Source organism: Daucus carota, chromosome 7 (assembly GCF_001625215.2).
Source record: "Daucus carota subsp. sativus chromosome 7, DH1 v3.0, whole genome shotgun sequence".
In the NCBI taxonomy this organism is placed as follows: Eukaryota; Viridiplantae; Streptophyta; class Magnoliopsida; order Apiales; family Apiaceae; genus Daucus; species Daucus carota.
This window is the reverse complement of record NC_030387.2, coordinates 2,867,092-2,927,590: the sequence shown is the minus strand read 5'-3', so window position 1 is coordinate 2,927,590 and position 60,499 is coordinate 2,867,092. Positions and strand designations below refer to the sequence as shown.

Below are 60,499 nucleotides of genomic sequence, written 5' to 3'. Positions count from 1 at the left end.
ACAATTATACAAGTAATTAGTAATGTATTTCAAGCTATAGCTTAATAATGTTATTATGTATTCTTTTGTGTTTAATGATATTCCTGAAAGAAAATAGAAGCAAAGTAGTTGGTTTAATTGACAAAATGGAAAATTATGAGTTTGTGTTTATTGCACATTTGATGAAAATAGTGTTGGAGCTAACTAATTCTTTGTCACGATTTTTGCAACAAAAAGATCAGAATATTACAGAAGCTATGAGTTTCGTTTCAAATGTAAAACAAAAATTGCAAATTTTGAGAGATAAAGGATGGGATGAGCTTCTAGAAGATGTCTCTGATTTTTGTTCTGAATATAATATTATCACTCCTAATATAAAAGATACTCCCTCCGTCCCAAAAAGAGTGAGCTGGTTTGACTTTCACGGAGATTAAGAAAAATGTAGTAAGTTTAGTTGAAAAGTGGGTAAAGTGGTGGGACCTACCAATATTTAATAATAGATTTGAGATAGTGGAGGAAGATAGTGGGTGTAATAGTGTTTATATTATTATAGAAAAGAGATAGTGGAAGAAAGTAGTGGGTGTAATAGTGAAAAGTAGTGTTCAAAAATAGTAAGTATTGTAGGTTCATTCTTTTTGGGACGTCCCAAAAAGGAATAAGGGTCACATAAAATGGGACGGAGGGAGTATTACTTCTGGCCGCATTCGGAATAGGCGTGCTGTAAAATATAATTTACCATCACAATTTTCGAGTTGAAATATTTTTTCAAGTTATTAATCATCTTGGTCAAGAGATGACGAACTAATTCTCATAGGCAAGTACAGAATTACTCTTGTGTATATCATATTTGGATCCCGAAAATAGTTTCTCAAATTTCAGAGTTTTGAGGCTACTTAGATTAGCATAATTCCATCCACATAATTTCTTATATATGACCGAATGGACTTAACATAAGAACTAACGATGTGAGTTTCTGGAATGCGAGAAAATAAAACATTTTCAAAGCTACAAATTTTTTGAAAAACTTGCTAAAAAGATGGTTGAGGTCAAATTGCACACTATTTTTCCTTGGTATATCTTCTTATTGAGCTGGCCTTAGTTTTGCCTGTTGCAATGGCTATTGTGGAACAAGTATATTCTGCAATGAATGTTATCAAGTCAGATTTGCGTAATAAAATGGGAGATGATTTAATGACAGATTGTTTGGTGTGCTATGACGCGAAAGATGTGTTTATAAGTATTGAAAATGAAGTGATTATCTAACATTTTCAGAATATGACAACTCGAAAACTTGATTTACCGCATTTTCATGTAAAAGGATGGCAAAAGAAAAATTACGGGTAATATCTTGTAAATTTATGTTTATATGATTTTGTTATGTTTTGTTATATCCATCTTAACATCCTCAATTCCTCAATTCTGCTACCTCCAATCTTTGTTCTTGGACCTTTTTTAATGCCCAACATTTCGATCCATAAAGCAAAATTGGCCGAACTGCTGAACGACAAAATTTTTCTTTTTAATATCAATGAAATCCTCATATCACATAATACTCTCATAGCCACCCTCCACTTTAACTAGTCATAATTAATATGATCAGTGACCTCATCATCTGTTTTCCCTTTTTTTTTTTTTTTGACGAAAATCGTACTTGCATTCCTTATAAATAATCCTTCTTTTTAAATAATGGGACCTAGTTAGATACTTGAAATTATCCTTTGGGCATAGAACTTGTTTCCCGGTACAAATATTTATCCCCTCATTAGGTTTAATGTTGAAATTACACCATAAATAATCCATCTTCAACCAATTTACACGTAAACCTCACGTCTCTGACGTAACTCTCCATTATTCGGAAAAATACTAAGTTTCACCGACATGAGTTATGACACAGTTTCTTACATAGTCATATGCAGATACATACTCTGTAATCTGTTTCACTCAAGCATACACCCTCGGCACTCCCTTTAAACTTTCTCGGTTAATATTGTGTGGTAACTAACAAATGATTTTTTTAAGTATATAAATATCATGTGCAGATCTGCTCTACTCCTAATATTTTTCCATTAAACGTTTTAGTACAATGGCGTTCATTGTCGACTTCCCTTCTTTTTGAATAATGTATATGTTTCTCTTTTATATATGCATAATATTATATATATAAACATATATTATATTATATTAAAATTATATAAATAACTAAGTAATAATTAATATGCATATCTAACTCTGAAACAAGTCCATGAGCATATTTATTACATAATCTGGATGGTTGATAAAAGATTGATTTTGTAAAATTTTGTCCCAAACTGTTTTTCTCTCAATGTTCATCGATTTTTTGCAATTTACCATTAAACAATTTACTTATATTATTTTCTAATCTCTTCATTTCTTTTCAATCATGAGAATACTATAACTGACACTTATCTTTGTAAATTCTTAAATCTTAATATAATATAATATATGTATATATGTATAATATAAAAACAATATTTATATAATTTGCGATTGATGTTTGCCGGTTTATTTTTATGATTTTAAGTTTTAAATAATATATGCATATCTAAATTACATATGCCCTCAACAACGTCCAAAACATATATATCAAATAATTTTGATGGTTAATGAAGAAAATGATTTTGTAAACTTTTTCCCGAGATTTTTTTTCCTGATGTTTATCAATTTTTTGCAATGACCACTAAATAATTTACTTAAAATATTTTTGGATATTAATGCTCTAAGGTTTTTAATTTTTTTAGACTATACCTAAGATATGAATAAGAATGAAAAGGTTTTATTCAAAAAAAATAAAATAATGCAAAGGTTATTTTTTTTTTTTGCTAATTGATTACACACGCACACAATGCAAAGGTTATTGGTTGAGGGGAAGGGAGATCTTTTGACTTTTTTTGTTATGGTGTAATTTCCAAATTTTATATTTTGTAATATGTATTATTTTATGAATGTTTCTAATTTCTAATGTCTTGTATCGCTTTTTCAACAATGTTTCTAAATTATTTTTTAGTTATATTTATTTAAATAATATATCTTTAAAATTATACTCCCTTGGTCTCTCCCATTTCTTATCAAATGGGATGGGCACGAAGGATAATGTAGTGAGTAAAAAATTCACTTAAATAGACAAGTGGCTACACTAAACAAAATGGTTACAGTAATTAGTATAGTAGGTGGGTGGGAAACTGAAACGAAACACCCGCCTATATTTACATTTGAATGCGAATTTGCCTCCACTTAACCACACTTGTTGCACTTTGTACCCCTCAACTTTGGTTCATTAGTAAATGAGTAACCACACCCGCCTATATTTACATTTGAATGCGAATTTGCCTCCACTTAACCACACTTATTGCACTTTGTAGTAGCTTTGGTTTTTAACGGAATGGTGAGTCAGGGTTACAGAGTTACAAACTGAAAGTTATTACAAACTTTATGGTACGAACTATCACGTTTCAAAATATGATACTCATTTGCTAATGATTCAAAATCCAGAAATACAAAGTGCAATAATCTTTATTTTCAACTCTCTTTGTAAATTTTCAATTCTACAGGACTCACGGTACGAATACTATGAATTGCATTTATCTTCGTAAATTCACAAATAAACTTTAAAATTAGCTTCTCTTTTTTTTTTTCCAATTATTTTAAAAAATTGACCCGCAAAAATCATAATTACAAATTTTATAGTCTCAACTCCAACAATATTCTTTATACTTGTTCTTAAATTTATATTTTATTCATGTTTGAACTTGTATATGACAAAAATTCAAATACAATTGGAGCAAATGAATATTTTATTGTAAAAAATAAGTTAAGAGCTATGCAGTGACTCATAACTCTGAGGAGAGAGGAAAGAAAAATAAGAGGCTCAGTGATTTAAACTTTGAAGAGCTACTAAGAGTCATTTGAAGTAAAAAAATTCTTTCTTTCTCCTCAAATTTTAATTTAATAACTCATTTGAAAGTCTCTTATAAATGCTCTTGAATCTCTTTTATACAAGTCAGTGAGAAGCACAAGCGTAAAAGTACTTAAAGCAATGCAAAATACTGTTGAATGCCTCGGTCCAACATGACTTCTCTTAACGTGTTAATCCCTTGAACAAGCCACCTCATATAAAAATCGGAAAATGCTTGGTGCACATAATTGTGTGCAAAAACATGTACATAATGACATGTGGTGGATTTTAATTGGATGGCCCCCTTGCATTTACACCAACCACCCCAATAAAAATCCATCACCTCACTTGCCACATCATTATGTACAAATTTTCTGTACACAATTATGTGCACCTAGCACTACTCATAAAAATCAAACATTATCTTATATTGCAGACTTGATAGTCGTAGAATCTAAAGTTACAACGCACTTTCCCTTATTATAGCTTTTGCATATCGCAAAGTAGAGACCACACAAGCATGAAAAGGAAAAGAACACAAAGAAGAGATGATTTGGATGAGGATGAGAGAAATGACATGGCTTTTTCATGTCCTTCAAGGCCCAATAAACTCGGTGGCCCACTCGCAAGGAGGAGCAGAAACACTGTTTGGGCATCAAGTGCTTTCGGTGCCCAATTGCACATCACAATATAGTATGATTGCCCACTCAAACGTACTATATTTTACCATCATTTACATCTTGTAGTAGTTGAAACTTGAACATCGAGGGCAAGGATTGCAACTACATTTTGTTTGAAAATATTACACAAGTAAATGGATGCTACATCCTCACCTAAGTTAACACTATTGGTTGCTTAGACTTTGCTATGGTTATTTCTCGTTTCATTTGTCGTACGGAATCAAAATTTGAATAGTGGAATAATTGTTCGTTTAAAACCGGTCGCAACAGTCCAAAAATGTTCGATAGATTTCACATCAATAAAAATTCCTAATTATTTTCCTTATCGAGTAGTATTATATGCACAAAATTAGATATAAAATTTTGTACAAAATTACTTGAGGTGATCGTGTTTTAATTGATTTTATTTTTGTGAATGTAGAAACTTATTTTAACCAAAACTTAAAATATATGATTTTATGAAAAGTTTTATATACAATTTCATACCTAAAGCATCTTATTATCTAAATCATGATACATTTATCATCACATCGTAATAGAGTATTCCGCATGTCAAACTGGTTCTAACATCTTTCTCCGACATTGTTTTATTGAAAACTCGCACAGGCTATGTGGTACAAGAAGCACATCATTGAGGGTTCACCTACCAGCTATGATAACAATTCCTCAGACAATTTATCTGTCATCCAAGCAAGTTGTTTACGTTCACTGTTTGAACGTGTTTTAAATTTTTTATAAAATATATTTTCGTAACGTTTTTATTTTATTTTTTAAATAAAATTTTAACATCAAATTTTTATTTAAGGGAATTTTTTTTAAAAAAAAATTATGATATTATATTTTATAAAAACTTAAAAATATGTGTCAAAAAATAACATTAACAACCCGTGAGATAGAGACAGTTTTTTTCCATTATAAAATGGACCGAGTAACTAAAAAGCACATGGTAGGCATTTTGTTTATCGGAACAAAAAAATTCAAATCCAAAATGATAGAGTTATCCGGCAGACCCACCTACTTTGGTTGTGGGAATGTTTTTTTAACTTGATTCGACCTTCCCGATCAATTCTATACAGTTTTCTTTTTGGGACGTCCCATCATTTCTATACATTCCAAATATAGTAACTTTTAATAATATAAAACACTATTACACCCACTTCTTTCTTCCACTATCTCCATTTTATAATAATATAAACACTATTACACCCACTATTTTCTTCCACTATCTCAAATCTATCATTAAATATAAATGGGTCCCACCACTTTACTCACTTTTCATCTCACTTTACTCACTTTTTACACTTTTTCTTGGTCTCCGTGTCCAAACCAAATGTATACAATCTACCGGGACGGAGGGAGTATAATGGACGGGCCCCAAAGGATATTTGTGGTGGAATCTTGATTTGAATCTTCTCTGAAGAATGGAGAAGGTAGTTACGAGATCTTTTAAGTCCCACTTTTGCCACTCTTGCCCACTTGGAGTATGGTAATCACCATAGAATTTCTAATAATCTAGAAAATTAATTTAGTCGGGGTGGTTGAAATTAAAGACGAACAAGACTTGCGATCAAGATAATCTATACGTAAAGAATTTAAAATTCTTAAGAAATTTTAATGTGAGTGTATAAAATACAAGAAATATCTACATGAGTTAAGAGTGTAAGATAAAAATTGATTCTGACCGGGGATCCACAAATCTAAGAATCTCATGAACATAGGTATCTATTTTTAAGTCTTAACTACAAAAGTTAGGGGTGAGCAGGAAAAACCGAAACCGCAAAAAAACCTAAAAAAACCGAAAAACCACACCGAAAAAAACCAAACCGCAAATAAAACCGAAAATAACTGAGATAAAAAACCGAAATTAGTGGTGCGGTTTTATTTTCGGTTTTATGCTAAAACCGCACTGAAATTAACCGAACCGAAATATATATACATATATATATATATATATATATATATATATATATATATATATTAATAATAGTAATAAAGCACCTTAGTCATTTTAAAACTTCACATCTAATTTTATATGGAGGTTCTTCTTCCACAGACCCGTACTTGCATAATTGCTAAGTCACTTAAATAACCGGGCATCCAAATATTTGGAGGAGCGCTTGATCGAAAACTAGGCTATTGTGATTTGCCACAAAGCAGAAATATTTCTGCTTTTAATCTGCTGATCAAATTTTATTATGAAACATATTCTACTTTTTTTATTTATGTACTTTTTATTTGAATTTCATGATTAGTTGATTTTGGGTAATTTTATTGATTTGACATCATCTAATTTCTTGTCAAAATATGTATGTGTTTTAGTTTTTATTGTGTATTAAGGTTTTTTAGATGAAAGTATGTAATGTTTCCTATATCCTCATATAAAAACAGTAGTAAATAGTAACCGAACATATTGTACATGTTGAAGAAAATTTTATATTTTTTTAAAAAAATCATTATGCACAAGAGTAGCAAATAATAGTGAAAAAACCGAAAAAAAACCGCAACCGACTAATGGTTAACCGCAACCGAAAAACCGTTTTAATTAGTGCGGTTACGGTTAATGATCATTAACCGAACCGAACCGCATTCATCGGTTTGGTAACGGTTAATGTCCGGAACCGCACCAAACCGCACCATGCACACCCCTAACAAAAGTGATCAGAGCTTAAGACTGTTTTCTTGGTTTTGTATTTTCATGAAGATGTGTGGATATGTCACTGCCATGGGAAAAGAGGCTGGTTAATAGGAGTTATAGGTGTTCATCAGGTACATAGTATGAATAGCATATAACCTGCATCTAAATAGGTTGTGTGGTGAAAAACATCTTTTCTTTAATACTATAAAACATTTCTTTTTATTTTAACTTACCTCTTTTTAGGGTGAATCCAGTATAATGTATTTTGAAGATTTGATCCGGTGTTAGACAAAATATAAAGTTTACCCTAGCCGGTTAAAAAGCAAATTAAATACAATATTAAGATTCAATAACAAAGATTTATCCTACGTAATTCTTTTTTTTTTAAATTTATCCTACGTAATTCTAGAATATCTGAATTTTAAGATGTTCATGTATTATTTATTAAATAAATAAAATTCGAATTCGAGCTCAAAATTCAGCTGAATCGAAAAATTTGTTTGAGCTTGATCAGACTCCTCTAACAAAGCTATTGAAGAATAATGAGAGATTAGATCTCAAGGAGTTCCTTCTCGTTCTCAACCCATGGTTAATATGAGCTTGAAACTTTTGTCGTAACTCCACAAACTTCTTCGCAGTGATAACCTTCTATGCTTGATTTCATAATTAAGGAACCACAAAGTAGCTCTTTTTCATTATATTTCATTCATATCCCAATTACATTCAATTACTATCTTTTTGGTGTCATTAATATAACAGTACTCACCTGAAAATGATAAAATGTTCTTGTGTATAAAAATAAAAAATATAACAAATAAATTTTAATATGTTACAAATAATTATATTATATATTTTGTTAATAAGAAAATTTAAATATTGTAAATATTTGATATAATATATAATATATTTTTAATTATTGTATTTCACCTAATAATGACATCAATTATATTTTAATAAATAATCAAATTATGAAAATATATAAAAGCTTAATTATTATTTCTTGATGAATTAGAATTTTTTAATCATTATTGTATTTGTTCATAAACTACTAACAAATTAACAAAATGAGCATGTTCACTGTTCTAACTTGTTGATGAGTGAGTTCGCAAAATTCCCACGATTATATTAGTGAACTATACTATGATCATATTGAGCTCATTAATAAATTGATTTATAATATTGTATTCAAATTTGACTCATTAATAAATTGAATCGATCCCAAACTGAGCTCTTTTCGAATAAAACAAGTCATTCACGTGTGTATCAATTCATTTACGCCCCAACCTTTTCTGAAATTTGCAGATATATAAAATTAATTTTTGCAACTTAGCACTGTGGTCATTTTTTTAATACTAATGATTCAAAATATGGCATAATTAATTAAATGAAAGGGGGAATTCGAAAATCTGGAAATCATCGTATACATAATCTCAGCTTTTCTTTTATAACTAAAATCAAAATTTTATGTGCTCAAGCCATCGCAGTCTCGTAGATGATTAACAAAGTTAAAAATGTCATATTTAATAATAGTTACTTTTAGGTCCTTTTTGCGGTAGTAACATTTCATATTCAGCAACAGACATAACTAAACCCTTTCACTAAACTACTTTTACTTTCAAATCACTGATTCAACCCAAAATTATTAGTATCACTAATCTAGAAAGGCTAAGATAAATTCTTAAAGTAAAAAAATAAAAGTTGATGTAGAGTATTATTGCCCAACTAAAGATTCAATAATGTGCAAAAGATGAAAAGGCACACAATGAAAAGTGTTGCTTATGTCTTTAAAGATACCATTTTTTTTAGAACCATCCCTTTTGCACATAATACTTGTGGATGGTCCCAAAGTAAAATTTAACCTCTTCCAGATAGAGCATTACAGATGACCATGTGCTCTTGGCATGGTAACAAGCAAAGGAGACGATGGAAATTAAAATGGCAACTTCAGTGTGTGGTCCAATAATTTTATATAAACCCATGAAATATTTCTAAATATATCTCGGCAGTGATTCGATCGAGAACAATATTTATCACAAGAATATTGAAAATAGTTGTTATGAATTAAAACTACGTAATTTTTTGGAAAAAGGTTGTATATTGTTTTACTTCTTTTAGCAGTGCAAAATCTCTTATGGCAGCTTGTCCAGATCAACGTCCGACTAATACTAACATATATCAGGCAAAAAAAAGTGATAAAATATTAAAAATTTTAAAATAAGACAAATTTTTTGCTGAATGATACTCTAGCAACCCTTTTCATATATTAAAAACTTAAAAATATTTTTTCAGATGAGCATACACTGCTAATCTAGTGAGATGCGTATATCAGGGACGCGGACCCATCTATTATATATGGGATGTGTAATATAACTAAGTTTTTGCTGTTTAAGATATGTTCCACCACAAGGACGACCCTATCTATGTACACATAGAAAGTTAGATAGACAAGAATAATCGACTTCCATTTTTGCAATCCTTTGCACATTACATGGATGTAAGCTAAACAGGTGGTTACTTGCAGAGAAGAATATGCTCATATTCCTTAACGTATGTGGGGAATGAAGGATTTTGCTTTGATCTCTGGTGATTCTTTACCAGAAAATTATATGGCTACATTGCCTTGCCTTGTATTGTCAAAACTTCAGGTTGCTTTCTCCGTAACTTTACTTAGGGTTTTGTTTGGCAGATGAACGTAATCTTTTCTTATGGAGTAGTTTTTGCCAAACAAAATTTAATGTTTTCGTAGCTCCTGCAAGATACTGTTTGGTTGCATGACAGATATAATGGAAAAAGTATACCAACTTTATAGGTCCCAAACTTTTAACTACATGGCTTATAATTTTTCACTTTAAATCAAAATACATACATTTATTTTTATAATGTCAAAAAGTACTTTAAAAGTAAAAAAAGTCAGAATTTAGTAGGATGTATTTTTAAACGACTTATATTATTTTTATGATTTAATAATAAAATAAAAATCGATTGCATCACCCAAATAAATAATATATCAAAAAATGATTATTATTATTATTATTATTATTCATAAATTATCTATAATATAAATTATATGAACAAATAATTTAACTCCACACTTATCACATTAAATCACGGTAGAGTTAAATTCTATGGAGTCCATACTTTCATTGTAGTCTTGTAGTCCATATATAATTAAATTATTACAAAATATTTTATTTTCGAATAATGTTCTATAAACATCATTACTTTATTAAAAATATTATGAATCTCATACATTCTATGGGTATACATTTTACAAGTAGATTATTTCAAGACATACTTATTCTATAAAACACATACTTAGTTACTTAATTTACGGAACATATATGTTCATGTTGCAGCACTGACATATTGTACTTATAAAATATTTGAGATTTGTAAGATTTTATTGAAATAATGATATTTGTGAATCATGTTTTGCAAAATAACAGGTTTTATAATATATTTTATTTATAGAACATAAATGAATTCCAAAAATTTCAATAAAATGCTGGACTCCACAAAATCGGGGAAGGAAAAAACTTGACGCGAAGTAAAAAAAGGTAAAGTGCTAACGTGCAGCTCCCATCCCGAATAAAAAGAAACTATGTTGTTGTGTTTGGTTTGGGAATTCTGCCATGAATGGAATGAAAAATAAACTATTTTATATACAATTTTTAAGAAATTTCATTTTTTCCTCCATTCTATTCTTTACATCATATGCTAGATCACCCCTTCACTTTGAGATGGAATGCTCAATTATCTTCTATCCTCAATTTCTTCTCAAATCTCATCATAGCAATTTTCCACTCCATAAATTTTTCAAAACTTTCTTCCTATCTCTATTAATTTCAAGTATTTTTAACTCATTTCATTCCATTTTATTCCATTCTTCCCAACCAAACACAACATAAGAAAAGATCATGCTACCGGTCCTAAGGCTGTTTACGAACAGAGCCGAGCCGAGTTTTGACCGAGCCGAGCTGAGTTTTAAATTTTTTTCTATCGAGCAGAGCCGAGCCTTCTTATCGAACAAAAATTTGTGTCCGAACTCGAGCTCGTTGACTAACGAGCCGAACACGAGCTTGTTCATGAACACATACGAGCCGAGCTGAGCCGATCCAGAAAAAATAAGGTCAACACGCTACTTGACTCATCAAATAGCAAGCCAAATAAAATTTTTAGTGTGTTTTGATAATACCATATTATAGTTAATATTCTCCTGATCGATTTGATATATTATATGTTGAATTCGGCATTCAATAACATGTATATATAACGAAATTATCCTGAAAATATTGCATTTTTTCGAGTTTTAGCGAGCCGAGCTCGAGTCGAACTCGAGCCGAACACATTAAAAGCTCGGCTCGAACTCGTTTTCTTAACGAACACATTTATGTGTTCGAACTCGAACTCAAGTTCTTAACGAACAGCTCGCGGGTTCGTCAACAGCTCTGCCGGTCCTTACTCATATATAAATTACAAGTTATTTCAAGTTCATCAAATGGTTTCATAATCCTGCCGGTATCTTCAAATCTTACCTTTCTCACCATTTCCAATAAGTAGAGTTTAAAGGGCGCGCAACTTTTACAAAATGCAGCAACAAATATATTAATACTTAGGATTATCATCAAGTCTAATATGGATGATCTAGAATGTTACAATTTTACAAAAAGAATTGGGGTCGTTTGGGTGAGATTAAAATAAGTGTTCTTGCTTAAAATAAGTAAGTGAAGTAGAAGTTAGAAGCAAGATAAGACTTATAAGTGATTAAAGTGTTTGGGAAATAAGTAGAAGCCTGAAACAAAAGTTAGCATTCCTAGCTTTTTATAAGTGTTTCTTGACTTATTACACAAACGGTACGAATAAATGCTCCTAACTTATAATCTGGAAGCTGGATTTATAATTCTTAAACAAACACCCACATTTTTTTTTAAGCAGTGTCACAATCTTCTCTTCCAACACTGAAGGTCGATAATTTTAATATGAGTGAAGAAAGAGTGGTTTTTCTAAAAAGAGTGAGCCTTTATGTTCTCTTTGTGACTTGAGTGTCGTCCGTCCGGTCTTGGCGGTTTTAATCGAATCATTAATGATAAATATATTCATCGATATTCAGGTCATACACGGAATTAATATCCGAAAAGCCATTGTTGTAAAGTCCTCCTCAATTTAAAGTCAGTGATTATTCTGATTAATCATAGTCGCTATATTCTTGTTGTTATATCAACTTGTGGACAGAAGTGCACTCAAACGAGTGCCGACCATGATTATTCATCGAACGAAATCATTTATGCAGGCCAGTTGCATAATTCATTTCGTGGAGATCAGTTCAAGGTCAAATCCGTCTAGTTTAATTGCCGTCCACTATTTCAACTTTTTATTCCTGTATACTGCAAGCTATAATTTCTTTAATTACAAATTTTAAATATATAGTCGTAAAAATTGAGAATCGTAATTAATCGAAGATTTTTTTTTAATAAATCAGAGATTTTTAATCAACTCGGAGTGTCACCGATAGATTGTTAAAATATGTTTTAGAATCCTGATTAAGAATTTTCAATAAATCATGGATTTTTAGAACATTAACCAGACTTAATCATTTCGATTATTAGGAAATTATTGTAAATACATAGGTATTTTTTTTGTTTTGCAATTAGTTGGCTTAGAAAGGAATTTACAAAACAAAAATGGTGAACTAAAAAGTTAGGAGGACAAGCTGATTTTCTGATTATTATTGAAAAATTTTATGAAGCTTTAGAATTTTATTTTGCCTCTTGTCAAGTTGCGCAATCAGCCTTCACAGAGCAAAGTCAGCTCTGTTGTTTATTAGGCTGTCAAATAAGGACATCTATTTATGTTTCCCTGCAAAATGTTTGCTAGGTGGTGGGCTTTGTCAGTCCATATCCCATTATTGATTATAACAAGGACAAATTGGGTCAATCTACCTGGCTTTACCTAAATCCAAGTTTGGGGCACCGTTGTCTCTGTGCCCAATCAAAATATGGATCTAGCATGATTTGGCTCTATCAAATTATGTATAAACTCTTTCTTTGAAAGGGGTAATATATAAAGTTTAGTTTCTTAAACTATTTGTTTCAATTCAAAATAGTTTAGAAAATAAACATCACGTTATATATCTTCTGCAGTTACTCTCCGCCTCATTTAATTTTACACACATTTTTTACTGTTCAACACGCATTTTAATAATCCTATAAAATATAGTCTGTAACTTAATTTTTTTAATCTTTTTTGAATAAATATTTAAATATGAAATTTTTCTTCAGGAAAAAATTGAAAATAATTTATATAACTATATTTTATAAGAGTATTAGAATGTGAACAACGGATGTATACTACTCACGGACGAAGGGAGTAGCTCTCAGTTAGTAAGCAGTGGTTCCTGGTCTTCAAACGTTATGTCAAAGGAAAAAGAACAAGAATTCGACGAATAATATACCTTTAAAAAAAGTGATTTATTATTTATAATTAAGAATGAGATTATAAATAATAAGTAGTTATATTATGATTTATAATTTATTGAAGTCTTTGAATAACTAGACTTATAAATTATTTAAGTATTTAGATCATTTTATTTAAAATGTTTGATAACTTAAAGAAATGGATTTATATTTTTAGTAAAAGTGATTCATTATTTACAATAACGAACCGCATTATAAGTGATAAGTAGGTTATATTATGATTTGTAATTTATCGAAGTGTTTGGATAATTTGAGTGATAAGTTATTTAAGTATTTAGAACATTTTAGTTACAATGTTAGGTAATTTAAAGAAGTGGATATTTAATGCAAAAATACGAGGAGAAAGTAGAAATTTGTACAAGTTATATAAAAAAGAGGAATTATATTTTAATCTTCTACTTGTCTTTCTAAAATTTCTTAAAATTATTTAGAAAGTAGAAGTTTGTTCTTTTTGTCAGGGAAGGAAGTAAAAGTTATATAAAAAAAGAATTATAATTTTATCTTCTACGGGTCTTTCTAAGATTTCTTAAAAGTATCTCTATGTTTTTATAGGTAAAAAAGCAAAAATCTGCTTAGCAAAAAAGAAAAAACAAAGCAACAATAATCTGATCATTTATAAAAGAGTTAATTACAATTTGTAACCCTCATTTTTTACCCAAACACATATAGTGTGTGTGTGTGTCTATATATATATATATATTTGTGTGTAACAGTTTGCAATTTAAACTTCATAATCTCTTGCATTTTGTACAAAAATTTGGGGTACGTAGTATTATCCAAAATTTACAGAACTTTATGCTCTGATGAGATTGAATATATTGATTATTTTTACTTGAGAGTTATACAAATATAATTTTTATTTTTTATCTAAGTACTTTGTTAAGAGAAAATAAAAATAACATTAAAAATTATTTATTTTAGACTAATAAAAAACAATTTATAAAAGTTTTTTTGGTAATAAATCGAAATCAAACCATACCAATCCGTTGAGATTAGTTTTTTGAATTTGTTTTTATTGGGTTTTGGGTTGCTCAAGTTCAACCCTGCCAACACCTTTGTAACTATTTTTTTTAAACAAAGATGTTAATCTAATAATAAAAAACCAGCATCTACACCAATGATCGAGTCGAACAAACAGTAAATTGCAATCCCCTGTTCTCATAAATAGACAGTTATACGATATTTTGAAGAAAATGTATATACAAATACAAGTACCTGCATTCTTGTTGAATTACTGATACCAATTTCATCATACCCTGATAGAGCTATGGACCAAAACTTTGATCCCATACAAACTTTCATCACCAAATCAAGACCCAGCTTACAATTAAGAAGCAAAAACCAAAACTCTCACCAGGGAGAGAAAACAACATGAAAATATAAATCACAAACTGAAAATAAAAAAAATAAAAATATTTAGATCTAACAGTCGAAACCACAAGAAAAACGATTCCACTCTCGTATCCGATAAGCTCCGCTTGAATCGAATAAAAAAGTAAACCGAAGGCTCCAGTGATGTAGATCTATAAACAAACCAAATGAGATAAATCCTTACTCAACGAGGAAGATTATTAAAAGAAACAGATAAGATAAAACAAACAAAAGATTTGGGGCTCTCCACCGGTGAAAACGGATGGAAGTCCCTCCAATGATGGAGACAGCTACTTGAGGAGAGAATATTAGGATTCTTGGGGTCGCATCGTTGCTCATAATACCTTTTTAACTATTATATAGCGTTGAATATATTCTTATATATATATATTCCTTATATACATTTTTAGTTGTCATTTGATTTAAAAATATACTTTCACATTTTATTTTTAAAATATTTTCTTGTGAAAAAAAACATAAACTCTAAACTTTTAGAACATTGGGTCTGGGTTGCTCAACCCCAGCTACCTAAACCTTTTGCTAGCCATTATATAGCGTCGAAGATGCTCTTATATTGTATATTTAGATACAAGTCTGTAAGGGAAATGGTTAAAAGTTTTTTTTATGACAAATATCATAACTAAACTTAATTTAATTTTTCACAAGATACAATTTCATTTTATTTTATCGGTACAAGATCTGAAGTAAAATACTTTCTCCGTTTCAAATTAGATGTCCACTTTCTAAAAATCACTAAGAAAAGTGGATTTTTAAGGAAAAAGAGGTGTATTAAGTCATTAATTGAAAATAATATGTGGCATATGGTTGATCTTGAAAAAATAAATTAAAAATATGTGAAGGAGAGTTGATTTTGGAAATATAAATTGGGTTTATCTAGTGTGTGCTCATAAGCACATGCTAAGTACTAAAATATATGAATTTAGATGGTTTGATTGTATATGAATTTAGATGGTTTGATTGGTATGGTTGTTTAATATGTGCCCATGGACACACCTTTGAAAAACCGATATAAATTTATGCATAAAGTTGAAGTAGACAAATATTTTGAAACAATTTTTCTTTTTTCTAAAATGGACATGTATTTCAAAACGGAGGGGGTACTAGATAAATATAAAGGAATATGCTAGGGAGGATAAGTGAAGAAATGTCCACTGACCAGAAAAGCAACATGGGAATTTCCATTCACGAGATGCAACAAAATACAACTGACCGGTTTCAGGCTCTCAGCTGAAGATATGTAAGCGTATAAGATGTCTTTATCCATCTTGTGATTAGTATCTTACTGCTGTGTGCAAATGCTCAGATTATATAATACATTTTCATTTGTCGAATGAACATCACAACAATAGAACATGCATGGTCAATGCTCTGCAAACTTTTCGAAACAAACACAAGTACATAACCAAGTGAATTTCGAAAAAACAAAAACAAAAATATATTTTTTTCTTACATTTCTAATTCTTCATAGGAAGAAACTCAAAGAAATGAGGAGGATCAAACTTGGTACTGATGTTTGTAGTTCCTGTTTCGCGATGATCATCAGTCTCTGGTGCATTATTTATCCGATATCGATCATTACGATCACAGATCCAATCGGGGAAGAGCTCCAGTGTTGGATATTTTCTTTCATCCTTACTGTTGTTAGTCATTTCTTTGTAGGGCACCAGCAGTTTGTTATGATTTCGAGCCTCGTTGGTGCTCATTGTCAGCCTTAATCTCGTATCTTCGAACTCAATTCTCTCATCAGTTTCGCCTTTTGCGACCTCTGCTGTTGCTAGAGAAACTACTGACTCCTATATATAATGCATATTCAAAATTTAAATAGGCAGAAGATTTCAAATTTTCAGCAGTGTAACGCGAATGCATAGAGCTATTTCTGTTCATGGTACATAATTATATGATGCAATTACATCGTCCATTCGTCCCGTGACCTAAATATAGTGTTTGTACGTCTTGAAATTGAATTACAAAGATCAATGAAATTGGAAAACGTTTACTCCCTCCGTCCCAGTCAATAGTATGCATTGGCGGACGTGCACGCGGCACGGATTTAATACTTCAATAGAGTATAGTTCTGCAACTTATATTTAAGATTTTTTTTATATAAAAATATAAAAATTGTATACAAAATAGGAAAATTTTAAAAATAAGTTATGGAACTACACGTGTCAAGCAGTGAAAAAGAAACATATAAAATTGAATAGGACGGACCGAGTAATAAACAGACAGATACCTCTGAAATGGTACTGCAGTCTGAAGGGCTCACCCAGTTCTTAGCCTGTCCAACTTCGAGACCTGTCCTTCTTAACCCTGTTGAGTAAAAACAGTTAACTAAACAGTAGCTCCAACATAAAATTTGCACTAAAAGATAAAATTATATACTACAATTTAAACTCTTGATACCTAAACTTGGTACATTTCCATGGAAATGTGGCTGATTTAGGAAGGGATCGTTACGTAGTTGTTGTCGACGACGTTTCTGCCTTTCTCTAGCTTTGTGATTCTGGAACCAGTAGAAAACATTCTTGCCTTCAATCTTACCGAACCGACGAAGCCTTGCAGCAATTTGTTGGATTTGAGTAGCCGAGGGAGTTCTTGTACCGGTTTGATAGATTTCCTCTAGAGCATATAATTGTTCGGGAGTTGGTGTCCACCTTGCAGCTCCCATCATCACTTCTTCCGTATTAATCATAACTCCTCTTTTGTTTCTTTCGTTCCCACTGCCTGCAGCATAAACACACCATCATCTTTAATAATAATTATCAAATTTATCCTCCGTTATATAACGTTTTTTGGCTTTATACCGGTTATAAGGGTTAATCAGAACATATCGGATACTTGGACAGTTGAATCTGAATCGGCTGAGTTAAAATATTGAGGCCGCATCGGCACACACCCCAAACATTGAGGGTTGAAAAGGGTATTAAGCCAATATTATAACAAGATCATTACGAGAAAAAAAATACTTACTTGGATGGTGGTTTGCAACACAAAAATTATGATCATGTTTGAGAAGGTAACCACAATAAGCAGTTGCTGGTACCGGAGAAGGGAACATAGTGTTGAGATTTGATGGTTTCTTCGACATTCGGGATTAAAATTTTTGTATGGTTTTTGAGGTTTTTGAGTCGGCTTTGATCTTAAACAAATTTATGTCATGGGCAGGGAAGTTAAGATACTTTATAAAAATGGATGATATTTGTACACATAGATGTATTGTGTTTGTGTAGCCTAGCAAAATGATGCATGCATGGTAAATTAACAAAAAGTAACTATTATATTTATAGGATAGATAGTTTCAGAGACTCTGCAGAGATAGAGACTGAACGATTAGCAATGCAGATCAAAAGAAAACTTTGCTGAGAAGAAGGCAAAGGAGGAGGAAAGTATATATATAAATCTAGATCCTACAGGTCAACTATGCTACCTACATAAATAGCTTGGAATATAGCTCAGCTCTATATACATTCTTAGAATTAAATTGAAAGTGACAGAGAGAGAGATGGGAGAGAAAAGATAGAGAGAGAGAGAGAAGGAGAGAGAGAGAAGGAGAGAGAGAGAGGGAGAGGGAGAGGGAGAGAGAGAGAGATGGAGAGAGAGTGGGAGAGGGAGGGGGAGAGAGAGAGAGAGAGAGAGAGATTTCTTTAAAGACGACAAGAAGGAGCTAGTAGAGGAGGGGTTGAATAAATTCTAGGGAGATATTGGAAGGCGGGTAAAAACAGCGACTTGTCAATGATGAGTTACTTCATGACTGTTACGAGTTGCATTTACACATTTTACGGACCTTTACTGTGTGTAGTTCGAGTATCACCTTTTAACACAAAAGTTGCACTCTTTTCCATTCAATGTTTTGTTCAGCCTCCCCCGTCTCGTGCTTTTCACATTTTCTTCTCAATCCAAACTGCCCTCCTCTTCAATAGACAAACATAAAGCAGGACCAGAGTTAATCAACTTGGTCCAACCAAAAAGTGTGCATCTTTGCAGTGTCCTGTACATTTACACAATTCCTATTAAATTCGAATTCAACAAAACTTCTAGATCCCCGAAAACAACCCGGGTTGTGAATACGCCTTTACCACTAGGTTATCACCGTGTGTGTACGATATTTAGGGGCCGTTTGACTGAGTTTAAAATAAGTGCTTCTTGCTTAAAGTAAAGAAGTGAAATAGAAGTTAGAAGCAAGTTAAGACTTATAAGTGATTAAAGTGTTTGGGAAACAAGCAGAAGTCATGAAACAAAAGTTAGCATTCTCAACTTTTTATAAGTGCTTCTTGACCTATTACACAAACAGTACGAAATAAGTGCTTCTAACTTATAAGTCCAGAAGTCAGCTTAAAAGCCATGGCCAAACACCACCTTATACTGTTAACTTTTACGCAACTGAATTTTAATTCGATAAAAGTCATTTCTTGCCCAGCTGATTTCTTGATTATTTGTGATGCTCTGTATGTTGTGCAGCTAAACAGCTGTTGAATCCTGTTGAAGATTTTTGGTGTGCATAGAATCCAAACATCAGCAATAATAATAGGTCCCCTGGACCAAAGACACTTGAATACAGATGCAGACCGAAACAACCTCGAGTGTCGCGTCCGCATAAGACATTGTGACTTCAAGTTAACTTGAAACAAGTCGAGAATCATTTAGCAAAAAGATAAAAACAGGTCATGAGCTTCTTCTTCATCTCCCTTTTTTTCTTTGGTGGGGTTTGGTGTGGAATTGGGGAGGGGGAGACAGGAGACTATTGCTATCATGCATGTTCAAGTCCAATTCCTGGCGCTAAGGTTTTCGGAGAACCGGTAGCTAATACAATGATGAAAAATTTTAATTTATGTAGTAATACTCGATGATGACATGGTTGTCAACTTGTCATTAGTTGAGACGCTCGGTTTTAAAGTTTGATTTGAAAAATGTCCGAGTTTGTTTCGATTCATAAATGAGACAAAGTTCAACATGGTATTGACCGTCACGACTTTGTTTCGATTCATAAATCAAGTAAATTTCAACATGATACGTAGTACATTTAATAAACCAACCAAACTTGATCATCAAAGAGTTTAGTTCGATAGTTCATGAAACAGAATACAGTCCATCAAGTTCAATAACTGGTTCATGCCCTTAATATTCATGAGCAAGCCCCTGATATTTTCAATCGGTGAATAGAAAAATGTTATTTCCACAGCAGTATTTTTAGTTCCAGAACAAATTCAATACTCTCTCCTCATTGTATCTGCACAAATCACACACTTTCAATGCAAATTCCTACAAATTTCTCTGGAAATTAAAAAATTGATCTGGATATATCATTTCCCGCTGAATAATGATATCATATATATTAGTCTAGGATTTATTACAAATATAGTTATTAAGGTTATCTATCCTCTACTATTGATAATAATTAAATTATGGTATATATTATGCGATTATATAATTTATATATAATAAGCGTAAGGGAGATAATTTGGTCGCATGGTTTTATGGTCCAAAAGTTTATCATCCGTTAGATCGTATATTGAACAAATAAGCACCGTTGAATTGGATTAGAACAAAATTAAGGGGCCGTTTGTGTGAGTTTAAAATAAGTGCTTCTTGCTTAAAATAAATAAGTCGAGTAGAAGTTAGAAGCAAGACAAGACTTATAAGTGATTAGAGTGTTTGGTAAATAAGTAGAAACCCTGAAACAAAAGCTAGCAATCCTAACTTTTTATAAGTACTTCTTGACTTATTACACAAACGGTATGAATAAGTGCTCATAACTTATAATCCAGAAGCTGGACTTATAAGTCCTAAACAAACACCCACTAACTTCTGTTCCACAAGGCAACTAAGAGCTATTTGCATGTTTATGATTCTTTTTCTGAATCCAAAACAAATTCTGTCTTTCATGTGTTTATGATTTTTTTAATGTAAAATCAATATTTCTTACCAGTTTTATTTGTAAAATCATGTAAATCGCACCATCTATTTCAAAAAAAATATATAAATCGCACCGTCACAATTTTTATATAATATATTTTAAAATTAATAAGCCGGATTTATGTGAGGAACGAATACAAAAACTTTTTCCTAATCCAAAACAGATTCTACGTTCTTATTGCATGTTTATGATTCCTTTTCTTAATTCAAAACAAATTATGTTTATCAATTTTAATCTAGAACCAAAATTTAGAAAAATATTCAAATTACATTATAATAATTTTAATATAAAATACATTTATAAATATAATCTAATAGAAGTTAGCCTCACATATTCAACTCAGAATTTCATTACAATTTGATAGAAAGAATTTAATACTATGGCGTGATACATACAAGAAAAGTAATTGTTTGATTACAATACTCCCTCCGTCCCCTTTTACATGTCCCCATTTGACTTTTGATCAGTCAAATTGACCAAATTTTGACTAAAGATTACAAATTATCTCTTCATTATTTTCGAAATCTGAAAGTTGCATATTAAAATACACTAAATATACATTCTAATGATATAATTTTTATTATTTTTTGAATTATATGATATATGTAAAATTTCAGTCAAAATATAATCAATTTGATTGGTCAAAAGTCAAACGGGGACATGCAAAAAGGGACGCAGGGAGTAGTTTATTTGAAGCCATTAATGGCTGTGATGATATATTTACAACAGTTCTAACTTTCAAACAAATCATAATTTTAATTTTTATTTTATTAAAAATTTGTTTTATTATTTATAAATTAAATTTTTTCACACCATTTAAATAATATTTAAAAAAATTATAAATAATTAAAAAGCTCTCGTGTCTTGCACGGGCTATAAGCTAGTAAAAATATAACAAGTATCATGTTAAAATTGAACTTATGTGTGGCCGTTCTAATAAACCTGTGTAGACTGTAGTATTGAAGAGATTTATATGTGTGTGGTTCATTGGTAAACAGATGATTTGTTTTCTAAATTAGCTATATCAGTGAATTCAGTTCTGGAAGACCAAGGACCAAATCACATGGGCAAAACTTTTTTTTAGTGCCTGGCATAGCATCCTGAATTCCAATTTACTCAAAATATACTTCAAATGAAGACCAACACTTGGGTTAAAATCCCAATTATCTGCACAATTAATTGCTAAATAATCCAGAGACATAATACTATTTTCCCTTCAAAATTTTAGCCAAGAACAAAGGAAACAACACATATCCGCCACAATTATACTACACACATCAAACTTTTTAACATAAGTACATTGTTGCTAATAGAAAGGTCGTTCAGAAATCGGATCGTCAATCAAATAATTTCCTACAAATGGAAAGCTATACATAGATATGTGATGTTGTGTGAAACCTGTGGAGCTAAGTCTAACCATCAAGCTGCAACTAGTGATACAATATACTAGCAGCTGCCAGTTCCACAGGAGAGATGAGACTTTTCGACAAATTTGCTATAATCTAGACTCGATGCTATTCAAGAAGCTTATTGCAGGTAGCAACACCAACCGCTGCAGCAAGATGCCAAGCAGCATGAAGGAAAGGGGTTTGTGGAAGAGCGTCATCAGCAATGAAGAGTGCAGCACCAAGGAGCGATGACATTTTATGCATGTCGTGTGCCATCTTCAGATTTGGATCTTTGAGCGCTCGTTTTGCAAATGCAACCTATATCAACAACTGATCTTTTTAGTATAAAATTATGACCATGTAAGTTAGTCCTGGCAAATTTACTAAACAGAACTTCAAAGACTAGGGCAAAAAAATAATAACATAAGTAGACGTATGATTGAAATTGTAAAGCATTTTAAAAGAGCCACATGAACCAACAAAGTAATAAAACGCATTATAGTGTATCATATTAACTTTCAGGAGCTTCGAAGTGGATCACTTAGACTGAAAAAAAGAAAAAAGAAAGAAACCATGCCAATGCGTACACATATTACATGCACAATTGAATAGCTATAATAACTGGCAAATGTAAGAAATTCATCTCCACTTTTTGTGCTCTTAGTGAGGAAGCTTTCAGATGCACTGGATTCCAGTGTACTGAAAATATGATCTATGTACTGAGTCATGCAGTAACTAAATTGCACCAACGGTTGCAAAATATACGCAAACCCTAAATGTTTTGACATTTACCTCCATCATCCCAGTGTGAACCGCTGAAACCATCAGAGGCTGAATTGGTAGAGCCAAAGCAGATACTGCCATTAACAACTTTGAGTTTTCCTCCCGAAGAGCCCTTGACAAACACTGGCAAGCAATTTAAGATTTTTAGCATTTTTAATCATTAAAAAACCTTTGACCAGAAAGTATACAGATGCCACAATGTATTTCATAATTAAAAAATTGCACAAACATTTGGCAGGGGAATTAACAGACCCCTACAAGGACACACACATGTCAAATAAATGATTTTTTTTTATAATTAATCTATTTAAATGTAAACTTGTACTCCTACAATCAGAATAACATATCCCAAATCCACCTAAACTGAGAAGAAAAAAAATTCTACATGAACTTTCAACATACTAGCACAAATTTGGAAGCCTTACCATATAAGGATACTATTTTATTAGTACTATTGGGCTTATGTCATATACCATCATTCATTTTGAAAATGCAGTGCAATGGGCTATATCATCCATAATCATAGAAAGTTCTGTTTAGTTTCAGCAGTCTTCTAAGAAATCAGCGATTCATCAAATTAATCAGTAGACGGACGGATTTTTCTTCGATTAAGGGCAGTTTTCCAAAAACACCGAGTGAGATGGGGACCAATCGGGTGAAGCGGTTAGATATTAATCAGTCAAAATTATATTCTAACAAACAAAATTAAAATTTTAATAGAAGCTGATAATAGTTATATATTATTTATTTATTTATTAAAGTACACTGTATCCAATTAATGCTCTCATTAATCCCCGACTAGCTATTTAATTGTTAAAAGGTGTCTTCACGAACTAATACTGATTCCTGCATTTTAAAAGTTTCACTATAGAACACTGAGTTCCAGGAATAGAAATGGACTAGTTTACCAATTGTAAGAATATGAGTAATTTCCTCTGTTGACTGTTGTCGTTATTACCTTGTTTTTCTTGACGATTTCACTAATATTTTTTGGGTTTACCCTTTTAAACAAAAATCTGAAATCTGAAGTTCACAATAAATCTCTTCATCAGTTTAGTAAATATGTGAAGAAGAGTGTGACATTAATCGTGATAATGGACACCAATTTGATAACTCTTCTTGTAAAGCATTTTGTCAAAATTACGGGACAGGTTTTCATTTCTCATGTCCTCAAACTTTTCCTCCTTTGAGAAAGTAGAAAGAAGAGAGTGTAAAATATATAAAGACTTTAAATGATGTAATCGGGACTCTCCTTTACACTCGCACATACATCAGTGCCCCCTAACTTAGGTTCACGTCCCTTCATGTGGCATCTATCTTATCAATTTTACCCCCTAAGATTTTAAATTATAAAACTCCTATGCAAGCATTTTACCTTCGTGCACCTTCTTATTCCCCTCCTAAAACCTTGTGTGTCTATGTTTTACCGACTTGACTTCCACGATCCCACACATTTTGTCCCCCGAGTCTCATGTCAATTTTGATCCCATTTTCAAAGGTCTCCTTTTAGAAGTTCTTAAAAGATGATACACCATTATGTATGAGCGTCTAATGGATACACGACAAGAACAAGGAGATGAAAAGTTAGTTCTGGGGTTTGAAAATTCGGTACACGAACATATTTAGTGTCGGTTTTGGTATTCAGTATAGGTGAACGAGCTACACAAAATAGGTAAACGAATATTTAAAATGTTATTTAATATATATATATATATATATATATATATTATATCTACAAATCATATTTTAAATTCGAATGAATTTGAATTACGTTTGAACATAAACAAAAATTAAAATTATATCTTAACTATTATTAATACACTAATAATCTAATACTACTTAGTTGCCTTAATTGACTATACATTACACATTCCTTTTTAGATCTAGGGTTAATCTTTACACAATCCTCTTTTTTAAGTCGTCTCAGATCTTTACAAAGCGATACATACGATCCCCAAATATCTTTCAAGGGTTCATCTCCATAAGGATAGACATATACAAATATTCTGATAATTGATTACTTAGTTTGTCTCATACTTTCAATATATCCTCCGTAATATCAATTAATTGACTACATTTTGGTTCTATACCTTAGCTTTCATTTCATCTCTTATGTTCGGTTTCCGTGGTTCAAGGGTTTAAGTGTTGATGTTTGGATTCCATCATAGCTTTGTATATTTTTGTTTTCTAATTTTTGACCAATCTATATTTTTGATATCTAATAGTTTACTCTCAATAGTAGTTTTGATTATTGGACTACGTGTGAAGAATTACACTCTTGAGGATCTCACCGGAGATATTGTGACTTTTTCTCTTAGCAAAATTGCTCCCTGTAAAACCCCTGCATATGCTGGTTGATAGTGAAAGCAAACTCTAACAATTTTATGGAAGAAAAATCAAATTGTTGGTACTTCAAATCTTGTCTTTAATTTTTAATTTATTAAACAATAAGTATTTCATTGTGCTTCCAAGTTACTTATGTGAACATTCCACTCATTTCGTTTATGTTTATTTAACTTATTTGTTGCCGGTTGGACTTTATTCATCTCTAAATGACTTTCTAATATTTAAAATTTAAAGACTTAATCCGGCATTTCTAATATATACGTTTAATATATTAGAAAATGCCAATTTTAATGTTTATTACACGAAATTTATTAGTAATACGTTTGCATGAAAAAACTTCCCTTTGTAGCAGCCTACCCGAAGGAAAGTCGAGATAATATTAATGAGGAACGTCTTTATCAGCTTCTCACTTCGGCCAAATTCCAAAATCAAGAGCGATTAGGTTAAAAAACTAAAGGGTTCTAAGTATTTATCTTAATAAAGATTAAGATGAAGAAGAATAGTAGCCAATTAATTATAACAAAAAAATAGTGATAAATGCCAATTTTCCTTTGGGTCCCAAACTCCCAATTCCAATATTCATGGCACTGAAAGACTCTAGTAAAACAAAGATGTGTTGTCAAGAACGCAAACAATTCGCTACAAAAGGATACAAGTTACGAGTTGCATTGATATTTCATCGAACCCAATTGGAAAATGACTAACCAATCGTGTTGGTGATTTAGTTCCACCAGCATACTGTCCTTTCTTAGTCTCTAGCCGTGCTCCAGTACAACCCCAACCACATCCTTCTCACCAATACCCAATAATTACCCGATCCCAAAGAGCAAATCTGTATAATTCAAACACCACTTTTATCTCTCCTCTACCTCATCAGTAACTAGAATGTTGTCATGAAAGAGAAATATAGTGCATCGATCTATTTCTCTCATCATCATTCCCCAAACCCTAACTACCTCATCTCTCCCTCGGGTAACCCTCTTCCCTTTGGTACCGAAACAACATTCCCCAAACAAACCGAAACCTACCCTCTTCCCTTTGGTACCCAAAAAACATTCCCCAAACAAATCCCAAACCTACCTAACCCATTTCTCTCTCACGTAACCCTCGTCCCATTCAGTAATTGAGCGTGAGAGCCAAATGAATCGAAAGATTCTAAATACTAGCTTTAATTTCACTTTAACCAATCCGCTGGTCTCCGTTCCCGACAATGGGGATCTCTTCTCTCAGCCTCTCGTTATTGGGATCTATTTCCTATTTGTTAGACCGAGCTTATGATGGTCAGGTTACTTTCCGAGTTGGTATGATATTCACGTGTTTAGAGAGCTTTCCAATGCTGTGTGGGACTTCTTTTCAGTCCATGACAGAACTATGAAATCAATTTGATCCCACTTGAAAATACTGAGTGTAGGATCAGGAGTTATTTATCAATATGATCCATGACACAGTGAGCACAAGCAGCAACCTGAAAAGCTCGGTCCAACCCAACAGTGATATTGAACTTGTTGTGGGTCGAGTGTGAGGGAAATCAAGTTTCGAAGTTTCTAATGTTGCCGACTGTTTGGGCAGGGTGAAGGGAAGAAGAGAGTGGAGAAAGAGGAGATGATGTACCACAAATCGTCGCTAGTGTTTGTCATCGCAAGAGTGCTAACAGAAGTACTAGAAACAGCAGAAAATTGGGAGAGATTCTGAGCGGCCTAACTTAGATAGAAAGACAAAGAATGAGGGTACGACATATGGCTCTGATTGCCATGTAAGAATATGAAAAATTTCCCTTAACCTCCTTGCATTACAAAACTATATAAACCACACAAAGGGAATCCTAGGGATAATTGCAGAAGATATTCTACCTGCAATACTATAGATCTCCTAGCTGTCCTAACTAAGCTAGCTCTCTGAACTGGACAAATATTACGTAACATCAGATAGATTACAGAAAATCAATTAAGAAACTTTTACATGATCATATTTAATTTTACTAACCACTGTAGCTGTAGCTATCATAGTGTAGTCAGCCCATCTCGTATATTTTCTCAAACTGCCTCTTGAGACATGGTACAAACTTGAGGCAATCCCCACTCCTATTAACGAGTTTGCATAGATCTTACAGTTAAGGTTCTTTCTGCATCACAAAAAACAAAGCAGTAAGACAAATGAGGGAAAAAAAAGCAGTAAGACATATGGAAGTCAACAAAAGCTATTCATATTTTTCTAATGCATTGGAGTCATGCCTTGGGGCCTGGATTCCGATAGCAACAAAAGGTAGCGAAGTAAGCACATTAACAATTGTCTCTCCAAGATTTCGATCACCTGCAAGCAATATACAACAACTATTGGCAAAAACGTATAGGTAGTTAAGCGATTACAAAACCAGAAGATGTCAATTATATAAAAAAAACACCACTATGTGTATTACCATGCAAAGAACACCTTATAGGTCTAAGACATGAAGGTCTTTGCTGCCATACTCTCCTGAGAATCGCATTACACAAATGTATCAGGTTTCAGTAAAATCTAGCTCATGCACACTATTAAAAAAAAATTCAAATTTGAATCTCGGAGTCTGAAGTAACTATGTCAAGTAAACACTGCATTACAAAAAAAAAAGGGTATAAATAAATATGGATGTGTGTGTGTGCACGCATGCTATTAAATGATGCTCTAGACAGGAAGTTTCTTTAACTTACTGCAATATCAGTAACTGACTAGGTCCAACAACTGAAGTTTGGGAGCACGACTGATGGAAGCTTTCTTGCTGATTTATCTCTTCCACAACAAATGGTGAATGAGGTACCAAATGAACTCCGTGAATGCCCTCCAGAGCTTTACTCTTGTTCAGAGCGCTCTGAGGACTCATAAGTTAAATGGCAACCAGTCGAAATAGACTGATTGCCAGCAGCACCACTTGGGGAGGCAATTGAACGAAGGTTGATGATCAAGATATTCTGCTCAAGCAATAGCCAATCATCAGAGTATATAAATTAAATAGATATAAATTGCCTACTTTGTGTGCTAGAGAGAAATATTTTGTATTCATTTCTTTGATAATTAAGCTAGCGCATTATTACAAGGCCTCCCATGACTTGGTTATCTTTCCATCGGTGACATTTTAACGTGTAACTATGACTAAAAGCAGGAGGCTACATCCCCTCCATCATTATGGTAATGACTAACATAACTTATACTCCACTCTCTAGTTCAATGATTGATCCTTCCGCTTCTGTAAAAGGGTTCAGATCATTAAGTTTTTTTTTTGTGTTGGCAGGTTCATCAGGATTTATTATTTCTATTTCTATATCTTGCCTCCGCAGTGAATTTAAAAAAAAAAAAAAAAAATTGACGTGAAATTTTCTACGAAGCAAGAATACAGGTGCGTGGATATATGAAAATACACAGATTGGAGTGTAGGAGATAAGGCATATGCGAAAAATAACATAAAAATATAGATTTAAAACCTATTAACGAAACTGAAAACTTTATGCGAATCGGATCAAATGCACAAGTCAAAATGTAAAACAAAACAATATACTCCAAAATTTTCATCTCACATCAATATATTGCTTTTGTTAATCTATTTACTTAACACCCATTTCGAGCACAATTTGTGAAAATCGTGTTCAAGTTAATTTGTGCAAGTATTCAACTGGACATATTGGGTAACCTAAACCGCTGCTTCCTTAAAAATTATTAGATGAAAATCATATTGACACGGGTCAATTCCAATTATCACATCAATCCAACTTGTGACCGATAGACAACGGGAAGCAAAGTACCAGATCATCAAGAATTTTGAATCTAATCCGACACATAAACAGATTTATGCCCTATCCTACAAAGTAAAACTAGGGGCATTCTCAAGACTGATTCCCATAGCAACAAAACAGCAGTAGTTTGGTTCTCAATTCGTGTAACCGAGTCTCGATAGAATTACTCATTCAGTCTTCCTAGTGGTCTCAATTTCGACAAAATCAATAGTTTATATTCCCTTTACCCATTCCACTAATGCTCAACACGATGATTTTATATCACGGTTTCGCTTCGCAACTCTCATCATATTACTGAATCGTGTAATACTACGAAACTAGAGGCTGCTAATCAGAAAAATATTGATCAAATTAAATAACCCTAGCAACAAGAGATAAAAATAAGTAGAACTTCTTTAGCAATAGACGATAAATGAACTGAAAAAAGCAATAAATGATGAAATCATGATAAATGGAACAGAGATCGAACCTGAGCAGGAGCAGTGAATTTGATAAATTAATGGAGATGATTAATAATAATTGTATTACGAGAGAGCAAGTGGTGTTTTATATAGACACGGATGTAGAGACAGGGAAACACAATGTGACGACAAAGAAACTCTACTGGAGGAGAGCCTGCACAGGTGTCAATGCCGACATTAAGAGCTGTGTTGTGTTGAGACTTGACTTGAGAGTTGAGAAGTCTTCAACTCAACTCAAGTACTCAACTGATCTGTTGAGAGGACTTGGGCTGTGCCTAATTTTTTCTTTTGGGCTCAGTTGAGCACAAGTAATACTCCTATATTAGTGAGTACATGTCCAACGAACTACTTGTCATTTTGGAAACTAAAGGTGAAATTTGATTTTCTCAAAGGATATATTGGAATAATTTAAAAAGATGTAATTGAATTTATTATTTATGAAAAATAAATATGCACTACGTAGAAATATAGGGAAATTATCCAATATACTCTTTTTAACATTTGCAAAGTTACTATTTTATTAAAATAATTACATATTTGCGAGTAATATAAATTGCGTAAATACAATACACTCTTTATGAGCTTAACCATGAGATTGATTCCCCGTCCCTCCGATCATGAAACTCTGTGATATGGCAGCGTCTCATTTTCACCGCCGACATTGTACACACCTCTTGGCTCCAGCATCGACACCAGTCGCTGGCTTCCTCATCTCTATCTCGGCATCTCTTCGTCGCTGCACACACCGCCATCTCTCCAGACACGCTGCGAGATTTTGGAACGATTGGAGGCGGTGTTTGAGGAGGCGATTAGGGAGGTTAAACGGTTTGCAATCATACAAATTGATCTTACTTGATCACATCGAAGATGGATGTGGGAGTGGTAAGGGACGGTTCGCAATCATACAAATTGATCTTACTTGATCACATCGAAGATGGATGTGGGAGTGGTGACTGATGAGGGAGTGTGTTTATTTTTAGTGGATTTTGTGGTTGTTTTTAGTTGATTTTGTGGTTGTTTCTGTGATATTATATTAGTATTGATTTTTTTTTTCTTTTGAATCAGTTGCAATTTATTATTCAAAAAAATATAGTTTCCAAATTTTTTTTTACAAAGTTACATTACTGGGTATAATATCGTTTTTGGACGAAAGTTAGGGGGTCCGAATTATAATTACCTCTAAATGATAGAGTAAAGTACATGACAAACTTTGTTCATTTTTTCATTTTAATGGTCATAAATTCAAATTTACAATACGGTGATCATATATTGTCTTAGTTCATCAAAAAGATGACTAGGTGTAACTTTTTCGAGAAAAAAAATTAATTTCTTCTCTGAAAAGTGACTCTTAGCCATTTCTTTGAAACATATAAAAACAAAGTCTGACCACCCATTTGTAAATTTGAAATTTTCATCATTAAATATAAAAACAGATAAAGTTCGGCCACCACTTTGCATTTTATTCTAATTGATATTAATCAAAAACTGGATTCAAATTTAAAATTTTATGTTCTAATTTTGTTCCTACTTTTTTCATCTAATTATTCTATTTTGTAATCTTATAATGAGTTTGTGTAAGTTTTTCCAAAATGTTGAATGATAGCACTTCAAATTATTATTGTTACAAATATCAACAGAAATAAAAGCATTCAGTCAAACCAAACAAGCGTAGCACAAATAGTATCCAATGCTCTCGTTTGGATGACAATCAAGTCCAAACGTGTAATTATATATGGAAGAAGAAAAAGAAGAGGTCAAAGCCTAGTTTAGCGGCGATCAAACAGCACAGACACGTGGATTTGAAGGAATAAACACTAAAGAGGTGTTTGCAGTGTTTCTTGCTTCATGGAAGCTAGATATCTTCTTTTGTAAGCTCGAGTAATCATATATACAAGAAGAAACTATTGACTCGAATCGCAGACGTTGTGGCCGATGGCCAAATCGTGAGTGCACTTATTTAGAAAAAAAGACTAAAACTATAATTATATTCGAACGTTGATTTTTTTTTTCCTACTCCCTGCTAGGCATGGTGATTAAAAATGTATAAAAGAGTAATATTATACAAAATATGTAAAATAGTGAAAATAGGTAAAATGTTGTTAATATTTAACGTATAGGGGGTATAGCAAGAAAAATAATGAAAGTAGTTTTGCAATTTAAAAAAATTAAAAGTTTAAAAAGGGTATCCAAGAAAAATTGCGTAGAAAGAAAAATGATTGAGATAGACGCAAACTACTTAATTAGGGGGTGTTTGACTGGTTTAAAAATCCAGCTCTTTTGTTTCTGAGCTTATAAGTCACAAACAGATTATTCTAAAAAATTTATAAGTTAATTTTTGATTTATAAGTTATAATAATCTGAGTTTAAAATCCTAATTTTTCAGTAAAGCGCATTTTTATTTTTGAATTTGATTTTACAAAAATATTTTTTAACACTTTAAACTACAACTACAATTTATAACATTGTACTATTATATTAATCAATTTCATACCCCGTAAATTTTAAATATCAAAAATTTATTCAAATATATAAATTAAAAATTACTCTTTATTTATAACTAACTTTTATAATAAACATTTTTTTAAAATTAAGGCAAACATCTCCGCGACTCCACCCTGTTGAAGTACTATTGGTGTCGGTTCTCCATGCAATTAGCCTACTGTATTTTGCTTCGAAGTTCAAATGGAAAAAACTAAAAAGTAGTAATATGTACCCCGGAGACAGTGGCAATTGATACTCAAATAGTACTCCACTCCATATATTATAACCAGCTACATGTACAATAAAATAGATGCAGAAAGATACAGTACTCGCATAAAACAAATGGCAAGGCCAAGTTAATAAGTCTTGGTACATGTTTAATTATAGAAGCATTGTTGTGTTTAGGTACAAGAAGTAAACAGGTCCAGACTTCAAAGATTCATATTGATAACGCCAAATCCCGTTCCGGTGCTTTCTCCGCCGTGTACTGGTGTCTTGCGGTGTAGCTGCTGGACGGGTGTCTGCAAAACAACACCGGAGGGGGGTTTGGACCCCGCGGCGCCTCCGGCGTGAGAATGAGTACAGGCGTCGGAAAATATATAGACGGGAAATGAGCTATCTATGTGTGGTGGGTGAAGGTGTATGGCTGCTGTTTGTGGTGGCTTAGAGTGTATGAGAAATTTGAGAGTGTGGAGAAGAAGATCCTTAAGCCTCTCATCCTTGGTCTATTTATAGGCCAAGGATTAGGGTTTAAGGATGTGTACCTTGGATCCTGCTGTCCATCTGTAGGGCTTGGATGCTTAACACCTGTCCAGGCGTCAGCTAAGGAATAGTATTTTGGAGTGTTATGAGGTTTGTCTTCATAGTGTCAGTAGCTGGCATTGGGTATTGTCCTTGTCATGTCAGACTGCAACTTGTTCAGGTGTCGGCTTGGACTCTTGTGTCCCGGTCCGGGGGAAGGATGGATAGGTTGCGTCTGGGTCCGGGATCATCTCCGGGGTCCGAGATCATCTCCAAGGTCCGGGATCGTCTCCTGGTTCTGAGATCATCTCCTGGGTCCGGGACCATATCCGGGTCATATCGTGCTCGGGTCCGGATTAAGCCAATCCAGAGTCCGGGTTAAGCCAATCCGGGTTATACCCTATCATTTGCCCCCCACTCCCTTATACAGATAATGATAACGCCAAATCCCGTTCCGGTGCTTCCTCCGCCGTGTACTGGTGTCTTGCGGTGTAGCTGCTGGACGGGTGTCTGCAAAACAACACCGGAGGGGGGTTTGGACCCCGCGGCGCCTCCGGCGTGAGAATGAGTACAGGCGTCGGAAAATATATAGACGGGAAATGAGCTATCTATGTGTGGTGGGTGAAGGTGTATGGCTGCTGTTTGTGGTGGCTTAGAGTGTATGAGAAATATGAGAGTGTGGAGAAGAAGATCCTTAAGCCTCTCATCCTTGGTCTATTTATAGGCCAAGGATTAGGGTTTAAGGATGTGTACCTTGGATCCTGCTGTCCATCTGTAGGGCTTGGATGCTTAACACCTGTCCAGGCGTCAGCTAAGGAATAGTATTTTGGAGTGTTATGAGGTTTGTCTTCATAGTGTCAGTAGCTGGCATTGGGTATTGTCCTTGTCATGTCAGACTGCAACTTGTTCAGGTGTCGGCTTGGACTCTTGTGTCCCGGTCCGGGGGAAGGATGGATAGGTTGTGTCTGGGTCCGGATCATCTCCGGGGTCCGAGATCATCTCCAAGGTCCGGGATCGTCTCCTGGTTCTGAGATCATCTCCTGGGTCCGGGACCATATCCGGGTCATATCGTGCTCGGGTCCGAATTAAGCCAATCCAGAGTCCGGGTTAAGCCAATCCGGGTTATACCCTATCACATATTACTACAATATTCACAAGAAGGTTCCATGTATTAAGGGTCCAGATCATGTGCCTACGCCCCATAAGATACACACCCAATCTCTCTCCCTCTCCCTCTCCCTCTCTCTCTCTCTCTATCTCTCCCTCCCTCCCTCTCTTCTTTCTTGCTCATATCTGCCCGAGAGGAATTTGCATGCTACTCAACTACCAAGTGCATGTTTGGGTAATGAACTTGAAGCTCTCTCGGCCATGATCCATTGCAAGATGAGTTGGTGCACTATGAAATTAGTCTCTACCGAAGTTAAAACAATGAGATGTCCAAGAAAGAATACAAGACAAAATTTTTCTACATCGAAAAGAGTCACATTTTTAGTTTTATGGGTCATCTTCATTATCACTCAGCTGGTCCCGGTATTTTCAGCCGAGCCTCAACATTCAAGTCATCCCTCTAGTAGGGTTCTGTCAAGAAAGGCCCTGGTTTTCCAAAATGTACCGTTTCATGCAGCTGCATCCCCAAGTCCATCCCCATTAGAAGCTGTTTATTTCACCGATAAACGCCGCATTCACACAGGTCCAAACCCTCTTCACAATTAGCCATCTACAATGTTCAAGCTGCTTAGAAGAGATGGTTTCAAGTCCATGAGTTGTTGTTTTTGTCTTGAGTTTATGAATTTAACAAAACTCTTTCATAAGTTTTGCTAATTATGTAAACTCAAGGACAAAGGGAAATTCCATGTTAAGGGAATTAATGATTTGCATCTTGTACATCTAAGCTTAGTGTTTGTTTTTTTGCTAATTGATTACACACGCACACCGGAGTTGAACTCCTGACCTCCCGCAAGAGGCCGGTACTAGAGCTCAACCACCGCGAAGCTTAGTGTTTGTACTGCTAATTCTGGGAATTTAATTTGAAACACTCCTGCAAGTACTTTCTGTTATGATAGCTTCTAGCTCTTTCCTAGCTCTGAGATAGAATTAATGGCAGCAAAAAAAATAGCTTTACCAGGGATGCTTTAATGAGGTTATGGGCAGGTGCAGAAGCAATGGCAGGTGTGGAAAAGGAAACAACAAGATAGTAATAGTAAGAGCAACAGTAGCTTGTAGTGTTAATGCTCTTGTTTCTTTTTGCTGTCTTCTTATATGCTTCTTTCCTATCACTTTCTGTTAAACTTTCTTGTGATTGTATTGGAGATGTATGTGTTCATTGCTTAAATTTCACATTCAGAGTAATACATTAGTATTAATAACAAAATGATCATTGTCTTCAACTCATTCATACCATAGTGAAAAACGAATTTGCTAAAATATACTCCCTCCGTTTCAAATTACATGTCCACTTTCAAAAAATCATATAGTTTAAGAAAAGTGGATTTTGAGAAGAAAGAGGTGTATTAAGTCATTAATTGAACCTAATATGTGGTGCATAGTTGATCTTGGAAATATAAATTTGAAGTATGTGAAGGAGAATTGATTTTGGAAATATAAATTTACATTGAAAGTTTAAATGGACAAAGTATTCTGAAACAGTTTATTTTTTTTCAAAAGTGGACATGTATTTTGAAACGGAGGGAGTAATAATATATGATCCCAGTAAGTCCTCGTCTCGTAAAACCGTGTCATCTCATGACACTGGTTGACTGGGGGCTCACAAAGCTTGAAGGTTGACATCAATAGCTCAAAATTACATATACTTGCACAAGATTGAGCATCCCTAACTTCGACTTTATGGACTGCATGATCTTTACTAGAGACATCCATGCACTGAACACTGACTTGATACAGAAAGGGAAAAATCTGAAAACACTATTTATCCTTTCTATGGGGTCAATCTCAGGAGATCCAAGCTCCTCTCTCTCCTCTCTCATCTGTTAAGTGTCATAAAGTTTCCCAGGCTTAATACCAAAAGAGGCAAAAAGGCAAAGCAGAATAAATTCAAAATTTAGTAAATTTACTGGTAGCAGAGTATGTAAACACGTGTACATTATACTGTTGCATATTAGCCTCTGTGCCCTGTTGTTTTTTCTAAGAATGCATAGCATGTCGTTTTCAAATTCCATTGTCATGTCGACGCATAGTGCTATACCCATTATCATACTACAAATAATGAGCCAGCTTCGGCACAGCAGAAACAAAATACTACAGTGTATGAATTTGTTATTCCTGCAAACTAACCAATAAAAAAACATTTAAAATGTAACACACAATTGAGATCCAGTTGGAAGAGTCGAATGTCGAATGGAGCCTCTCCTCCAATATGGTGTTAAAAATATGTTAAATGTTTCGGTTACAGAAAAAAAAAAAAAAAGAAGAAGAAGAAGAAGATCTATACTCTTAGACAACAAAAAATGTGTAAATATTATCCTCTTGAACTGTAAATCTGTGATTGGTATAAAAGTGAGTGTCTATTCTAAAAAATTCTCGGGATGAGAAAAGATCGAACTCAGGTGCTGACGACACATGATAAGCTCTTAATCACTTGAGTTATCTAATCCTGCTCAGGTGGATAAGTGAATATCAAAACTTATGATATTCAAAAAACATGTAAATCGGACTTCTCATGTAAAAAAACACCACTTCTTGGTCGACAAACAAGCACAAACAAAGCTGCTTCCTCTGGGCATGAATTACTATTTGCTAGGGGGCCTCTTGAATTGATTATGGATTACTCCTAGAAGTCCTCGTCTTTATCAGATTTATTTGACTTAAATGCTTCAATTTTCTCAAGAGGTATGCCTGTCTCAAGGCTTCGACACTGCCATCCCAGCCCCGATGAGCATTAATTGCATCTCCATCTACTTATTTTCAAATTACACTCACTTGTACTTGTTCTGCTTTTTGGGTTTTGTTATATCGGTTTTTCTATGGTGTGCCCATGCCCCCCTGCATTTACATCAAGTCCACCAATTAAAATCCACCAATCTCATCAAATTTGGTGTATAATGTGTGCCCATGGCACACACTAGAAAGACCCTTGTTATATTCGTTGCAAGTAGTTTTGTCATAGTAGCATAATTAGAAGATCTTTCGTTTTTTAATATACATATAAACATTACTTTAGGGTTAATTTTCAGAAGTTGAATATTTTTTATACTTAAATGGGTAGCATTTAGGTAGCTAATACAGAGAGCAGAAGATCTCAAATTTATTCTAAATATAGATAGAATTAAACAAGTCTCAATCTAAAAGTCAACTTATAAAAGCTTTGATGAAATCGGCAGAAAAAGATGCTTTATAATCTAAAAAGTAGAGGAGGGTGGCGCGGTGAAATCCAACGGGTACCTAAAGCTGTACTTGTTTTGATTTGACTTGAAATTCCAGGACTGTAGAGTACTACTGCTGAGTATTAGTACTCACTCCGTCCCCCTCAGCAGTATACGAGGGACGGAGACGCGGCACGGACTTTAATGCTCTTATAAAGTGTAGTTGCGTAATTTATTTTTAATTTTTTTTTTTCTGAATTAAAATTTGGATGTTATATTTTTATTTAGAAAAAGAAAATCTCAAAAATAAGTTACGGAACTATATTTTATAAGAGCATTGAAATGCGTGTTGAGCAGTTGAAAAGAAACGTATACAATTAAATTGAACAGAGGAAGTAGTATATAAAAATACTTGTGTTAATAAGAATGCTTATTATATTTGTGTTTACTATGTCACCTTTCCTTTAACAAAGACCATGTTCTCAAGGTGACAGAACCTCCTTTGGAACGGGTTACAGACTTACAGCATTATCTTCAAAATAATTAAGAATATTGGGAATTGTCTGATAGATTCTTGAAGGGAGGGAGGTGAACTGTTCAAGTTTTTAAGAGTGTTTATATACTGCTCAAGCCAGAAGTGTTTGGTTATTTATATATTATATATTTTGTACTATATCAAGATGGTCTTTCACCCGAAAAATGGATGTTTACTTGTATAACATACGAGCATACTTGGATTAATAAAACCCTAAGAGCATCTCTCTTAGTTGGCTCTTAAATATAATATAAACAATGTGGCTCTTAGTAATTTAGTACAAATTTAAAAGTGTAAACTCCAACAATGCTCTCTAAATCTCTTCTTTATTTCATATTTTATTAATATTGGGCTCCACTATAAAACAAAAAGAGAGGGAAATGTGGAGGTGAATGGAAGTGAAGGAATTTTTTATTGTGCAAAATTAAGTTAAGAGCTATGTGGTGGCTCTTAACTTTGAGGAGAAAGGAGAGAGAAATAAGAGACTCTTGGTGATTTGAGGAGCCACTAAGAGTCTCTTGGAGCAAGTTTTTACTCATCCTTCTCAAATCTCAAGTTAAAAGCTTAATTGAAGAGTCTCTAGGAGGTGCTCTAACAGCAAATGTTTGATTCTCTTATAATCATAAGAACACTAAAACCGTAACGATAAATGTTTGGAGTGGAATATGTTACAATAGTCGTGTGTGAAGGATCAGACAGACATTTTTTTCAAGAAGGGTGATGAGAATGCCACTTGCCAATTACTACTACCTCTTATGTTGTGTTTTGGTTGTGATGAATGAATATAAAAAGAATGAAATGAAAATTACACTATGTTATGGACAAATATCTAAAAATTTCATTTCTTCCTTCATTTCATTTCTTGCCCCTTATGCTGAGTTCACACCCTAATTTAAGGAGTACTCCATTCCTTCCTATACTTCTTCTCGAATCTTATCATAATGATTTTGCATTCACTCAAATTTTTTTTAAACTTATCTCATACCTCTACTATTTTCATATATTTTTAGTCATTCCATTCCATTTCATTCCATTTTCTTCAACCAAACACAACATTATTTCCCTCACTCTTTGGTCGACTTCTGCAAAACTTTAGCTGACTGCTTCCACCCACCCAAGTATTTACTGAATATGCCCAAGCAGAATTGCATAAGTATGCTCATAGCAGAACCTAGAAGAACTGCAATCAGTTTTTAGCAACATTTCCACTACCAACCGGGAATGTCTTCATAAAGAAACTTTAACAAGGCCCCCCTGTGGGTTCAGAGCATTGTTTTAGATGCTGGAATTTATCACAATATCAACCACCCAAATACGGTATTAAATTAAAGTTAATAATGAATGTCATATACTCATGCTCATGAATCATGATCAATCATCCCCACTTGATGCTTTCATGGCTTCTACTTGATGGGTGGTTCATGGTTGGCTTTATACAGAATGAATTGAAGGAGGCCTCTTTCAAAATGTTTTTGAAATACAACAACGGTTTGTCTAGTGTGTGCCCATGGGCACATGCTAAGCGCGGAATTTGATATGTTTGGGAGATTTTGATTAGTGTGATTGGTGTATTTGCAGGAAGGTCCACCATTATTGAGATATGAGAGCCAATCAAAATCTCCCAAACATATCAAATTCGACGCTTAGCATGTGATCATGGGCACGCACTAGAAAAACCGATACAATAAAGGCAGATCAATTGTCCTTGGGAATGGCATGCAGTACTACATATTGAGTTCATGACAGAGTAACAAAGACCATATATACAGCACAAACCATATGGTCCAAAATCAAACGAAACTTGCCTGGTCCAGTGGATCTAGTCGGAAGGCTCAATTAAATTAGGCCCATGAGCTTTTCGATCTCAGGAAAGGAATTTTTTATGTATCATTGGAAAACACTTGGATTTAATAAATCTAGTTGGGCTCTAGATATGATCTCAAACTCACAAATCAGCCCATGAGGCCATGACTAGTAAAAGCCTAAAAGGGAAAGAAAAATAAAATACTTAACTGTGCTTTAGAGTGAAAGTATTGCTATATCCTCAAAAAATTTTAGTCCAACCAAAACTACAATATCTTCTTTGGAAGAGGAGAGGTTTAAATTGAGAATCCGGGTCCAGACAAGATTTTTTTGCAGCAATTTATCGGCTGTTTTTTTATAGCAGAAATAGATTTTTTCTTCGCCTAATTTTTTATCGCGTATAGATTGTTGACACAATCACTTGACATGCACCATCTCTCTTAATCTTTATCTTGGGGGAAGCATATACAAAGAGCAAGAGTATGTTTGGCAATGTTGTTAAAAGCTGCACTGCTGTTTGGAACATCTCAGTAAATGTTAGAGAAATGCTGAGGATTAGGCTTCTGGTTACTACTGTATAGCTGGTTTTGCCTCTCAATTCTGTGCCAAACAAAACTATGTAGCCCAACATTGGATTCAATTTCATAGTAATATTTTGTACAAAACCATTATACATCTTAATTAACTCTAATGTTGGATAGCGTATATTCATCGATACTAAAAGGGCACAGAGCCTCGCAAGTTGAACGATACAATTTTTTGTTAATATACCTATACAGACTTGGAAGTTGGAACTGACACGAACATTTCTTAATAATTATCATAATCTTCAAGTGTTGCCCAGGGATACTTGAGGTAATCATTCTTAATTTTGGAAGGATCTTTAGGTGTTGACCAGGGATACTTCATGTCTGGATCTCTTGGAAACTTTCTGAAGTTCAGAAACGGTGCCCATAGCAGTAATCTACACATTTGAGTTATATCATTTGATCAGAACACAGGATCAGAACTTGGGGGACCGTGATAAGTAAATTCAAATTTATAAGTGATTAAACTGTTTGGGAAATAAGTAGAAGTGTTGAAATAAAAACTAGCATTCCCAACTTCTTGTAAGTGCTTCTGGCTTTTTACACAAATAGATCAAGAAAAGTAGAACCCGGCTTCTTAGAAAAAAAGCCAGAAGTCTTGTTGCCCAAACAGGCACAGTATGTGTATAAGTAAATTGTAAAAGGCCTCACCCTGGAAAGAACAGGAAGACAAACATGAACTGCAGATACATCTCGTAAACATTCCTCCTGTACCATCTTATCCTAAGCCAATTCATGATGATAGGCTGCAAATATTTAACCAATATTTTGTAAAATTATTACACTTTCGAAGTTGCCTTGCTGTCGAAGAACAAAATTTATAGAGGAAAACTCAGAATCACTGACCGGGGCAACAAGAAAATAGAAGAAGGCTGAAATGCCTAATGCAATCAAAACCGATATAAGATCATCGTCCTCATTTACACCAGTTACAGCAAGAGCTGGCTGAGCAACCTGATCGATAAATTTTAATAAAAATTAATCCAAACAGCTTAAACTACAGGCTTAACTACACAATTTAGTAATAAGCACTTCCTTACGGTGGCCAAAAGTGTTGCAGCCTGTATGCTCAGATTGGTTTTATTTGCGGAGAAGTATGCAATCGCCTTATCGCCCAAGCTCGAAATTTTCTGCCATTTGTCAGCAAAAAATGAATGCAAAGAACAGATGTAGCTATCGGAAATTTACCTATAAGCTATAGTAAACCTTAACAATAAAGTTTATCTTATACCTTGTGTAGCTTTGAATTGCTGGACTGTTTTTGTTGAGACGAAATAGATAGACATCTGCATTGAGGTGCAGAAAGAGAAGGCAAGGCCTTTGGGATATGAAAGCTCAGTGAGCAGCTCATTTTTAGAGCTCTGCTTCTGGTTTTCTTATCTGTTTTTAATCAATTTTCATGGTACAGATGCATTACAGAGATGCATATGGAAATGCTGATAATGCTGGAAATGAAAAGCTATAGGCCACACGAATTCATGTCTTCTTTTGGCTTGGAGCTATCTGCTCTTGGTGAGAAACTAAATATAAAACATACATTATATAGCAAATTTTGTATATATATATTTTAGAAAAATATTTGATGCACAAAATTGGATATGAATCTTTTTACAAAATGATTTGGGTTGAGTTTTGATTAAATATCATTAATAATACTTCCAATTGAACCATTCTACCTCAATTACCATGTTATTTTATGCCAAGTGTCAATTATAGCATTATTACATATTATTTTATATGTTTGATTTTAAACATTTAAACTAGATTCTACTTTAACAGGATACAAAAAAAATTGATTAAAGTTGTATCCAGAATAAATCAAATATTAACTTTTTAAATCATATTCAAATGTTAGATCGTCTCTGACATTTTTATTAAAATAATTAATTAGAATAATATAAAGTTTATAATATGTTGTTGATTATTTTTTAAAATAGTATAGTACCAAGATTTGTAAATAAAATATTTTATTGTGTTTTTTGAAAAATATTCAAGTTGTAAATTTTTCTTAAGTTTTTTTAGAAAAGATATATTTTTAAGATTATTGATTTTAATAGATATTTTCAAAAATATAGTTTGCAACCGTTTCAATAATATTTACAATTCATCAGCCAAAATCAAACATAAATGTAACTTTGAATATTAATGTGATTTTCAATTATTTCAACCATATTTAACTATAAATGTAATTTTAGAAGTGAAATCATATATGATTACATACAATATTACATAAAAAGTTGATGCGGCATTCAAAGCTGACTATCGTGGAGTGCAAACAGCCCAATTGAACAGGAACTCCAAATTTTCTAGGGCCCCCAAATATTTCTGGCCCATTCATAGATATACAATATACGAGCAAAAACTAGAAGCAGGGCTCATATCAAAACTACCCATCTTTGAAATTTACATCTTCTTTATGAAAATACATCATCTTTGTATTTTTTTAATTAATATTATCAAGTTGTTTTCGTATATAAAATTTATTATCATTATAAAAAAAGAAAATTAAAAATTTGATATTATAATATCGATCCAATTTTTTTATATAGCACATGGCCCTTTAAATGTTTAAGACGAGCCTGAACAGAAGACAACACTTTTTCGATTGGGATGGTAATTCGTGATCATGGAGGAGCGTTCGTCGAGGGACGGAGCATGACTCTTCCAAGGCCATCCTCAGTTTTTGAGCGGAGTGTATCGGAGCACGGGAGGCACTGTCGTGGTTGTAGAGCTATCGGGACTGGCAGGTTGTGGCGGAAACAGATTCTTTGCTCACAATAAATGCTTTATGTACTGGACACAGCAATATGTTAGAGGTACGCCATGTTTTAGATCAATGCAGGATATTGTTACATGGTCTACCGGGTGTTTGTGTTAGACATATATATAAGGAAACAAGCAAATAAGGTGGTTTAGAGCCTAGCTAGAATCCCATGCTTGTTAAACTGTTTCATCATTTTTTCATCTCCTCTGCTCATGTGGTGGAGACTGTCCTTAGGGATTTATGTTAATGAATGTTATTTCTTTGTTTTTTTTTTAAAAAAGTTGTGTTTGTGCGCCTTTAATTGCAAAGATTATATCTCTCCCCAACAGCCTTAAATGCTTATACCGAATTGATTACCTTCAATTAAGCGGTTTATTTGATTTGATTACCCCACAAATCGAACATCCTAATCTCCCCGGTCTTCTTCTCTCGCTCCCAGATCACATCTTCTTTCGATTTAGGTTATGTTTCAGAAATGAAAATCAATAGAATGAGCTAAGTACAAATTTTTTCTATCTACTTAGTCTAGAGAAGCATGTTCAAATTCAAACTGGGTATTGTTCATGTAATTGCAATATTCTATTAATTAATGATTCAGCTTAAGTTACCTTTTTAATTTTTTTTAACTATACTGATATATGTTAGTTAAGTTTTCAGCATGATTAGATTGTGAATTTGTTGTTATTATGCATAAAAACAAATTCGGGAGATTGTTAGGATTTATGGGTGATAGATAGCAGACAACCTAACTTGATATAATTTACTTTATTTATTCAAATTAAAACATACTATTATAGCCAGAGTATGTCTAAGTAGTTTCAATAATAACTGTCATGTAATAAATGTACACTTGGAAGAAGTTCATTCAATTGTTTAAGTCTCCGGATGTACAAGGGCATGACAACAAGAATAAAGAGAAATTACTATCAATTGAAGCTACAAAAGACAACTAGTTGCAGGTCATGACAAATTGTTTATATCTGACAGCAACATTGGAGGAAGCTTTGAAGACAACAAGTTCATTTAGCATGACAACAATGTTTGGATTTCCTGACAGCAATATCAACAGGGAATAGAAAAACATCTCTCTTCCTATTGTGCAAGTAGAGAGTAACAATTTTGTAACTCTTGAGAGAACTAAAACTCAAAAAACACTTTCTTGAGTTTGTAGCAACACAACGAAATAAACAAAATATTTATTTCGTGAATTAATCCTTTTGTGTTCCAAGATTCTCTAAAAGCATTTTCAAATTTCAATCGACTATGATGTGTAACTAAAATAATCTAAAATTTGTAAGATGTTGTATCTATTAAAAGTTCATTATATTATATTTTTAGAATAATTATTACTCCTCTGTCCCTCAGGGAAGTATACGTTTGGAATGGACACGGAGACTAAGAAAAATATATAAAGTAGTGTAAAGTAATGAGAAAGAGAAAGAAAAGTAGGTAAAGTGGTGGGACCCATGCATATTTAATTGATAGATTTGGAAAAGTAGATGGAAGTAGTGGGTAAGTGGTATTTTTATATTATAAAAGTTTACTATTTTGGGAAAATTTTGAAATGTATAGAATTGAATGTGACATCCCGAAAAGAAAAGTGTATAGAATTCAAACGGACGAGAGAGTATTGTTCAAGCTTGTTGATAAAATATATTATTCTAAATAAATGATGTATTATTATGATGCTCAAGATGTGTATTGAATTTTAGAGGATTTCCAGTGATGAATGTTTACAATTTTTTTTAATTCGTAAAATTTTATTCAAATTTAAATTTACCATTTTTATCTGACCGGAAACGGGTGTCCTTTACTGTCAAATACCGCGATGCCCCCCATTTCTATGTGCGGTTCGAGAACGCCCAGAATAATCCTCCCATCTCATCTTCACTTAATAAATAACAAAATAAAATAAAAAGTAGAGATGGAATAAACCAAAATTATATTCTCAAAATCAAATCTGAGTCTGTGAGTCACCACTATATATACATCTGTGCTATCACAAACTAACACCTCTTCTCTCCCGAATATCACACTCGTCTCTCTCTCCTTTGCCATTCCTTCCTTTCAGGTACTCTCTCTCTCTCTCTCTCTCTCTCTCTCTCTCTCTCTCTCGCTGTATATATAAATCTGTTTATTATAACACTTGCATTTGCATCTCTCCTTGGCTGCGCAATTGATTCATACCATCTCATAATTTGATTTCATTTAGAGCAGAAGCTATGGTGTTCAAGGTAACGCGTGTCGAATCTGCGCCAATCGAAGGCCAAAAACCAGGCACTTCTGGTCTCAGGAAGAAGGTACACACACATATATTAATTTTCACTTGTTTTTATTTTTATGATTAATATTTGAAATTTTGTTGTAATTTTGCTGATCTATGTTAGTGATTGTGATTTGCATTGGGATCTGTACTGTTGCATTCATATTATAGACATTCATGTATGATTTTGTAATTATGTACGGAAATTGTCGGTGTTTGGCAGATCTGATTAGTGGTTGAAGCAGTTCATGTAGATCAGCTGTATGTGTATCAATTTGTGTGATTACATGATTTTAGTCGGTTAGTTATTAAACTGTAGTGTTTTTATATCGTATCAAATTAGTGATGTGGTTTTTGTGTGTATGCATGAGCTTTTACCGATTTCTTATTTATGTACTTGTGTTGGATTGAGTTGTTGATTGAGAAGTTGGTTGTAAAGCAGAGGATGTAAGTTATGGTTGATTTGGAGCTGTTCGCTTGTTGTGCTTTTGGATTTATATCAATACAATTGGGTGATCGTTTCTAGTGCGTTGGTGTAACGCTTTCGAGTTTAAGTGCAATGTATCTTTGATGAAAATGGAAATGGATTTCAATACCAAAATGCAGTAGAGTTTCAGTCCCATTCTCATTAAAGGGAGCTTGAATTTCCATGATTCAACGGCACCTAAATGGTTCCTTAAACTACACAAGCTACTGCGCCACTTAAAATCTCTACCATTAAGAAGCATTTATTTTCTTACATTTCTTAATGGCAGGATATTCAGGTTTATGTGCTTGCTGATTCAGATTTTGTGATTATTTCTATATTGATATATGTTGACATATATATTTGGCTGATCAATTTTTCAGGTGAAAGTATTCACACAACCTCATTACTTGCATAATTTTGTTCAGTCTACCTTCAATGCCCTGTCAGCAGAGAAAGTCAAAGGTAGAAGATTCAACTTCATATTAAATGTGTTTTGTTGCATTCCTCCCTAGCATGAGGAGTTAAAATAAAGTCAATTCAGATTTGACCTATGGTAAATCAGTATCGTACTATTGATGTCTGCCATGCAGGATTCATTATAAAGTTGGTAGACATTTTGTGGAACGAAATGCTTGTTCGACTTGTCTTTCATCCTTAAAAGTTGTGACCTTTATGTATTACTATTTTTAACTTTTATCTACTGTACTATACATTCTGAGGACAATGGCCGTTCTTGCTTAAATATTCATGAAAAGCAGAAAAGGTGTGTAGACATTCTTGCATGTTTAGTCATTCAGTTTTCAAATGTCTTGCTTGATAGGTGCTACACTTGTTGTTTCTGGTGATGGCCGCTACTACTCAAAAGATGCTATCCAGGTACTTTATCTTTCAAGCCCAAATATAATAATTTTAAAATATATATTGGTATTAATATGTTTTTACATATTTGGTCTGATTCTTATGGGACAACTTTGCACAATTACTGCCTTCAAAAATGGCAGATAATAATCAAAATGGCAGCTGCAAATGGAGTAAGACGTGTCTGGGTTGGTCAAAATGGACTGCTATCCACTCCTGCCGTATCAGCTGTAATACGAGAAAGGGTTGGGGCTGATGTAAGTTAGCTTGCTTCAGTTGTTTATATTCACTCTTTCTTTAGTGTTGTTCCTTCTCGGAAAATTTCAGATATAGATATATTCAGATTTACATTTTGTGTTAAAACAGGGATCCAAGGCATCAGGATCATTCATATTAACTGCAAGCCACAACCCAGGTGGTCCGAATGAGGTATGTTCTATCATATTTGCACTTTTTAATTTAGGGTAACAAAAACCAAGAACATATTCAACCTTCTAATGAATGAATATTAAGAAGCTCAAATATCTTTTTTATTGTTGTCATTGTTATCAAGTCGACGACTAGTGTGTTTCGGGAAAAGTCAATCAGCAATTTATCAATTCTGGTACCCATGGATTTTTTGGTACTGGGCCCAACCTGAATTTGAAGAGATAGGGGTTTTAGTTAAGAACTTGAATGGTTTTTGCTATGGAAAAAAAAGATTGGGCTTGGGTGGGGGGCCACAAGATAAGAACCTTCACCTCCAGGCTCAGTTAGTGTATAGCCTCTTCTCTGTGTGTTTTTTCGCGTTGTATATCTCATTGTCGTGCGTACAAACGTGTGTTACCCATGTGTGCATATATATATATGGTTTTAATCTAATAGAAACCAAGTTAATAATAAAACTAGAAACCAACAAATCCATCAGGACCATCACATATGCATACATCCCGTATACATCATGGAATATCCAATACATACACCCGGTATACATAAGAAGCATTTGGTTAATACCTATATAGATATAAATGAAGAAATCATCTTTTGTTTTTCCATTTCTTGTTTTCTTATTTAATTTCATTATTGTTTGAAATATATATAAAAAAATTTATATAGCTTTTAAGTTTTAAATTGATTTTATCAGTTTTAGCTTTTTAAGTTTAAGTGTGACTATTATACAATAATAATTTACACATTAAGAGCTCGTTTGGCCGAGCTTATGACTTATGACTTAACGTGGCTTATGACTTAATGTGACTTATCTGATAAGCTGACAGCTTAAAATGTCTGTTTGGGTAATTTTGACTTATAAATGACTTATGAGTTATTAAAAATATAATAATAAAAATATAAGTGATTTATGAGTAACTTATGACTTATGGGTAATTTTTATCAAAGAAGAAGTTTAAAAAAATTAAGTCATTGAAAAAAGTACCTCAAACTAACTTCTGGCTTTAAGTCAGCTTATGGCTTATTTCTGACTTTAAGCCGGCTTCTGACTTATTACACAAACAGACATTTTTCAGCTTAAAGCTGGAAACAACTTTAAGTCCCAGCTTTAAGCTGGGACAAACACGCTCTAAGACTCAACAATATCAGTGATTCTTTGCATCCCTACTCATTTTACTATAGACTGCTACTTCAGCGGTTTCCTGACAGATGAGCGCAACAGTTTATAATAATATGCAATTACTGTAATATAAACACGCAGCAATGCAATGAAATTATGAGTGCAGAACACCAGAACTTTTCTTCTGGTTCGACTTCTGTGTCTATGGCCTACATCCATGTCCTTACACCAACGTGGGTCATAGAAATGTTCTTATTAGAACCTTTTAGTAAGCCGAATACAATATGAAGCAACCCTTAACTGAACACTCTCGGTCCTGATGAAACACCTATGATTCTTTAGGCGAACAACCTCTTTTGTTTTATGAGTAATCTACCACTGAACTTCAATGCAGTTGAGATTTTTTCAAGTCATTGACTACGATGAACCAGAATAAATTACAAGTATAAAAATCTGTATGTTCCAACTCAACTATGACACCCTGTACATTACAAATCAACTATAACACCCTGTACATTACAAATCAACTATAACAAGAATAAATGCGCGTGTGTATAATCTGGATATGTTAGTGTTATGAAAATTGTATGATATCAAGGGAGCTCAGAGTTGTAAAGATATTCTCATTAATGAGAACAGAAAGCATACTATACTATACTATACTATACTACATAGCAACATTCAAAAATGAATTTAACGTTAATATTGTTTTAATCCCTATAACGTGCAATTTAAACAATATGTGAACTTTGTGTTAGTTTATGTACGATATCTGTTTAAACATTTAAATTAAAAAGAGTCCGTGATATAACAGATGTGTAAAAAACAGAATCTGATATTTTTCAACGCCATGTAAATAGCTTATATAGACCGAGTTTGAAAAACAGTTTAGCTATGACATTATGTGAGTGAAAATAGGAGTTACCAAATAGTTTCATTATCGAGATTATGTATATATAACATATACATAATATACTCTCATATAGATTCTTGACTCATTGAAATGTCTTCTAGTTTGAGTACAAGTCTTTCACAAAACTGCTTAAAAGACCTGTTCCTTTGTCTTCGCTTGTTGTCCCATTCTGTCTTGTCCTAACTGTAGCTCGTAATAGCCAAGGTAATTGGTTGTTTAGTCTGCATCCAAAATCCAAGAGGTTTACATCACAACTTTTAAATTAAATTTCTTTTCTTGGGTTGCCATACTAAAACAACTAAAGCAATAGCTATAGCTATATACGCTTTATCTGTGAGTTGCTCGAATAAAAGAACTTGTATAGTTTTAAATCTTAGTCATTTGATTTAGAAGAAACCACCTACCAGTATGAATACATTTGACATGCCCTTGCAGACAGATTTGATGAGGCCAATTTTGCCAAAAAAATTATAATTAATGAGATGGTTGTTTATACTTACAAGTAAACTGATAAAGCAATTACATAATCATTTTAGAAGTAATGACAAGTGACAGCACATTGTATACTTTTTCATTTTTCATATGCCAGACACCAGAACTGGATTCCTAAACCCATTCATATACTTACTTCTACAGGACTTTGGAATTAAATACAACATGGAAAATGGTGGACCTGCGCCTGAAGGAATCACAGACAAAATATATGAAAATACAAAAACGATAAAGGAGTACTTGATCGCTGAAGGCCTTCCAGATGTATCACCTTCGTAATTTGTGTCTGTTTGTTCTTAGATTTCTGTATTTGCATACATGATACATGAATAACTTACAGTGATTATGTCTACTCTAGGTGGATATCTCTGTAACTGGTATAACAAACTTTGAGGGTCCTGATGGTCAGTTTGATGTGGATGTATTTGACTCAGCTAGTGATTATGTGAAATTGATGAAGTATGTTATTTGGTCTCTTCCCTGCTTTTGCTATAAATGTACGTGTTATAGTCTTCAGGAATATATATCCCTAACAAAATTGCGTTGTTACTAATATTCAGGTCAATATTTGATTTCCAGTCTATCCAGAAGTTGATTGCGTCTCCCCAATTCTCATTTTGGTAGGTGGCCAGCAACTTGGTTGTAAATAATGTGGAGAATGCACAATTTCTTTATGTTTCTTCTACCTTGGGCAGTTGGTTATGTATTGGGTCCTAAATTAATTGAAGTTTTTTAATTATTATCTATTACTCATTCTTTAGTTATGATGCACTGCATGGAGTTGCTGGTGCTTATGCTAAGCGTATATTTGTCGAAGAACTGGGTGCACAGGAAAGCTCATTGTTGAACTGCGTGCCAAAGGTTGTTTCTATGTTTATATATTATGCAGTTTTTTATATGATTTAGAATTCAGTTTGGCACCTAGAGTTATAGTTTGTCCTCTTACTTGTATTTGAATTGTGCGAATAGGAGGACTTTGGCGGAGGACACCCAGATCCCAATCTTACCTATGCAAAGGAGTTGGTAGCACGTATGGGATTGGGTAAATCACAGGCTGAACAGGAGCCCCCAGAATTCGGTGCCGCCGCTGATGGTGATGCAGATCGTAACATGGTCCTTGGTAAAAGGTAGCATATCACTGCACATTTGTTTACAACTCATGATGTGTTCGATTCTCAATTCTACTTGTGTAATGTCAGGTTTTTCGTGACACCATCTGACTCCGTTGCTATTATTGCTGCAAATGCAGTCCAATCCATACCTTACTTCTCAGCTGGTCTTAAAGGCGTTGCCAGGTTTTGAGCACTTCCGTTTTGCTACTTCTGTTTTCGAAATTGTATTTATCTTCTTGCGTATACCTTGTGGTTCACTATTCATTGACAGTCACTGTACATTTTATATAAATTTATAATGTTTCTAAACACTATGTACTTGTTACAATGTTACTGAAATTTAAATTGATCTAGAACACTTTTTTTCTTAACTAGGACTAATTAATTAATCTTAAGAGTATTTTGTCTATCACTTAAATTTAAATTTGCAATCCTGAATGTCAGATATCATTATTGTTTGGCAGGAGTATGCCTACGTCAGCTGCTCTTGATGTTGTAGCCAAAAATTTGAACTTGAAGTTTTTTGAGGTGCATACTGAACAAATGTTAAATTTTGTTTATAGTCGAACTATTTCTTCTTTGCCACTATTAATGATACCACTCCTACTCATGTAAGGTGCCCACTGGATGGAAGTTTTTTGGCAACTTGATGGATGCTGGCATGTGTTCAGTTTGTGGTGAAGAAAGTTTTGGAACTGGTAAGCATCTGTATTCTGTTATTTACTGTAAAACACAAGATAGTTCAATACATTATCTTCATGAAAGTCGCCGTGTGCTGTTCAAGTTAAACATATCTGTTCTACATTTGATAGGCTCGGATCATATACGTGAGAAAGACGGCATATGGGCTGTTCTGGCGTGGTTATCTATCATCGCTTACAAGAATAAAGAGAATCTTGGCGGGGGAAAACTTGTGACTGTTGAAGACATTGTGCGCCAGCATTGGGCAACCTATGGACGACACTATTATACACGATATGATTATGAGGTTTATATAATATTTGGTCAAGCAAAAACATATATGTAACTGCATAGTTGATTAAGTTTGTGATTCTAAATACTTGGCCATTTTAAGAATGTTGATGCAGGTGCAGCAAAGGAATTAATGGCGTACTTGGTCAAACTGCAATCTTCTCTCGGCGATGTTAACAAGTACTTCTTTTTTTTGAAATTTACATATTTATTATATCTAGAAATTGATATTATTATTTGTTTTTATGAAGTATGGTTTGCTTTTGTGTTGTATATCTCTGATAAAATATGTGTAGGGGAGTTTCATGTCTCTGGCATTCTGAATTTTTTTTAGTTCGTATGAATAACTCAAATGTTGACTCATAGTCTTTGCCTTCACAGTTTCAGAAATTTCAGCATTTTTTTAATAAGCCAGTAATTGAGATCTTCATATTATCCTCTGCTTTAAATTTCTTTACGGCATCCTGATATGCTTTTCTATTGCTCTCCACTGATTGAATGCCGTGTCTCTCTTTGAGAGTACCTAAAAGATTATAACATGTGAACTTCCTGTTCAAACCCATAAGACTATAGATAAAGGATGAAGTGTGCAGCTCAAAGGCCAGAGAACCTTTTGTAAGTGGTCAACACTCTTCCCAACTATGGTAAAGGAACAAAGAAAACAGTTGCGTGGAAACAATCATTTTAGTGTCTCCACTCAAGGATTGGTTTTAACTTGGGCCTTGTACACTTAATATTCTTGAAAATATTCACCAATATTCCTTATAGATGTAGTAGTGTTGTTACTGTGCTTAAATAAGATTAAGTAGTGATAAAGAGATTACGAAATTATAAAATATTCATGATAACAGGAAATGCCTTTAATTTTTCAAGGCAATACGATCAATTGACTTGATTTTAATTTATTGTCTGTGAATAGAATCGTTAAAGAAATACGGTCCGATGTGTCAAATGTTGCCAATGCTGATGAATTCGAATACAAAGATCCTGTGGATGGTTCTATCTCTAAGCATCAGGGTATTAGATATCTGTTTGAAGATGGATCACGTTTGGTATAGTTCCCTTCAATCTTTCATCACTCAGATAACCCTTGCTTTTATGTTTGTCTAGTTTGTTAAAAATTGTTTAAATAATATAAATATGTAAAATTGCATTTGCAGGTTTTCCGTCTATCTGGAACTGGTTCTGAGGGTGCTACTATTCGTCTTTATATTGAGCAATATGAACAAGATTCATCTAAGATTGGAAGGGATTCTTCAGAAGCACTCGCTCCTCTGGTTAGTAACTTAAGCCTTCCCCATATTAACCTTAAGCAAAGACTCCTGTAGTTTCTTTGTGTATAACCTTCCCTATAAATTACAGGTTGATGTTGCTCTTAAATTGTCAAAGATGCAAGAATTTACTGGACGATCCGCCCCAACTGTCATTACATAAATACATACTGTTGCTGGTAACCAATGTTGAATGTCATCTGATATAGAATAAACAAAGCATTGACCTTGCACCCTGGTTATGTAACGTGATTCATATATTCTCCTCCTTTGATGTCATCAGGTCACCATCTGATAACACATTTATCTGAAATTTTGTTATTTAGAATAATCTGATCATGAATGGAATATCGGCCGTGTAATTTTCTTGATACAGATCTTTCTTTCACAATATTCCCAAATAAAATTAAATTGTAGACTTTAGTAACTAGAAGCTAGACTGCCCCAGATGGGGCAAGTTCCCCCTGCAAAATGGGGAATGGGGAGTGCAAATAAATTCCTGCAGCGTAACGGGGTTGGTTTGGGGAAAAAAGAATGTAGGGGGGGATTGGGTGGCTTAATTGAGAAACCTTAGAAGCAGTGTTGTTCAAGGGTCTTCCATTACTTTGTCTGAGAAGCTTCAGATTTTTCAATCAAATGAGTGATTCAAAAACCAACATCTGGGTCGAAGAAAAGTAATACTTAACCTCAACTATTCATACAGGTTACTAACATGTGATCGTATACAACCCTAATTATAAGAGTTTTGAGAGGATCACAAATTGTTAGCTGGATAACCCAGTTGACTACTGTTATGCTAATTACAGTATTATTAATATTTTTGATGTTTGAGCTCTGTCAGCCCGACTCTTCATATTGCCTTCAATACCCATGGTGACTCAGACATGGATATGGACATGCAAACACTTTTTTTAGGCAATATGATTTTAAACATGTATGTGTTTTGAAAATATTGTCGAGTCTGACACTTGGACACGTGTCCATGTTGGACACTTTTTGTCTGAGTCCCCAGTAAGAAAGTGTTTGAGTCTTGAGAGTTGTCCACACAAGGTAATAATATGTGTTCCTTGTATTTATTAAAACATTTAATTATTGTATAGTTCTAGCAATCTATAGAAATACCAGTGTATCCGTGTTTTATTTTTAATTGTTTTTTTGTCACTGTTGTCATTGTTTGATAAACCAAATCAAACCTATCTACTTTATCCTCATTTTAGAGCAGCACTGTTGATAAGACCTAGAATGATATCACTGTTTGATCATCGAACTTAGTACAATGCGTACTCCCACGGGTCGAGGCAGGGCTTTTTCTAAATTATGCAGAGGCCACTTGAATTAAGGCATATCAACTCAAACCAGCCTTTATCATGCCAGTCATTTGATCCTCTCAAGTTAACTGCTTGTTTTCTTCTCCCATTTTGTTTTTTTCCTTAGAAATAGGTTCCTTACTGCGAGCTTAGTCAACCACCCTGATATTATCCATTAATTGTTTTCCTTTGAGTTAGTTTGGTGACGAAATCCTATCTCGGGGTTATAAGAAAACAATTCTGTAGTAACTCTTATCTCTTCTTTTGGGTGGAATGAATGTCTTTCACAGCTCCCAAGCTTTTAGTAAATCCAAGCCTACTTGATCCTAGTGTTTAGACATTTGAGGAATATTTGTGACAAAGATTTTGCTGCTTTCTACTTGAGTAGGAGGTTTTAAGTTTTAACCCTCTTTCGAGAGGCTTTGAGGCCGTAATTATCTTTGAACTAGTTCAAGAATTGCCACGTAAAGCACTAATATAAATTTTGAGCTTGTGCCTTTAATTAACTTGTTTTGGAAAGTTGCCTGCGACTCATCCGCAGTTGAATTATTATGTATATCCTTCTTTTGTCTGTTCTCAGAGAGTAAATTTGCATGAGCTTTCGTGTTTGAAGGATCTTCTCTTTGCAGGGCTTTACTCAAGATCTCTTTGTCCAGACCATGTTTGGAGCTCAATAACAATTTTTGGATATTAGTATCCAGTATCCACAATGTTAGGTGAATCGCCTGTAAGCAAACTGTAATACCCCTTGTTGAAGTTTAAAACTTTCTTACCACGAGGTGGTTAAGTCTCTAGACCTGAATTAGAACTCAAGATGTGAGAAATCATCAGCATTCCTTTGATTCTTTGAAGCTTGTCACCTACCCTATTGCTAAGTTATGGGAGTGACTTATTTAAGACACTTTGTCCTTTCTACTAGTAGATATTTCCCGATTCCTGTCAGTGTTGATACTGGAATCAAGCTGTCGTTATACTACTGAATATCCTTCCTTTGATTATTCTGATCTCTTAGCCCTTGTGAGTCATAGTAATATTCAAAGTCATAACTCATAAGATATCATTCATTTTGGTGGTTTTCACCATTTTCAGGACATATGGGTGAAAAAGATTCGCTTTCTGCTGAATGAATTGATTAGGTCTTGTTGTTTCGGATTTTCTTACCCACTTTTTATCCATTACCGGCTCTAGACAACCATCATTCATCAGAAATAAGTTAATTGAATAATACTTTGGTCATCCCCCTCTATGCCAGTTCAGATCATTTCTAACAGGCTATGGTTACCTATTCGTAAAACTTGCCTCTAATTGATTCTTCAGTGTTAGGTATATCATTCCTTGCAATGTCGTTGTGTTCTCGACCCTAATCTTTGGTAGAGTCTAGTGTGTGCCCATGAGCACATGCTAAATATCAAAAACAATAAATTTGACTCATTTTGATTGGTTCATGTATCTTACTCCCTCTGTCTCATTTAATTCTATACGTTTCTTTTTAACTGCTCGACACGCATTTCAATGCTCTTATAAAATATAATTCCGTAACTTATTTTTGAGATTTTCTTTTTCTGTATAAAAATATAACATCCAAACTTTAATTCAGAAAAGAAAATTTTTAAAAATAAATTACACAACTACACTTTGCAGGAGCATTAAAGTCCGTGCCGCGTCCCCGTCCCCCAATGTATACAACTCAGGGAGACGGAGGGAGTACTCCTTCCGTCCCAAATTAACTGCCTAGTTTGACTTTTTGATGGTCAATTTGACCCAACTTTGACTAAAAATTAAAAATTATTCTTTTACAATTTTACAAAACTGAAAAATATATTCTAAAATAAATTTAATAATCTTTTCAATGATATATATTTCATAATTTTATTCAATTATTTAATATACATATTTTTCAGTCAAAATTGGGTCAAATTGACCATCAAAAATCAAATTGGACAGTTAATTTGGGACAGAGGGAGTAATAATTATGGACCTCTGCATATAGAACAACCATACCAATCAAACATCTAAAATATCTTCCATCCATTTAACAATGACATAAATGTTCCAGCTCTAGCATACGTTAATTAAAACCTTTTTTGATATGGTCTATACCGCTGTGCCGGCCACTCTTCTGGCTTATATCTCAGTCAACTAGTCAACTAATCCTCGATCCTCCATCATATAGAAGGTTAATGAAAAGTAAGAAAACTTAAACTTTTTATGTTTTTATAATTAAATTAAAATCTCAAAACGCTCAACTTTTTATTGAAACTTAACTTTTATGTAGTCAGTTTATTTTTGACATATGTGTGATCACTTGTTAATAGGTACTTTCTTATCTAATTTTCACACTTTTATTTTTGGAGGACTCACGTATTAAATCATTATTATTTCTAAATATTTTAATAATGTTGAGTTTTAATTATAAAACTGTATCTAGGGGAGGAGATAGATTATTAAGTCAGAATGAGCCAAAATGACCTACTTGTAAAAATAAAATTCAATTGGAATTTCAAAAAAGGAATTCATTGATGAGATTCGGGATATTCAACTCGGATGAAACAAATGTATCCTAATATGGAGATATTTAATTAGGATTTTAAATAATGTTACACAAATTGATGATGTTTAATCAGGATTTTAAATTATATTTTAAATATGTAGATTATGCAAATCCACTAAAATCCCAGTTAAATATTCAAACACCGTCCTAAATTTAACATCTAAAATTTATAAGTGAAATTGACGTCTTATATTTTGAAGTTTAATGTTATGGACTGATCTGCTGAATTTTAGGATGAGCTGCTTCTAAAATTCGGGTAGGATTTCATTATTTAAAAAACTTCTAAAATTTGGGCAGGACTGCATATTTGAATATTTTTTTTGTCAATTTTAGATTTAGGAGGGGTACATGGCCTTTGTCTTTCTAAATTTTGTAAAATGAAAAATGATAAATTTCAAAGTTCTATTCACTTTTCATCCTTTTTTCATCTATCCACTTCATTTGCCTGGAGAGACTATGATCCATTGCTTTAATTTTGGCTTAGAGATGAGGCACATATATACTACTACCTCTGTAATGGTCGTCGAAATGATTTAGTTGTCTACGCCAATAATTTTTTGATTCTATTAGCTTAAGAAAGTATCAAAAGGAAGAGACGGCGAAAATAAATGCAAGTAACTGTCTGACTTAATATTCTGCGTGCTCATTTTCCATAGACTTTAGAATTTGTGAACTTAAATTTAGTATCATAAAAATATAATTTATTTCAAAAAGTAATTAAACAGAGACTGGTTTGAACTGTACCTCAACTCGAGTCATAAGTCTACTTGGGACCAACAAATAATAGTGACTAGTTGGCAGTTGCTGTCAAGGAACCATGGGTCGAAGAGTGGATCACGGGCGCTCATCTTTGGAGCATTAATTTGTCATTCGTGTCACTATAAATTGTGAGGATATTGGGGGTGGTAGGGATCGAACCCGAGTCCTCTGCCAACATGACTCTGATACCATGTAGAGAATCATTCCCTCTAAAATCTTAAGGTGTTAAAGAATGGCCTTTTCCAGAATCTTATAATCTAACAGTTTGCATGTTGCATGAAGCATCAATCAACGAAGAACAAATTGGGTTTCTCATGCAGAATGATTGCCGTATTAATAATTTTACTTGAAATGATATCCATGATCGGGTAATCGTTCAAATTTTTACGTGCATGTTATCGAGCCATCTTATTAGAAATAATAAAAATACATTATATTTGACTATCCAACGTTTATAAAAGAGTCTTTGCAGGTTGAACAGCGTCGAATAAATCAAATTTTTAGTGAAATTTATTTATTTTTGTTTAAAAAAAAATCGTACGTGTTCTACATTAATCCACCGTATTTTAATTAGTTTTGTTTTGACTTTTAATTAGCCTAAAAAGTTCTTAAGTCTTGTACACACTACTCGTAGCACGCTGGATATACATGCATAAAGATCAACTAAGTACATGCTTTAGCCTCATGGCCATACTCGTATACGGTTGGAGAGAATGAAATGAAATAAGTAAAAATACTTGAAACTAATAAAAATAAGAAGTTTTCTTTTGAAAAAATTGAGGAAGTGCAAAATTGCTATGATGATTTATTGATTTGAGAAGAAATTTAGGATAAGAGAGAATGGAGCATTCCATCTCAAATTGAAGGTGTGATATCTGGCACATGATGTAAGAAATGGAATGGAGGAAGGAATGATATTTCTTAAAAATTACAGCTAAGATAGCTCATTTCATTTCATTCCTTCCGGAATCATTCACCCCAACCAAACACAACATAATAGAAATAAATTTATCATAAGTTATTATAATCTCGAAAAAATGAATCAAAATCACAATTGAAAGATGAATAAGATTGTAATCTCTTGCAAATGACATAATTTGAGTAATATTCCCAATATCATAATCATTTTCAACGTATATAAATTAAAGCTGTCCACTTGGATGAAATGAAATGAATGGAGAATGGAATGAAAAATTATATTGAAGTTTGATGGAGAAAGAAGAAAATATGAGATAATACTGATATGAATGTATTTATTGTAATAAAAATTGTAAGAAAACATGATGTTAAAATGAAATGAGCATTATTTTCAAAACATGTGGGTTAAAATTATAATTAAAATAGTAGGAATAGAATGATTAAAGAATTAAAAATTATATAAATTTTCTTTGATCAATACCGTTCTAGAGTACAAAATTCATTCCATTCACTCCTCATTCTATTCAATCTAGGTGAACACATCCAATATATTTTCCAAACATGCCGATAATCTTCCTATGATACTTTGATACCCACATATCGGGATTCAGGCAAAATAATGAGGCCGTTTGGCTGGGCTTAAAAGAAGTGACTTATTGCTTAAAGTAAAGAAATTGATTATAAGTGAAAAGTTGGTTTGGACTTATAAGTTATCATAAGTGTTTGGATACCTTCCTTAGGAGCTTATCTAAGCTACGGGACAGGAGTAGCTGGGCCGGACGGGGTTGTTTTAGCAAAAAGAAGTTGAATAATCTTCGTATATTTTTCGCTATCTGATCAAAACAATATCTGCATGTTAACTCCTCATTGACTTATTCCATAGCCAGACCGATCCACAAACCATACATAATGTTCAGTCAAGTGACGTGCATTTGAAATGTCAAAAAAAAAAAAAAAAAGTGACGTGCATTTGCATGCAGTTCGGCAGTATATATATTATATAGAAAAAAAATGTTATATACACAAGATTGGGTATAAAAACATTCATACAATTACGATAACTTTTGATTGAAATGACCCGCTGTATATGCATTAATAGCATCAATTAAAACTTCCCACCTCAATTACCATGTCATCTTGTGCAAAATTTTATATCCAATTTTATACCTGTAGCAACTACTCTATATATAAATCCCTTCTAAGTTCAACATTCAAACTCATACATTTTCTTTACATTTCAAAAAAATTAGACCAACTTCGTATATATTCAATTGCAATTTAAATATTTATATTACACAAATTCCCTGTATAGATAAGTAAACCACAAGCAACAGCTCATTATACATCTACAATCATCACTATATCCCCCAACTAAACTCACAGTCCCGAAGAGAATGGCACTCCGGTCGCCGGAATCCACGAATTTCCGTTCAAAAAGTTCCCTACCGAGAATTTTCCGGCCTCCGCCGCACTTGTTATAACATGGTACCCCGGCCATTTCACCCTTCCGCTAGTACTCGCACCACTTCCCGTGTTCATATACTCTCCATAGTACAATGTACTCAATGCAAAATCTCCATCCCATGGAAACCAACCTTGCGGACTAATAAAACCATCTAAAGAACTTTTCATCACTACCGTCCTCGAATATTCGCCCCAAGGACGGCCAAGATAAGTCTTGAACGAGCCTTGCTCGGGCTCCAAATCCGAGGCCGGGGTGACAACTGAATTCTGTATTATTATTCCGGTATTTTCATTGGGATCGGATCGGTGTTGAGCGGTCACCGTGTTGAATTGATTGCTCATGGGCTTTCGTACGTAGATGTTACAGCTTTGCATGACCGCGACCGCGTTACCGAAAATGAAATCTATGGTACCGTATATGTCGCAGTTACGGTAGAATTGACGTAGAGAAAACACGTAGAGTGTGTCTTGATATCCTTTGAAACTGCACCGATAGAAAACCGAGAAATCGGCGCCGGACCTCAGTGCAACTGCTTGATGTTTTTGTGGTCCGGCTGTGTTTTCGAATGTCATGTCCATGGCGATAAATCCATCCCCTGTGGTAGCTGAAATTTCAACACGTAATAACATATTAACAAAATTT

The 60,499-nt window shown here is 33.5% G+C and overlaps 5 protein-coding genes across 6 annotated transcripts in view; 1 reads left to right on the top strand and 4 right to left on the bottom strand.

Moving 5' to 3' along the window:
- Positions 1-16,257: 16,257 nt before the first annotated feature.
- On the bottom strand, positions 16,258-18,660 carry LOC108195526 (WUSCHEL-related homeobox 1). The gene is made up of 4 exons (XM_017362494.2): positions 18,043-18,660; positions 17,476-17,796; positions 17,306-17,382; positions 16,258-16,865 (listed from the first exon to the last, which is right to left on the bottom strand). The coding sequence occupies exons 1-4, from the start codon at positions 18,158-18,160 to the stop codon at positions 16,527-16,529; spliced, it is 855 nt and encodes a 284-aa protein (XP_017217983.1). The 5' UTR covers positions 18,161-18,660; the 3' UTR covers positions 16,258-16,526.
- Positions 18,661-22,226: 3,566 nt separating this feature from the next.
- Positions 22,227-30,005, bottom strand: LOC108196609 (uncharacterized). The gene is made up of 7 exons (XM_017363962.2): positions 29,737-30,005; positions 28,191-28,448; positions 27,920-27,975; positions 27,735-27,813; positions 27,487-27,625; positions 23,167-23,280; positions 22,227-22,692 (listed from the first exon to the last, which is right to left on the bottom strand). The coding sequence occupies exons 2-7, from the start codon at positions 28,358-28,360 to the stop codon at positions 22,501-22,503; spliced, it is 750 nt and encodes a 249-aa protein (XP_017219451.1). The 5' UTR covers positions 28,361-28,448; positions 29,737-30,005; the 3' UTR covers positions 22,227-22,500.
- Positions 30,006-40,227: 10,222 nt separating this feature from the next.
- LOC108195194 (NAD(P)H-quinone oxidoreductase subunit L, chloroplastic) lies at positions 40,228-41,708 on the bottom strand. Its single transcript, XM_017362147.2, has 5 exons — positions 41,426-41,708; positions 41,235-41,324; positions 41,041-41,148; positions 40,846-40,940; positions 40,228-40,571 (listed from the first exon to the last, which is right to left on the bottom strand). Exons 1-5 carry the CDS (start codon positions 41,543-41,545, stop codon positions 40,418-40,420), a joined length of 567 nt encoding a protein of 188 aa, XP_017217636.1. The 5' UTR covers positions 41,546-41,708; the 3' UTR covers positions 40,228-40,417.
- Positions 41,709-44,880: 3,172 nt separating this feature from the next.
- LOC108196206 (phosphoglucomutase, cytoplasmic) lies at positions 44,881-53,232 on the top strand. 2 transcript variants are annotated; one of them, XM_017363384.2, is made up of 19 exons: positions 44,881-45,029; positions 45,176-45,258; positions 46,071-46,152; positions 46,511-46,566; positions 46,692-46,805; positions 46,915-46,977; positions 49,647-49,766; positions 49,861-49,961; positions 50,063-50,122; positions 50,264-50,363; positions 50,472-50,629; positions 50,702-50,797; positions 51,079-51,142; positions 51,231-51,312; positions 51,427-51,602; positions 51,690-51,766; positions 52,506-52,638; positions 52,747-52,863; positions 52,949-53,232. In XM_017363384.2, the coding sequence occupies exons 2-19, from the start codon at positions 45,181-45,183 to the stop codon at positions 53,018-53,020; spliced, it is 1,749 nt and encodes a 582-aa protein (XP_017218873.1). In that variant the 5' UTR covers positions 44,881-45,029; positions 45,176-45,180; the 3' UTR covers positions 53,021-53,232. The 2 variants fall into 2 exon arrangements, with proteins under 2 accessions (XP_017218873.1, XP_017218874.1); XM_017363385.2 differs by having other exon boundaries at positions 44,890-45,029; positions 45,171-45,258.
- A 6,395-nt stretch (positions 53,233-59,627) lies between these two features.
- The window catches only part of LOC108193238 (pectinesterase), a 2,357-nt gene continuing 1,485 nt past the window's right edge, over positions 59,628-60,499 (bottom strand). Inside the window, exon 2 of the mRNA XM_017359817.2 lies at positions 59,628-60,461. Within this exon, the coding sequence (XP_017215306.1) occupies positions 59,770-60,461 (692 nt within the window). The 3' untranslated portion in view covers positions 59,628-59,769. The remainder of the gene's footprint in view (positions 60,462-60,499) is intronic.

What these genes read in the sequence shown, in the direction of transcription:
- LOC108195526 (XM_017362494.2), bottom strand. Translation starts at nt 18,160, where the DNA reads ATGTCGAAGAAACCATCAAATCTCAACACTATGTTCCCTTCTCCGGTA. An exon ending in TGTTGCAAACCACCATCCAA is followed by an intron (nt 17,797 to 18,042) that starts GTAAGTATTTTT and finishes TTTATGCTGCAG; the next exon opens with GCAGTGGGAACGAAAGAAAC. An exon ending in TGGAAATGTACCAAGTTTAG is followed by an intron (nt 17,383 to 17,475) that starts GTATCAAGAGTT and finishes TTTACTCAACAG; the next exon opens with GGTTAAGAAGGACAGGTCTC.
- LOC108196609 (XM_017363962.2), bottom strand. Translation starts at nt 28,360, where the DNA reads ATGAGTCCTCAGAGCGCTCTGAACAAGAGTAAAGCTCTGGAGGGCATT. An exon ending in AGTCAGTTACTGATATTGCA is followed by an intron (nt 27,976 to 28,190) that starts GTAAGTTAAAGA and finishes TGCGATTCTCAG; the next exon opens with GAGAGTATGGCAGCAAAGAC. An exon ending in ATCGGAATCCAGGCCCCAAG is followed by an intron (nt 27,626 to 27,734) that starts GCATGACTCCAA and finishes TTTGTGATGCAG; the next exon opens with AAAGAACCTTAACTGTAAGA.
- LOC108195194 (XM_017362147.2), bottom strand. Translation starts at nt 41,545, where the DNA reads ATGAGCTGCTCACTGAGCTTTCATATCCCAAAGGCCTTGCCTTCTCTT. An exon ending in GCAATTCAAAGCTACACAAG is followed by an intron (nt 41,325 to 41,425) that starts GTATAAGATAAA and finishes GACAAATGGCAG; the next exon opens with AAAATTTCGAGCTTGGGCGA. An exon ending in CTGCAACACTTTTGGCCACC is followed by an intron (nt 41,149 to 41,234) that starts GTAAGGAAGTGC and finishes TTTATCGATCAG; the next exon opens with GTTGCTCAGCCAGCTCTTGC.
- LOC108196206 (XM_017363384.2), top strand. Translation starts at nt 45,181, where the DNA reads ATGGTGTTCAAGGTAACGCGTGTCGAATCTGCGCCAATCGAAGGCCAA. An exon ending in GAGAAAGGGTTGGGGCTGAT is followed by an intron (nt 46,806 to 46,914) that starts GTAAGTTAGCTT and finishes GTGTTAAAACAG; the next exon opens with GGATCCAAGGCATCAGGATC. An exon ending in TGAAGAAAGTTTTGGAACTG is followed by an intron (nt 51,313 to 51,426) that starts GTAAGCATCTGT and finishes TACATTTGATAG; the next exon opens with GCTCGGATCATATACGTGAG.